This window comes from Puma concolor, chromosome A2 (assembly GCF_028749965.1).
Source record: "Puma concolor isolate L17-30 chromosome A2, mPumCon1.1.hap2, whole genome shotgun sequence".
Classification (NCBI taxonomy): Eukaryota; Metazoa; Chordata; class Mammalia; order Carnivora; family Felidae; genus Puma; species Puma concolor.
The window spans coordinates 155,910,346-155,980,757 of NC_141668.1; the positions used below are offsets into that span (position 1 = coordinate 155,910,346).

A 70,412-nucleotide genomic window follows, 5' to 3' on the forward strand; every position below is an offset into this window, starting at 1 on the left:
ATTCAGATGGGTGTCTTGCACTGAACAGTGAGTGAGTTTCCTAGAAGTGGGTCCTATTCGTCTTTACAGCCCCTGGTATTTTCCCTGATCTGTCACACAGCGTTGAAGATGAGTGTTAGCTGGCTCCCGGAAGCTTGATGTGTAGGTGGAATAGATACAAAGAGACAAGGTGGCAGGGGTGAAAAATTCAGGGATTCCTGGTTGTCTCAGTTGATTAAGCATCCAACTTCGGCTCAGGTCACGATCTCGTGGTTTGTGGGTTCGAGCCCCACGTCAGTCTCTCTGCTGTCGGCATGGAGCCTGCTTCGGGTCCTCTGTACCCCTCTCTCTCTGTCCTCCCCTTCCCTCTCTGTCTCTCCCTGTCTCTCAAAAGTAAATAAACCTTAACAAATTAAAAATTCAGTATTTCAAAGACTGGTGGCCCTATTGGGCAACGCAGGTTGAGAACATTTCTATCGCCGTAGTTAGTTCTGTTGGACAGTGTTGGGGCTGGGGGGCCAAATGGAGCATGCTGGGCCCATGATTTGGTTATGTGCAGTCCCGTGTAGGTCACAGGGCTCCTAAAAGCTCTCAGGGGTCTGGGGATATGAACCAACACCTATGTTCCGCACCTGTGCTTACCTAAGGCCAGATGTCACTTCCCAATGCGAGAGGAAACCCTGTGGCGTGTAGTTAAGTCTTCACATGATTGCTCTTTATAGTACATTCTGGCTGAACCACAAAAGAGATCAAAGGTACTTCAAAGTTCCCAATGCCCTCGTGGCTGGTGGAATGGATACCACATCTGAAGAGCAGCCTAGCTCTTCTTCTTCTTCTTCTTCTTCTTCTTCTTCTTCTTCTTCTTTTAAATATATAATTCTCAAGGTTTGTGTCTATCTTTCATTGGTAATGTGGTTCCACAGTCCACAAGCCAAAAGGCACAAGCGGTTTCGGAGGAAAGTCACACTTGTGTTCTGCACTCACATTTCTTCCCAAAGACACCCAAGGCTACCCCTGCTTCCTTTCCCATCCTTTAAGAGACGGGCAGCCCACCCGAGCCCAGCAAATAATCCACATGTGTCTCTTCTTTCTTTCTTTCTTTCTTTCTTTCTTTCTTTCTTTCTTTCTTTCTTTCTTTCTCTTTCTTTCTTTCTTTCTTTCTTTCTTTCTTTCTTTCTTTCTCCTTTCTTTCTCTTTCCTTTTTGACATATGATACATTCTGTTTGGTCTTTGCTTTCTTCTTTTCAATCAGTCTTCTATTGCTCCTGGTGCTTTGATTCCTCTGTCATGGTGCCTCTTGGCCAAATTCCTCTCTGGGTCCTTCTGGCCCCTCTCTTATTAGCCATTGATCTCGCTTTGCCTCACACGTACCCTTGTCTTCTAACCCACGTCCCTGCATGATTCTGGGGTCTTTACTCCATCCTGTATCACTGGATTTATCTTCCTAATGCACCACGAGGATCGTTCTTCTCCCCTTTGTCTTCCCAGAAAAGCCCAAGATGCTTTGCCTGAAATCCATGGCCCATTGCAACCTTCCCACCCCGCCCTACAGTCCACGTGAGTTTGTGCCCTCCCCCCTCACCTTTGTATTGGGCATTCTGTTGGCTTCGGCTGTCTCCCCCATATCCCCTCCCTTTCCAAATCCTGTCCTTTTTTCAAAGACCTGCTCAAAGGCCACTTCCTCCGTGAAGTCTTTCTGCCTCAGATTCCAGCTAGAAATGGTCTCTCCCTCCCTGGCCCAGGCAGAGCCCTGAGTGTGTTCCTCTTCGTTCTGGAGTCATCTGTCTTTGTCTCACACCCCCTACCAGATGGAAGAGTTCACAGGTCAGGGATTGTTTGTCTCACACACTTTTTTCATCCTTCACTTAACCGAAGGCAATGTTAGTGCGTCCTGTCCACATCACCTTAAGCACAGTTGCTGGACGAACGGTGAGCTTGGTGTTTAAGAGGACGGTGTCTGCACATTGCAGGGCTCTGAGAAGTTTCTACCAGCAGGGCCTTTATTCTCTACACTGAACATATCAAATCACAATTCTTCTGTTGAGTCGCTCATGGGAAATTTGGTCATTCGGCGTAAACAGGAAATCCATTCACTATTAAGAATACTCAGGGCAGGAGTGGAGGGGTGCCTGGCTGGCTCAGTTGGTAGAACGCGTGACTGGATCTCAGGGTTGTGAGTGCAAATCCCGTGTTAGGTGTGGAGATTACTTAAAAATAAAATCTTAAAAAAAAAATAAAAAGAGGGAAGAAGGCTATCTGGGTGACTCAGTCGGTTACGTTTCTGACTCTTGGTTTTGGCTCAAGCCATGATCTCATGGTTCGTGAGTTTGAGCCCCGCGTCGGGCTCTGTGCTGCCAGTGAGGAGCCTGTGTCGGAGTTTCTCTCTCTCTCTTAAAATAAATAAATAAACTTCAGAAAAAAAAAAGAATACTCGGAACAAAGGTGACGTGCCATTATGCTGCTGAGAGTACATACACATAAGCTAAAAAAAGAAGGAAAAGCCTTTTCCTCAAGCAAGGAGAGAGCTAGGCACATTAAAAGTATTGCGACTGATTTATTGTATTTTGTGAAATACGTTTCATTTATGCAACAGCTAGCTAAAGTTAAGGTTTAAACTGTAAAATGATTTACCTGCTCATAGCTGCATATAGTGACTAGCTAACACTTGGGTACATTACACTGGATGTAACTCTTCCGAGAACCGAGCAAACTTCTGTGTGGACGGCAAGTGAACTGACTAACTAGTGACCCCCGTTAACGCCCGGGGCACACGGGTCTGCTGACCCCATTGTGTATACGCTTTAATGTCTTTACAAGTTTCGGCATCGAGCTAGAAGTTCAAAGGGCTGGCGTTAAAGTCAACGCGATGGACTTAATGTGTTTCCTTCATCTGCCCGGCGCCTCCGCTTTAGGTATTTTTCCGCTTCTGGCCTAAAAGACAAAAGAGAGCTCCTGTTCCCCCGTTGATGGGGAGCCAGAGCTGGCTCGGTCTGATTTCTCGCTGGGAAGGAACGGGATGTATCTGCCCAGGTTGGTGGCCACGTGCCTGCGGAAGAAGTGGCTGAGGTGCTCCCGGAACCTCTCCCCGACGAAGGCGTAGATGATGGGGTTAACGCAGCAGTGCGTGTAGGCGATCACCTCTGTCACCTGCATGGCCACATCGAGCCATTTGCTCTGCTCACAACTGACCTCAAAGAAGATCGTTTGGAAAGCAGAGAGAAGGAGGACCAGGTTGTAAGGGGTCCAGAACATGAAAAAGACCACCATGATGACAAAAATGAGCCGGATGGCCTTGTACTTGGTTTTATTGGGGCATCTCAGCAGTGTCCTAATAATTCCCGCGTAGCAGACGGCCATGATGAGCAGAGGCAGGGCCAGACTGAGGATGTTCATGCTCAGAGCATGGAAACGCTTCCAATTATCCTCTTGGCCTCCTGGATAAAGGGGCAAACAGATGTACTGTTCAGCATCATTTTGGGACTGATGGAAGATAAATTCAGGGAGGGCTGCTATCCCTGCCAGGCCCCAGGTGAGGACGCTCATGATGATACCGAAAGTGACGGTCCGGGTCCGCAGGGCGAACACGGCGTGGACGATGGCCAGGTACCGGTCTATGGTCAGCAGGATGATGAAGAAAATCTCGCTGTATAAGCCCATGTAGTAAAGCCCGGAGAGGAGCTTACACATGAAGTGGCCGAACACCCACTCGTTCCACCTGCTGTAATGAATCCAGAACAGCAGAGTCAACAGGAAGAGCAAGTCAGAAATGGCCAAATTGAGCAGGAAGATGTTGGTCATGATCCGGAGCCTCCTGTATTTTGTGAGGATCACCACCACCATCGCGTTGCCCAGCAGACCAACCACGAACACCAGGGAATACAGTGGGGGCAAGAGGCGGGAGCCCAGCTCCTTGACGTTGAGTTTTTCACATGGCAGCGAGAACTCATAGTCGAACAGTGTGGTCCTGACAGACGCATCCGCTGTCACCGTCTCAGTTCCGGCCATCAAAGCCTCCATTGTCCCTATGATAGAAAGACAACGACGACGACGACGACGACAAACAAAAACAAAAACAAAAAACAACCCCACGATTAGGTACGGTCACCCTTGGCGAGCCACGCCCATTGATTTATCCATTTACCCACAAAACCACATATGATTAAACAACCTAGATACAACCTAGATACTTCAATGATCTTTAGCGCATGTTTAGAAGTATGTCCGGGAGGCTGTGCGGGGAGGCATCAGGCATGAAAGCTGTGAAGTTTTGAAAGTCAGCGCGATTCACCAAGGGAAAAGGAACAGAAAGGTGGTGGATGGGGTGAAGAAAGAAGGCGTTCATTTCTGCAAGCGTTTGAAGAAACACAAAACAGGAAAAAGCAGGCTGGAGAGTGATAATAATAATATTATACTGATTATTGTCGCCATATCTTTTCAGGCATTTTGAATTTTATGTTTTACAGTTTATATACGACTTTTGAAATCATCTCGCCTGTTTCAAAACCAAATGGTTGCGATCATAGTGATTGTTATCAGTACAAAGAACTACCCCTCTCTGTGGCCCCTTAACAATGCGCCGTTCATCAGAGCTGATGGGGAAACTCTCAACCTCGGAGCAGTTTAGTAATTTACCCCAAATCCTCTAACAAGTAAATATAAAAGTTCAGGCTAGATTTTCAGTTTCATTGTCCAGGTTTCTCCTCACTAGATTCAAAAACAAAAAATCACTAAGTTTAACTTTTGGGGCACCTGGGTGACTCAGTTGGCTGGGCGTCCGACTCTGACTTAGGTCACGATCTCGCGGTCCGTGAGTTCGAGCCCCGCGTCGGGCTCTGTGCTGACAGCTCAGAGCCTGGAGCCTGCTTCGGGTTCTGTGCCCCCTCTCTCTGCCCCTCCCCTGCTCACGCTCTGTCTCTCAATAATATATAAGTGTCAAAAAAGTTTTTCTAACAAAAAATAAAATAAAATAAATACACATTAAAAAAACCTGTTTAACTTTGAAAGACCTCACCATTCTAGTTGTTACCAACTATTATAGCCATTACAGTTATAAGCAATAAACAAAGGCTGCTTCCCTTTTCCTGCTTCTCATAATGCTGAGATAATCCAGTCATATGCCAACAGCAGACCCCCTAGAGTCCCTGCTTCATAAAGTCCCTGCCGAGTAGGAGGGTTAGGCTAACGGAATTTCTTCGCAGAGTTGATGTTTTTTAAACAAGGATCCCTAAAGCCAGTGCCTGCTCTTAAGATCACAGACTTCACTGGAGAAGAAGGAAAGACAGATGAGGAAGGAGTTCCTGTTCATCTCTGCCCTGTCTCCTTGGAAGAAGTCCTACTGACTTTCTCCTTTCTCTGAGGAAGGGACAAGTATAAAGATGTGACCAGAGGTCAGTGGCATTTCTCAAGGTAAATCTCAGGAGTGCAATAATTAGAGCCAATGGCGAGGCACTGTCTTTGCTTCTTAATAAAATCATGAGACCCCAAAGGTCAGCACCTGTCAAGGTCCTGGGTAGTCAAAGCGAGATTGGACACGGGCAGGAGGCATCCCTGGCCGTTCCTGCCACCAGCTGTAGGACTTGGGGGCGAGAGCTGAACTTCGAGCCTCATTTACTCATCCCGCACGTAAGAATCATGATACCACTTGAAGTTATGTTCAGGATCAAGTAAGATCAAAGAGGCTGTAAAATTCGTAGAAGCAGAACCAAAAGGAAGGCAATGAGAAGATGTTTCATATCAACGTAGGAAGAAATAGGGTCTCTTAGATGGAACTTAATCTATTTTCATGGCTCTGTCCCAGGGCAGCACACTGATAAGTAACACACTCAGGCTTTTAGGTGGAAAACGGCACTGAAAAACAGCTGATTGTATGATCTTTTCAGCATTCTTACCCCTAATGGCACAATCCACAGCCTCTGAGGGAAAAAAAATACCCATTATTTTGTAGATCACGCATCTATAATCACAGAGAGCACGCCTGTAAACTTTAATGCCGAAAGCAAAAAATAAACAGAGTCAGTTGCTCCCAAGAGCAAAAGTATAGAAGCCTCTACTTAATATTTCTATTATTTTTCCTTTTCTCCGAGGCTGATCTAAAAACAAGTCAAATTAAAAAAAAAAAAATTCACTGGGGTTTTGTCCAACTCGATGATCATAACTTTAATTTGTGTGTCACTTTCAACATGACCACGATCAGACTGTAGAATCTTTTGGGGGTTCTGGGGTGCAAGGCACAGGGAGGAATGCAGGCTCTCTGGAGTCAGAAGCCAAGTCCTTTGACGACTAATTACATGGGGTCAGAGATACGAAAACTGAAATGGTTTTCATCTGTCTCCATAGTCCAGAGCAAAATGAATATTTAGGTCTGAAACTGTCAAGAGGTTTGAATTAGGCTTTCAAAAATGTCTTTTTGGGGGCACCCGGGTGTCTCAGTTGGTTGAGCATCCGACTCTTGATTTCAGCTCAGGTCATGATCTCAGGGTCGTGGGATCGAGCCCCATGTCCGGCTCAACGTTGGGTGTGGATCCTACTTAAGATTCTCTCTCTCTCCCTTTCCCTCTGCCCCTCCCCTGCTTGCACTCTGTCTCTCAAAATAAATAAATGAATAAACATTTTTTTAAAAAGGTCTTTTTGCATTTTTGGAAGGATGGTACAGTAACAGCCAATAGGAAGCAACAGTAAAGGAAAGCAAAAACACAAAAGTAAAAACCACCCCAGATTTCACCACTACGAGCATTTCTTGATGCAGATATGCATGCACGGGTGCGAGTTTTACCAAAAACTGCATTCCCACTACCTTAGCTGGTTCTCTAAAACTGCTCACAGGGCACCTCAGCTACGCAACGCAAATGAAGTTTCTTCAGTCTCCAAAAACGATTTGGATCTTACCAGCTTTCCACCGGGCAGCAGGAAGAAGGATTCACAAATTGCAGTCCAGAGTGGTTTAAACTTAGCCTGACCCATTCATTTGAAGGACGGCTTTAGTTTTTCTCATCCTGTTTACGTTGCCAGCTTATTAATTTTGGCTTCTCATCTCCTCTCATTGGGCCTTTCGAAGATGGCAGTGGAGATGTGGGGGAGGGGCCTGCATGGGGGGACTGGGAAGAAGGCGCCCTGGTCTTCTGTCAGTCCTAGTCATGTGGCTGGTGTCTGCTGAGGAAGGGCCACCTGGTCCCGACCCTGAACTTTCTGCTGGCACCTGCTGTTTCGTGGCTCATGGCCTCACGATCCATTCATTCTCAATCATCCCTGGGCATAGTGACCTCTGCAGCTCTGGCTGGCGTGGGGGGCCCTCTGTGGCTGCCACGTCATCAGGCTTCTGGCACCTTCTCCTGAACTGACAGGCACTGAGCAGACACACTGCTCCTTGACTCCGTGTCCGTGCCATGGACAAACCCAGGGACACTCGAGGGTACAGATGAAATGATTTTTCCCCCTGACCACCAGCTTAACTGTGCCGGCCACCCATGTGAATAAGAAAGCGACTTGCAGAGAGGAGGGTCTGCGAGGGTCCCCTTCCCAATTCATCAAACAGCCCTTCACACCCTCTAACTCTGGTCAAAGCCTGGATGGGGGAGACAGGAACCCCCGAGCACAACTGCTTTCTTCGGTGACCTTGGACTCTTCCTCTCGCAATTCCTGGAGTCAGAAGGAGAGGAGCCCTCCCCCTCCCCCCGTCATCTAGAATTAGAGACTCTTCTTTAGAAAATATATTGAAGTTTGGAATGTCAAAAAAAAAGAAAGTAGGGGCGCCTGGGCGGCTCAGTCAGTTGAGCCTCCGACTTCAGCCCGAGTCATGATCTCGCCGTTTGTGAGTTCGAGCCCCACATCAGGCTCTCTGCTGTCAGCTCCGTGCTTTGGAACCTCGGTTCCCCTTTCTCTCTGCCCCTCCCTCGCTTGCACTCTCTCTCAAAAATAGATAAACATTAAAAAAAAAAGTAAGTGATGTCACTCCATCAATGCTGGTGAGGTTGGGGCAAGCCGAGAACAATAAGGCATTGCTGATGTAATGTAACTTGGTTCAATAAGTTTTTGAAATGTTATAAACAACAAGAATCAACAAAGTACACGTGGCTTTGAGCCAGCGGTTCTACTCTGAGGAATTTACCCCAAGGGGAAGAAATCTGCCGAATCAAATCACAAGGTACAGATGTTCCTTGTGGCCTCGTTTCGTAACAGAAAGAAACAAGAGAAATGGAAACTGTTGAAAGGTTTGACACATGAAGGAGATTTTGAACAACTCGTAGTCCACTGATGCAACAGATTATTCTACAGTCACTAAAACTAGTTCACTAAAACCAGGTGGAATCACCAACAAGTGGTCGTGGGAAATGAAGAGAATATAAAGTGCGTGTAGTAAGACCGCGACATCGTGAAACTGTATGCATATAAAAAGCAATGAGCAAATAATGAAAATAGTTGTAGGGGGGGGGGGACGGTAATTTTTAAAAACTTTTTAAATGCTCATTTATTTTTGAGAGAGAGACAGAGCATGAACAGTGGAGGGGCAGAGAGAGAGGGAGACACAGAATCCGAAGCAGGCTCCGGGTTCTGAGCTGTCAGTGCAGAGCCCGACACGGGGCTCGAACTCACCTTAAGATCGTGACCTGAACCGAAGTCGGATGCCTAACCGACTGAGCCACCCAGGCGTCCCAGGTAATTTTTAAAGTTGTAAGATGTGGAAGTTGTCTAAATTCCCTTACCAATTAAACTGTCACTAACGGCAGATGCCTCCTTCTAGCAAGGACAGCTGGAAGATTTGGCAAACACGCTTTCTCAAGGTAAGTGGGTTGAAAACGTGGACAAATTATAAGCTGAAGCGCGTACTCATCAGCACCTGAAACCACACCCTGAGATCTAAGAAACTTGACGTGGAAGTCACATGAGGTAGAGAGCATTTGAATTTTGTTTTAAAGATCTTGATGTTTGGTTTTCCTCTTTGAGCTTGGGTGGAGCTAACATACAACCACCAGACTGGGGGAAGGGAGATTTTTCTTAGAAATTTCTCTTTAGGGGGCACCCGGGTGGCTCAGACGGTTGAGCTGCCGACTCTCGATTTCAGATCAGGTCATGATCTCCCGGCTCGTGAGTTGGAGCCCTGCATCAGGCTCTCTGCTGTCAGCCAGGAGCCTGCTTGGGATCCTTTTTCCTTCTCTCCCTCTCTCTCTTTCTCTCTCTGCCCCTCCTCCACTCTCTCTCTCTCAAAAATAAACATTAAAAAAAAAGTCAGTGGTAATTGAACCTTCCTTAGGCCAAACATTTCACGTAGTTTGCTTGATCTCACAACTTTGCAAGGTAGGTTTTCCCATCCCCACTTTGTAGATGAGCAAACAGAGGCTTGGCAAAGCTTGGTCAGTTGCCTGAGGCTATTCTGTGCACAGCAGAACTGGGACTTGATCCTGTGCCCTTTTGCTCTAAAACCCACGCTATTATCACATTGGGGTTCCATTCAGTGAGGACATCCACATCCCAGATGTCATGAATGTTTGTATATATCTTAGTATCTTTGCGGTTCAACATTTCATACCTACGCATCTCTAACCCACTGTGAATTTAGTTTGATATGTGGCACGAAGTGCCATCTATTTCCTTCTCTATAAATGGGTGAATAACCACCCTCTCCTCCTCAGGCTTCGAACATCACCTTTGTCACATATTCTTCAATATTCCTGATTCCATTTGCATGCATTCCACTAAACCATTGGACCTAAGCCGGAAAAAGATAAAAACAGGAGACTTTCTGAATACATGTGGTCTTGAAGGGATTAGAAAATGAACATTTCGGGGCGCCTGGGTGGCTCAGTCGGTTAAGCGTCCGACTTCGGCTCAGGTCACGATCTCACGGTTCTGTGGGTTTGAGCCCCGCGTCGGGCTCTGCGCGGACAGCTCAGAGCCCGGAGCCTGCTTCGGATTCCGTGTCTCCCTCTCAGAGAAATTCCCTAACTTATGATCACACAGAGAGCAAACGGCTAAGTTGGGACTTGATCCGCAGTGTTCTTGACTCAAAGAAACCTGGGCTCTCTATAGCCTCACCTGCCCGTCAGCATCTGCCCACAGGACGGGGACCTTTGGCGTGATGGTGGACTCCTTTCTCTGGGCATCACCTCCTCACTGTGGGTGTCCTACTGTATGTGGAAGTCATGACTCTCCACAATATTAGAACTACAGTCTATGGCAGCCAAAGCCAGAGATATACCCTGAGCTAATCGTTTGCAATGTTTCTCGGACTTGTCTGAATGCTTTTTTTGCTTTTAAGATTTATTTATTTTTGAGAGAGAGAGAGCACAAGCAGGGAAGGGGCAGACGGGGGCGGGGGGGGGGGGGTGGTGCGGACATAAGATCCGTAGCAGGCTCCGTGCTGACAGCACAGAGCCCGACCGGGGCTCGAACTCGCAAGCTGTGAGATCATGACCTGAGCCCAAGTGAGATGCTCAACCGAATTGAGCCCCCCCAGGCACCCCCTGAATGCTTTTAGAAGTAAAGGCGAACGAGTTCTTGTCGGCTGGGTGAAAAACGATACGGCTAATTTAAGACCCGTTTTGTAGGGGCGCCTGGGTGGCTCAGTTGGTTAAACATCTGGCTTTTGATTTTGGCTCAGGTGAGATCGAGCCTGCCTAGGGCTCTGCACGGGCAGCATGGAGCCCGCTGGGGATTCTCTTCTCTCTCCCTCTCCCTCTGCCCCTCCCCCCCACGCATGCCCCCGCAACGCTCCTCTGTCTCAAAATAAATAAATACACATTTTTTGAAAAAAATCCATTTTGGGGGCGCCTGGGTGGCTCAGTCGGTTAAGCGTCCGACTTCAGCTCAGGTCACGATCTCGCGGTCCGTGAGTTCGAGCCCCGCGTCGGGCTCTGGGCTGACGGCTCGGAGCCTGGAACCTGCTTCCGATTCTGTGTCTCCCTCTCTCTCTGCCCCTCCCCCGTTCATGCCCTGTCTCTCTCTGTCTCAAGGACGCAGCACGAGAGACTCAGAAGGAGTGGACGGTGAGGTAGGAGCCAAACCAGGAGAGCTGGTGTCCCAGAAGCCAAGCAAAGAATGTATTCTGTGCACTGAGGAGTGAGGTGAGGATTATCTGAACTAACACTCGAGAGCATCTAGAACACTGACCCAGCGTGTATATTATTATACGCCTAGAACTGTATATGAACTCTCCTCCCCTCCACCCGTTGACCTTTGTTTTTCAAGTTCTTTGGCCCTTCCAAAATGTCTAAGATCTTGTCCAAGGTGGTAAAATATGACTTCGGAAGAGCAAACATTTCTTCCATCTGAACAGAAATGCTTCTCTTTCCACAAATATCCGGTCTGTGGTCCATGACCCAAGGTTCTAGAAAACTTACAATGATTGGTATCCAATGGTTTCAACCAGACATTTCAGCCTTTGTTAACATCTTTAGTTATACTAAATGAGGACTTTGAATTTCTAGGAATAAGTTTGGACCTCAACCAAATTAAATAACCTGATGGGAACGCCGGATTATATTAATCCATTTCCTTACCGACAGAGAGGTATCAGAGGTCAGATTATCTCTCACAAAGATGACAGGTAAGGGATAGAGACAGAGACAGATGATTGATAGATAGATAGATAGATAGATAGATAACAGATTAATTCCTGGCAAATTATGGAACCAGGAATCAGGAGAGTTCTACTGGGCACTTAATTCTGCCCACCTTGGGGATGCCAAGAAATCATCACTTCCCATAATCTGCAGAAAACTTCCACTAACTTAATCTAAATTTACATGACAAAAGTTGGTTTTTTTTTTACAAGAGTAACATTTTTATTTCAAATGTCATGAGAGTTATGACTGAGTAGGTAATAGACACAATCATATGGTTCAAAACCTAATGCTATGAGAAGATACACAATAAAAAGTCTCATCCTACAGCACATCCCCATGTGTCTCTTCTCCGTCAAGAACTGTGAAGGGTCTAAGATCTTATCCTACCCGTAGGCTAACAAGTAAGCCTGCCACTTCCTCGTGGATACCAGCAGAAGGCACGTGCCCATTAGATAAAGGACACAGGATGTATTGCTCATGGCACAGCAGACACGTGAACTTGAAGTTCACGGTTCTCCCTGCCCCCAAGTCGCACGTACAGCAGATTTGCCTCACAGCCGAGGAATCTGAGTCCAGGAACCTCCAATCGTTCATACGGGGCTGACAACAAGCCTGCCTAGTCTTTGCCTAGGAGGGAAACATTATTTGAATTTCACCAGATAGCAGACAAAACTCTTTGTCTGCCCTGGAGAGAGATGTTCTGTCTTCCGAGGCCGTTTCTACAAAACATCCTTGAAAAGGTAATCTACAACAAACACTGCCGGGCCTCGGCTCCGAAGGCACGCAGAAAATTGCCCCCCAACACCCCCGCTCAACCGTGTGGGTAACTGCTCTTCCTTCCCAGGGCTTCCATACACAAGCGTAAGCAGGTAGATATTTTCTTTTTTTTTTTTTTTTTAATTTTTTTTTTCAACGTTTATTTATTTTTGGGACAGAGAGAGACAGAGCATGAACGGGGGAGGGGCAGAGAGAGAGGGAGACACAGAATCGGAAACAGGCTCCAGGCTCTGAGCCATCAGCCCAGAGCCCGACGCGGGGCTCGAACTCACGGACTGTGAGATCGTGACCTGGCTGAAGTCGGACGCTTAACCGACTGCGCCACCCAGGCGCCCCAGGTAGATATTTTCTAATCTTACCCTGTTGGCTGCATAAAAGCAGAACACTACATTCATCATCACGCACCTTGCTTTTTTCACTTAGCAGTGGAAGGTTCTCTTTGTTCCTGCTGCAGAGAATCCACTGTGTGGATAAACCAGTTTATTTAGCCAGTCTCCTATCAACAGATACGCTTTGCTGTTTCAAACAATGCTGCCTGTTGCTGATCTTAGGCAGGAAGTTTTGGGTTTGGCTTTGTTTTCAAAGCCCATCACATGCTAACCTTATGGTCAGCTAGAATGACAGGTTAGCATGTGATGGGATTTTAAAGTGGTCTGAGACTACATCCAGAGCCCTGTGCTAGGTCCCAGGCAAGACACTGAATGTGAACATTGCCCAAACTGGAATGCAGTGGAGAAGAAACCCTACCTGGTAAAGATGAGTTGAAGGAGCCAGAGGTATCCATCCACCTAGGAGAAAAGACACTTTGGGTAGGAAAGAGAACGAGGTACCGGTGTGTAGATAAGAACCTAAATGTGATTCACCGTCAACCACAGGAGGTCGTTCCAAGAGGCAAAGTCAAACACCACATAAGAAAAAGCTTGAGGGGCGCCCGGGTGGCTCAGTTGGTTAAGCGTCCAACTTCGGCTCACGTCATGATCTCACAGGTCATGTGTTCAAGCCCCGAGTAGGCTCTGTGCTGACAGCTCAGAGCCTGGAGCCTGCTTCGGGTTCTGTGTCTCCCTCTCTCTCTCTGCCCCTCCCCTGCTCACACTCTGTCTCTCTCTGTCTCTCTCTTTCTCTCTCTTTCAAAAAAATAAACATCCAAAAAAATTTTTAAAAAAAGAAACAAAGAGCTTGAGGGGGATCATCCCAAATGACATGTGAGGTGCTGAGCAGACTGTAACTAGAGACGCCTAAGCAGAGGGTGGGTGGCTGCCTGATAGAGACATTACGGGAGGGGATTTCCACAGAGAGAAGAAGTTGGCTACGGCAATTGTTCTTAGCCCTGGCTGCTCTTGGCAAACGCTGGGGAGATTTTGCAATCCCAATGCCAGGCTGTACCCCTGAATAGTTAAACCAGAATTTCTGGAGGTAGGACCCAGGCCACAGTGATTCCTTTTTCTTTTCTTTTTTTTTTTTTTAAGTAGGCTTCGCATTCAGTGCGGAGCCCAAAGGGGGGCTTGAACTCAAGAACCCTGAGATCAAGACCTGAGCCGAGATCAAGAGTCAGACACTTAACTGACTGAGCCACGCAGACGCTCCTGGGCCACCCTGATTCTTACGGCTCCCCTACTCTTAGGGGACATGAAATGTCTCCTGAATTTTATGAACCTGTTTTCTGTTCCTCAGTTACATACCCTCCAACCTCCTCGAGCTTAGGCAAGAAGCAAAATAAAGAATGTCAGCGCTGTGACACAGCGACCCTGAGAGCGAACTCAATTTTAATCTGTATTGATAGATCACCCAGAAGAAAGGAAATCCACATACCTGATTCTCCATCGACGTCTCTACCCAGCTGCCCCTTCATTTATTCATCCAATTACCTCTCCAACTAGCTACTTGGATTGCTTCCCACTCTACAGTGAAGCCAGGCCTCCCAACCTTTCGCTTTTTTTTTTGTTGTTTTTTTTTTTACAGAGAACCTGGAATAGTCAAAAGAGTTATCTGGTGTGGTGCTACCCAACAGAACTCTTCTGCAATGATGGACATGTTCTGGGTCTGTGTTGTCCAACGAGGCACCCCTCGCCAAATGGCTGTTGAGCGCTCGAAATGTGGCTGACCTTTTCATTTTATTTAAATGTAGTGAATTTAAATTGAAGTCACCGCATGTGCAAGTCGTCACCAGAGTGGACAGTGCGGAACTAGCGACTGGTCACTGTGCCCGTAGGACTCCTGACAAGTGACAGTTGCTTACTGAACACTTCCGGACTGAATCGAATAATTTTCGCCCTGCTTCTCACTGTTCAGACTACACATTTGAAATATGATGTTCTGTCCCAGGTACCCCATGTTAAGAGGGTTAATGTCAATCTGGAGTACAGGACAGGCTAGGGTGAGAAAGGTCCAGAAACATCAGCCGTGGCTGACAGAACTCAGAATGTTTTGTATGAAAAATAAGAGGCTTCAAATCCTCAGATTAATTTTAGTTTGTGTTTCTTTGTTTGTTGTTTGTTTTTGTTTTTGTTTTTGCCAGTCTTTGGTCTGGACCCAAGTTTTCTAATCTTTTTTTTTTTTTTTTAAGATTCTTTTTAAGTTTATTTATTTTGAGAGAGTTTGAGAGAGAGAGAGAGAGAGAGAGAGAATCCCAAGCAGGTTCCACACTGTCAGCACAGAGCCCAAGGCCGTCTTGAATGCACAAAGCATGAGATCATGACCTGAGCAAAACCAAGAGTGAGAAGCTCAACGGACTGAACCTCCCAGGCGTCCCTCTAATCTTTTTTACGAAAGGTTTGGATTAGGCAATGTTTTAGGTCCCTTTGAGATGGACTGACGTGATAGCTTTTCCTGCAGAGGAGGGAGTAGACTCCCAGAGCGCAGAAACTTGACGGCATTGGAGGAGACCACAGTCAGGCCCACCTGGGGAAGGACATGTGGGAACTACCAGGTTGTGTGGGAACAGAACGGGCTGCTTGGCGAGCCAGGAAGCTCCCTCCCCGGAAACACACAAGAACCTCTCAGCACTGTATTTTAGGGCAGCACAAGGACTTCCACATCTGCTGATCATTATCATTAGTTACTAGAGCAAAGGCTACACTCTGTGCTGGAGTGTGGTCAGTTCATTTTAAGTGACTTGGTTTTATCCACCTGCCAAGTGATTTGGGATATTCTTTTTTATTTAAATTTTTTTTTTTTTTACATTTATTGATTTTTGAGAGACAGCACAAGCACGGGAGGGGCAGAGAGAGAAGGAGACAGAATCCGAAGCAGGCTCCAGGCTCCGAGCCATCAGCACAGAGCCGGATGCGGGGCTCGAACTCACAGACTACGAGATCATGACCCGAGCCAAAGTCGGACGCTTGATCGACCGAGCCACCTGGGCACTCCAGTGATTTTGGATATCCTTACCAACTTTCTTGCCCAAAGATTAGATTGACTCTTTATATTTCAACATGGGGTGTTTCAAGTGTGGTTGAATTTTAATTGTATTGCAGGTTGATCTGTCATTTAGTTGAAAGAGATGATTGTGAGGAATATGTTTTCATAGGGAAGGCATGACTGTGTAGTCAAAATAGCATGGTTGGGGTAAAACCACATAAAACGGAGAAAGAACCTCTGCCCCAGATCTCCTTTCTAGGTACCATATCACACTTTTATATCGTTTCTGTGTTCTGATATATTTTTTTTAACATTTCTTCAATTTTGAGAGACCGGGAGACACAGAGTGTGAGTGGGGGAGGGGTAGAGAGAGGGAAAGACATGAAATGTGAGGCAGGCTCCGGGCTTGTGAGCTGTCCACACAAAGCCTGTCGCAGGGCTTGAACTCATGAACCACGAGATTGTGACCTGAGCCAACGTCAACCGCTCAACCGACTGAGCCACGCAGGTGACCCTCTGTATTCTGATATTTTAAATGTTGTATCTTGCACCCTGTTCCATGTGGCTAGTAATTATTTGAAAATATAATTTGTAGGGGCCCCTGGGTGGCTCAGTCGGTTAAGGGTCCGACTTCAGCTCAGATCATGGTCTCATGGTTCGTAAGTTTGAGCCCCACATCGGGCTCTCTGCCATCAGTATGGAGCCTGCTTCAGATCCTCTGCTTCCCTCTCTCTCTCTCTCTGTCCCTCACCTGCTTGTGCTCTCTCTCTCTCTCTCTCAAAAATAAATAAACATTAAAAAATTTTTTAAATAAAGGAAATATAACTTGAAAAGACACCAACATATTGTATAGATATTCATGGCTATTTAATCATTGTCTTATTGGTGTGCGATTAAGTTGTTCCAGATTTACACTTTTATAAATAATACTGTAATAAACATCTTTGTATTTTTTAAAATTATTTCCCTAGAGTAGGTTTCCCAAAGCACAATTTCTACCTGTTTTCTAAGTCTCTTGATGCGTTTTGTCAAATTGCTTCCAGAAAGTGTTCAGCGATGTATATATTCTGGGCAGTAGCAGGTGATGGCTCTAATCTCAGCAAGCATCCATCAACACCAAGAAGACAGAAAAGAAAAAAAAAATTGGCCATGTATATGGGCAAAAGAGACGTCATTATTGTGTAACTAATATTTGTTTAATTACTGAGCATTTTTTAAAACTGTAATTGGTAATCATCCATATTTCCTTTTCTGTGAATTATCTGGCGGTGCCCTTTACCCATTTTATGCTGGGTACATCTGCTTTTTTCTTGTTGAGTCATACGATTCTTGCCCCAAGAGAAATAACTCAGCCTACCTGGTTCAATGTAATCATCACCACCGTCTGAAAAGAGCTACAAATACCCCTATCACTTCCGTGTACCAAAGTCCCCATACTCCCATCACCCTCCCTCTAAACACCGGTCAAACAACTGTTAACTTCCACCCGCATCAGTCCAAGGTTTCCCAAAAGATTGGGAGGGATTTCTACCCCTATCCTCTAGGACAGGTCTAGGAAAAACAAACAGTCAACCGTGTAGATCCAGACACGAAGACCAAATCATTTGATTCACTGATTCATCATCATAGCCTGACTTAGGGTGGATTTTCAATGAACGCTTAAAATACACGTGTATATATACAACTGCACTATGTAGATGTATGTACACACGTATATGCAAGCTCTATTTTCACGGACTGTTTCTTACGAAGTCAACATCGATACACGCGAAATGGCTAACTTGGAGCGGTCATGTCCTCAGTAGTTGAGAATTTATGAAGGCACGGAGAACATACGATGGGCCCAGCCGTGGGCATGCTGACTGATGAGGTACAAAAGGCCAAGTGTGGATGACTGGGAGAGGCAAGGGTATCAGAGCACGGGTGGGGGAAAGAAGGAAAGTGGGAGAAAGCAAGAAGAAAATGGACATGTGTCACAACAAACTCTCCTACTTTGGCCCCATACCACCTACTAAATCACCCTCTCCTCTGCCTCTGCAATCCAAGAGCACTCTGGAGAGGCACCGCTTGCCCTGCCTGGACCCCTCTCTCCATCTCCTTGTTCCTGGAAACCTGGCGGTCTACCCGGAAATCACTTTTAAGCGAGCGACTTCTATCACAATGTAGTAGGTTCTTGCCCGGAAGAGAAGAGAAAGAAGGCAAATGGTACCTGTGACTTTAGCAAAGTCCTTTCTGCACCCGGGGACAGCTTAGTTCTCGCCACGCACGAAATGGAGAAGCCGTCTGATCAGAGGCATTGGGAAGGTAGGACACAAGACGGCTTCCCCTTTTAAACAGGCTCGCTGCTCTGCAAGTTTTCAGAAAGTTATCAAGTTCAGTACAGTTCTTCTTTTCTGCTGCTGGAATTACATACTAAACCCTCAGTTGAGTAATCTTTGAGATGAACACTACTGATGTTCAGCAGCCGTTTCGGGGTTCTGCATTCTCTTGGCATTGTCCTCTCTCTCTCTCTCTTTCTTTTTCTCTTTTTGGAGGGGGGCAGATAATTCTTGAATAAACATTGCTTTGACCCGGGGCAGGGGGCAGGGCAAAAAGTAAAATCGAGTGGCAGACGGTAACTACGTTTATCGTGGTGAGCATGAAATAAGGTAGGGAAGGTAGTTCGAATCACTAGGCTATGCACCTGCAACGGATATAACATTGTATGTCAATTATACTTCAATACCAAAGGGAGTTTTTAAATTAAATCAGAACTTACCCGCGAAGGCAAGATGAGGACCGCGGGATAACCTAGTTATTCCCCAGAGCTCTAGAGGAGACCTTGATGAGTCGAGGTGGAGCGCAGGGTTAGGCGTCCCCAGAAGACCCGAGAAGTGCCTTTCCGTGTGACCGAATAGCTCCATAACCTTCATCAGCAGATCGTGCTGGACCTCAGCCTTCTCACCTGTAAATCATCAGGTTGCCATGGAATCGACTAAGATAAATACGGAAGAAAGACTCTGTAGGATACACAGGGCTAAGCAAACATGAGCTGTGGCTAGGCTACCACCGTGACACGTGTGCGGGCTCTATGTGCTGATGGGTCCGGGGCGCCTGTCGCGACGCTGGGCACCGCGCAGGCATCACCCAACATTTGTGGGAAGAGCTCTGACCTTAGAGGCGTGACCTTTGACAAACTGGCCACGTGGACGACGTCAAAGCAGTTCGCCAAGCGTCTATCAAACATCTCTTATGTACGCGGGACTGTGACACACACTGCCAATGGCAAAGAAAAGATGGGGGGAGAAAGGAAGGAGTCTGTCGGGAAGGCTCATGGACATCCCGGAGGCTCGAGTTTGAGCCAGCTTGGTAGCCAGGCTTCAGTGTCAGAGGGGTCAGCAGAAGCCTTGCCAGAGAAGAGTTAGAGAAACCGGAAACGTCTGGTAGGAAGAAAGAGATAGGAAGTTGTGCTATATTATGATAGAGTCGGCCTTTCCCTTGGGCTCTGTGGGGCATCCCCGGGTGGGGAGAGGCTGCCACGAGGCAGATTTCTGCCCCAGAGAACAAGAAGTCTCTGCAATGTGTCCCACAAGGGGGACCATCCTGGGAGCCCCCTGATGGAGCTGGGGACGCATGGCCTGAGTGGCCTTTGTATTCAGCCCTGCGAGGGCAGCTCCCGGGGGCCAGGTACCACAGCCACAGGGACCAGAGAATAAGGAAAACTCTCTCCACAGGTGAGAGGCTGGGTTAGAAAATGCCAGAGGCCTTGCCTAACTCCAAGGCTTCCTGCTGCATTTCTGGGGACCCTCTTTCTGCCCCAAGTCTCCCATTCAAGCCTCACGGGGGACTCACTGGTCCAGACACGCCTCGGGCAGTCTCACCCTCTCCCCTCTCTGCTGGTCTGCACCCCGTCCACAGTGAAGGCCCAGCTCCCCCGTGAGGACATCCTTTTCTGCTTAGAAAGACTGGACTCCTGGGTCCAGGCAGCTGGAATGGTGCTTGGTTTCCTCATCTGCAAACGGAGGTAAGAACAACACCTCCATCTATGGGAGGGTCAGGTGAGGTGGCCCATGAAACCCGCCTGCTTGTGGGAAAGGCCCAACCAGGGCCCCACCACGATGACGGTGTCTTAACGTAGCAGGTGCTTGGAACTGCCCGCCCCTCCTCTAAACTTCCGTGGCATTTCTGGCCGACCTCAGTTTTCTGGTGCTCAGCATCATCGGAAGAGAAAAAAGCACCCCTGCCCTCCCCACCTGTCCCCTTATCTTCTCTGGTTCTGAGGATGTTAAGAAATTAAGGGGCCACACATGACCCCGTTCACTAAACCGCAGAACTGGATGCTTTATCTATGGAGGCAAAGGCAACCCCAAGGGCCACGGGCAGCTCCCTTTCCTGGCGAAGAGGACAGGGCTGAGCGAAGCCTTCCCCGCTATCCTTTCCAAACTCCCCAAGTTCAAAAGTCACCGCACCTCCAGCAGCGGGGAGGGTGGAAGCCTGGTGTGGACATTGAGTGTCCTTCATGAGAAGGAGGGTGGCCGGCAGGGACGGGGCTGGGGCTTCTGTCTGATAAGTGGCCACCCGCCCCTGAGCTCAGTCTCCAGCCCCTCGCTGGGGACTTAGAATTCTCCTGGAGTGATTTCAGCAACCGAAGAACTTCTTTACCTTGTGGAACACGCCAGCTGTTGGTGATGGCGATAGAGGGAAGTCAACACGGAGAGGCCTAAAAAGGTGACGGTTCCGGAGTCACCTCGGGGTACGTCGACGGGGAATGTGGAATTCAGCAGAGGCTTGGATCTTCCCGGGAGGGACCCCAGAGCGTTCTCCACGTGCAAGCAATGAACCATGGGAGCCCTTCCTGGGTGCTCTGGTCAGGGCAACGTCTTCCTACCAATTGAGAGATTAAGCTTTAGAGAAGCTTACGATGGGGGCTGATTTATGTGAGGGTAAACACAACCACCTATGATTCTTCTTCCTTTTTTTTTAGTTTTTTTAAATGTTTATTTATTTTTGAGAGAGAGAGAGAGACAGAGCATAAGCCAGGGAGGGGCAGAGAGAGAGGAAGACAGAATCTGCAGCGGGCTCCAGGCTCTGAGCTGTCTGCCCAGAGCCCTACGTGGAGCTCGAACTCACGAACTATGAGTTCATGACCTGAGCCGAAGTCAAACGCTTAACCGACTGAACCACCCGGGCGCCCCTCCCAATCCTATCTTTAATGTAGAAAAAAGAAATGTGTTCTTTCAAATAGCACCTGTTAACATTCTTTAAGACTAGGATTCCTTAGAACTCTGGGAGATGCCGGTCTGATGACTGCAGTTGCAAACTGCTTTCTGGCCCATTCTATCATCTATCTATCGCACAGCCCGCGAGGTCAGCAGGGATGCTCACATCGCAGACGACAAAATGGAGAGTCCGCGAGGGGCTTGGCAAAAGCCACAGAGAGGGTGAAGGGCAGGGCTGCTCTCCACCCCCGAGTGTAGACTATCCACTGAGTTCCTCTTTTCTCCTGCACTATCCCACCAGCTGAGGGACCCGTGCCTGCCGAGCTTCAGCTGATGATGAGGACGCCCTTGGGGCCAAATGTACAGGCAGAGCCCAAAGAGGTTTCCCCGAGGCCCCAAGCGGCTTGTTCAGCCTTGGGAGGGCCAGGAGATTTGGGGTGCTTCTTCCCTGCTCCTCGAGGCGCTAAGCTCACAGGAAAACCTGACCCCAAACACCAATACCCTGTGATCTTCCAGATTCTCAAGGTCACATACACGAATGCAGAAACATTTCAGAGGAACAGCCACAAATCAAACCGAACAGAAGGCAGCTTGGGAATATAGGGGCATCGGCAGGAGAAACAAACACAGAACCTTCAGAAGCTCTGGGGCAGGGAGGTGGGGGGGTGGCCAGAAGGTTCTTGCAGGAGAGCTCAGGTCAACCTCAGCCTTGCATGTGTGAAAGGAAGTGATTGCAGAGCAGTAGAGCGTCCGAGCTTCCTTGAGGGTCACCCATCTTCCGGTCACCAGCTCCTGGGCCCCGGGTCTTGGGGCCCAGCCGGGGCGCAGAGACTGAGCTCGGACCACATGCTTCCACTCACCCACATTTTCCCAGGGGGGTCGTGGGAGGGCTTCTGCAGCCGGCACGGCCTGCTTCTGGCTCGCTGGGGGTCCAGGGTGTTTCTGGGTTCCCTCTGTCCACTGCACACTGCCCTCCTGTGAAGCCCAAAGGCCTACAGAAACAATGGGGCGCCTGGCTGGCTCAGTCGGTTAAGCGTCGACTTCAGCGCAGGTCGTGATCTCGCTGTTTGTGGGTTCGAGCCCCGGGTCGGGCTCCGTGCTGACAGCCCGGAGCCCGGAGCCTGCTTCGGATTCTGTGTCTCCCTCTCGCTCTGCCCCTCCCCTGCTCGCACTCTGTCTCTCTCAAAAACAAATAGACATTAACAAAAATAGACAAGAGAGACAGGAAATAGAAGGGACGGCAGATAACAGATCTTTAAGCTCATTTCTCCTTCGCCCAAATAGCAGCCAGAAATGTTTCTCCCCTGAGAGAAAATTTCACTTCTGCTTTGTGCACGACTCAGGAGCATGGCGTTTGGGAGGCTTCTGCGACCCCCAGTGGCTGGAAGGACACCCAGAAGTGTGACGTTGGGGTGGACAGGCCTGAGGGTTCATTGTCACAGAGGAAGATTAATCGGGATACGTTTTGTCTATTGTTTTTAAGTTATTTATTTATTTTGAGAGAGAGAGAGAAAGCAAGAGGGGCAGAGACAGAGAGAGAATCCCGAGCAGGCTCCTCACTGTCAGCGCAGAACTCGACGCGGGGCTTGAACTCAGAAACCACGACATCATGACCTGAGCCAAAATCAAGAGCTGGAGGCTTAACCCACTGAGCCTCCCAGGCGCCCCAGTCTGGATACTTTTTAAACGTGTCAAGCCTCTGTCTGCGTTGCACGGCACGAATCCTGAACAAATCACAAAATGTGCCTAAGTCTCCACTGTGGAAAAGATCAAAGAGCCGTCAGCCCCCAGTATGAGGGGACAGAAAGGACTCGGACAGTTGCAGGAGTGACGGGGGTGGGGCCTGCCTCCACGGTGTGGAAGTTGCAGGAGGAGACGAGGGGCAGAGAAATGACTGTTTAATAATCAGCTTTTCCTGAGCACTTTTATCACAGCAGGACCTCTGCTAAAGGCTTTCCGTGTTTCGTGCGGAGTAAACCTCTCTCGGTGAGTCTGCGAGGTAAGTGCACTTGTGTTTTACCATCTCTCGGAGGAGGAACTGAGGCAAGTTGGTTAAGCAATGAGTCCAAGATCACATCACCAGAACACGGTGGGGCTGGGCCGGGATCCCCCTTCTGCCTGATTCTAGCCCCACTGTGTGGCCACCTCCCTACAGGTCTGGATGTGACTCACGGCTGGGCTGGGGGCCCCCTCGCCCCTCTCCAGCAGCCCATACCCAAACCCCAGCAGCCAACTTTTAGATCAGGACACCTGTGCTTTGATGCTACATTTCTTTTTTTTTTTTTTAATGTTTTATTTATTTTTGAGACAGAGAGGGACAGAGCATGAACGGGGGAGGGGCAGAGAGAGAGGGAGACACAGAATCGGAAACAGGCTCCAGGCTCTGAGCTGTCAGCACAGAGCCCGACGCGGGGCTCGAACTCACGAACCGCGAGATCATGACCTGAGCCGAAGTAGGACGTTCAACCGACTGAGCCCCCCCAGGCACCCTTGCATTTCTTAAAACAATAACCTGAAGAAAATGTGCACATGATGCCTCCTTATAACAAGGAGCGAGTCAGGGCAGAGGGGGGACTTCGCCTGAGTTCACAGTCCTGCTGGATTCCTCCCTCCCTGTCCTGCTGACTCATCCCCTTGCTTGCTGGTTTCTCCTGAGAGTGCTCAATGAATCCTCCCCCCAGCGGGTCTGGGAACCCGATATTAGACGGGGAGTTTACCAGAGATGACATCTGCTTTTTCGCATCAGCTTGTTAAGATACAGGTTCTGGACGATAAATTGCATCTGTTTAATGTCTACAATTTGATGGATTTCGGCACTCGTACGGATCCGGGAAACAACGGCCGCAGTCACGGTATAAACGTTTCCATCACCCCAAAGAGATTCTTTGTGCCCCTTCACTGGCCACCCCTCCCGCTGCCCCCAACGCCAGAAACCACGTCTTCACAGTTCAGATCAGTCTCTTTGCCCACGGCCTAAACATTAAGCCGAAACTATGGTTTTTGTATGGCACCACTTCATGGTACCAACTTTTACATCAGTTAAGAAGATGCTAGCATTTTCTACCAGGGTGCCTGGGTGGCTCGGTCAATTTAGTGGCGGACTCTTGATTTTGGCTCAAGTCACGATCTCACGGTTCATGGGTCTGAGCCCCACATCGGGCTCGGCACTGACAGTGCATGAGCCTGCTTCTGATTCTCTTTCTCTCTCTCTCTCTCTCTCTCTCTCTGCCCCTCCCCTGCTCGCATTTGCACTCTCTCAAAATAAATAAATAAACTTAAAAAAAAATTTTTTTAAAGAAAATGCTATCTACCAACAAACAAATTTCAAAACGCATGATGAACTTAAACATGCATTTCTGGATCATGCATAGCTAATCAGGATCACTAATTAGTGGCCGTCTGCCTCCCATCCTTAATTTAGGGAGCAAGGCACCCTGCATATCGTTGAGTCTGATATCACTAAAGTCGGCACCATGATCAAAATATATAAAGTCGTATCGCCCAAGAGGTGGGGCAAAGGGCATGAAAGGGTTTTGTGAGCAGGCCTAGAGATTGCTCACATCACGTTCGGCCAGTTCCATGGGCTAGAACTCACTGATCCAACCACATGTAAATGCAAGAGAGGCTCAACAGACCGCTGTCAGTGTGCCCAGGAATTACTCATGCTCTCAGGTATGCAAGCAGCTCTCTGAATGGAAGAGGAAAGCTAGGAAGAGGAAGAAGCAAGGGATACCGACATGCGATGTCATAGCAACAACATAACAACGAAACAGCACACGATGAGAATGACTATCATCTTTTGAACCGTCTCATGCCCAGCGTTCATCATGGTGTATCAGGTGATTCTCATGATTTTGTAGGCGTCCAAGTTACAGGTAAGGATTAAAGCAGTGTGAGATTACATGACACATCATGGTTGCGCGGCCATCCGGTGGCAGAGAATAGATTTGTATCCTGATCCTTCTTGACTCCTTCGTGTCTGAGGTTAGTATCAGGAAGAACAAATCAACAACAGCATGTTCCCTACTCCCATGAGAGAGCTATGGAATATCAGCAGCAGGTTTCAAAATAACCCAGGGCATCAAGAATACCAAGATTCTGCTGTTGTTGTCCAAGGAGTCTAGAAGGATTATAGACTCTAGAATACACTTCCCACAACTTAGATCTCAGAACAGATGCTGAAGAAGACATGTGCACCATCGATCTGAGGGTAGGGTCAGCTCAGCCCCAGGAAGTGGAGAGAGTTATTTGCTACTTATAGTCCCCTCTGCATTCTAAGGAGGATGGATCACAAAGAAGGTTCTTAATGAGACGATGGGGGTGAGGAGGAGGGCACACATTTTTTAATTTGAGAGAGGGAAATTTTCCGTAGGTAAGAAAAGAATTGATTGTCATGGGGAGTGGGTGTGATGTGAGGTCTGGGAACAAAGATAAGGTAGGCACCAGGGGGACTGACAAGGTCGTGAGGGGCCAAAAGGGAAGACACTCAGCAATGCGGCAGCCGATGAGAAAGAGTTTGGGAACAGACAGTGCAGTGTGGGATGGAACTGTCCTGTATCACTCAGGGTTTGGTCATGAAAAAGGCTTCTCCAAGTATCTTTCACCAGGAAGGGAATTAATACAGGATTTCAATCCCTTCACAACTAGTAAATATTTTCGAGTTCTCATGGAACTCTCACCAAGATAAAGCATATCCAGGGCTTCAAAAATATTTTTAAAAAATTGAAATGACACAGAATATGTTCTCAGACCAAAATGGAATCAACTAAAAATCACAGAGAGATGACAGGAATGTTTGCAAACACTTGAAAATTTAAAAACACGCTTCTTGGGGCGCCTGGGTGGCACAGTCGGTTAAGCGTCCGACTTCAGCCAGGTCACGATCTCGCGGTCTGTGAGTTCGAGCCCCGCGTCGGGCTCTGGGCTGATGGCTCAGAGCCTGGAGCCTGTTTCCGATTCTGTGTCTCCCTCTCTCTCTGCCCCTCCCCCGTTCATGCTCTGTCTCTCTCTGTCCCAAAAATAAATAAACGTTGAAAAAAAAATTAAAATAAATAAATAAATAAATAAATAAATAAAAACACACTTCTAAATCATCCATGGGTCAAAGAGGAAGTCTCAAAGGAAATAGAAAATACATAGAACTAGATGAAAACAAAAACGTAATGAGTCAAGGTCGGTGGGGGTGTAACTAAGGCAGGTCTAATAGGACAACATGCAGCACTAAATGCTTAGTTAGAAAGGAACGGTCTCACATAAGTAATCTAAATTTCTTTCTCAAGAAACTAGAAAAAGGGCAAAATAAGCCTAATAAGCAGAAAGAAGGAAAAAAGCATATCAACAAAATGCAAACAAAAGCAACACACAAAATCAATGAAATGAACAGCTGGTTTTTCCCAAAAATCATCAAAAGTGGTAAACCTCTAGCAAGACATGAGAGAGAGAGAGAGAGAGAGAGAGAGTGAGAGAACACCAATTAATGTCAGGATTGAAACAGGGGACATCACTACAGACCCTTCAGTAAAAAAAAGGATAGCAAAAGAATACTAGGAACATATGATGCTAAGTGCAAAATCTTATAAGAAATGGAGCCATTTATCAAATAGTGACAGAGAAAGCATTTGACAAAACCGTTCATCCATTCATAATAAACATTTTCAGTGAACTATGAATGTAAACTTCCTCAAAGTGATAAACAACAACTACAGAGAGCCACTGACCCCATCACACTGATGAAAGTCAGGGCTTTGCTCTACAATCAGGAACGAGGCAAGATGTCTATTATTTCTTCCTTACCACTCCTACCACAGAGCTTAACCAGTGACAAGGAAGAAAAAGAAATAAAAGGCATACAAATTGGAACAGAGGAAGTAAAATTTAGTGCCTATTTGAGGAAGACATGGTCACCTGCAGAGAAAATCCCAAAGAATCTGCTAAAAAACTCAGAACCAATAACTGAGTTTAGCTAGGTTGCAGGGGGGAAAAAACCCAACAAACAAAAAGCAATCACATTTTTATGTATTAATGAACCCAAAACTAAAAACACAATACCATTTACAATTGCTCCAAAAAGCGTTTAGATTACACTTCTGTACCACTTTACCAACACATTTGCAGGACTTGATGCTAGGACTTGCAAAATGCTGGTGAAGGAAGTCAAAGCCCTAAATAAATGTAGAGAGACAGCCTACGTACATGGGTTGCAAAACTCAACATAGGAAAGATATCGGTTTATCCCCCAATTGATCAACAGGTTTAAAACAATTTAGATTAAAATCCCATCAAAGGTCTTTTTGTACAAAAAGACCTAGACAAGCTGATTATTCTTGCATTTATATGGAAAGTCATAGGACTTTGAATTGCTAAAACTTTTTTTTAATGTTTATTTAATTTCGAGAGAGAGACAGACAGAGCGTGAGCAGGGGAGGGGCAGAGAGAGAGAGAGGGAGACACGGAACCCAAAGCAGGCTCCAGGTTCTGAGCTGTCAGCACAGAGCCCGACACGGGCTTGAACTCATGAACCGTAAGATCATGACCCGAGCCAAAGTCAGCCGCTTAACTGACTGAGCCACCCAGGAGCCCCTGCTAAAACAATTTTGAAAATGAGGAATAAAGGCAGAGGAATCACTTCATCTGATTTCACGACATCATCTACGGTAATCCAGGCAGTGTGGTTTTGGCAGAGGGATAGACAGATCAACGGGACAAAACAGAAAATGTAGAACTGGATTCTCAAAGACGCCCACCTGCCTTTTGACGAAGAGGCCGTGACAGCCTTTTCAACGAACGGTGCTGAAGCTATTAGATAGCCACAGGCGGGAAGAAACTAACAGCCGTCAGCCTCAACCTCACATCTCACGCAAAAATTAACTCAAAATCGATCACAGCCTTAATTATAAAATGTCAAATACAAGACCCCAGAAGATGACAAAGCAGAGATCTTTGGTCTCTGCGTCAAGGCCACGTGTTCCTAGACTTGAGGCCAAAAGCGCCATCCATAAAAAGAAAAATTGCTAAGTTAACCTTCTTCGAAACAGAAACCTTTCCTCTTCGAAATCCTCTACTCAGCTGACGAAAACACAAGCTACAGACTCAGCAAATATTTGTAAGCAACATCTCCAGCAAAACATGTGTATCTAAAATGGACAGCACTCTTCAAACTCAAGAGCAAAAAATCCAGTTAGAAAACGGGCAAAGACATGGGGCATCTGGGTGGTTCAGTTTGTTAAGCGTCCGACATTGGCTCAGGTCATGATCTCGCGGTCCATGAGTTCGAGCCCCGCGTCGGGCTCTGTGCTGACAGCTCGGAGCCCGGAGCCTGCTTCGGATTCTGTGTCTCCCTCTCTCTCCCTGCCCCTCCCTTGCTCATGCTCTGTCTCTCTTTCTGTCTCAAAAATAAAGATTCTTTTTTTTTTTTAATTAAAAAAAGAAAGAAAGAAAATGGGCAAAGACATACACGGACATCTCCCCGAAGGAGACATACTAATGGCAGCCACGCGCATGAACACATCTTCAATATCATTAGTCATTAGAAAATGTAAATAGAAACTACCACGACACCTATCAGAATGGCCGAAATACAAAACACAGCGACAAAACCAAATGCTGGTGAGGATGGGGAGAAACGGGATCCCTCGCACATTGCTGTTGTGGAGAGAAAATAATACAGCTCCTCTGGAAAAGAGTACGGCTGTTTCTTCCAAAACTAAACCATGTCCTTATAGTACAACTCAGCAGTCACATATCTGGGCGATTTATCTTTTTTTTTTCCATTTTTTTTTTCAACATTTATTTATTTTTGGAACAGAGAGAGACAGAGCATGAACAGGGGAGGGGCAGAGAGAGAGGGAGACACAGAATCGGAAACAGGCTCCAGGCTCTGAGCCATCAGCCCAGAGCCTGACGCGGGGCTCGAACTCCCGGACCGCGAGATCGTGACCTGGCTGAAGTCGGACGCTTAACCGACTGCGCCACCCAGGCGCTCTGGGCGATTTATCTTAAAAAAAAAAATTAAGATTTTTAAATTGAAATGCAGCCTGAAGTACACTCATCTTAAGTTTTTGCGTATGTATACAGCCGTGTAACCACTAGTCAGGACATTGCCAGAAGCCAGAACATTCCCTGACCGGGTACTTCCCAGTCCGTACCCACAGGGTAACTGCTGTTTTGTTTCTATTTCCATGCATTAGTTTTGACTGTTCTTGACCTCAGTAGAAACGGACTAATGTACTATATAGTAGCAGCTGATTATCCTTTTATGCTGTTGTGTAGTATTTCATCATATGGATATCCCGCAATTTACCCATGTTATTGTTGATAGGAATTTGGGATTTTCAGTCTGGGACTATTCTGAATAAAGTTACTAGCACCACTCTTGTGCACGTCTTTTGGGTCCACCCGTACTTCTCTGTCTTGAGTGTAGAGCTTGCAGTAGCATTTCCGGGTCAAAGAGAAGGCGTATGTTTCACTTTACATTTTGCTTAACGGTCGTCTAAGCGGTTGTACCAATTTATACTTTCCGGCGGTGCGTGAGAGTTCTGGTTGATCCACATTTTCGCCAACACTTGGTATTGACTATTGTTAGGAATCTTTCTTTCTTCCTCCTTTCTTTCTTTCTTTCTTTCTTTCTTTCTTTCTTTCTTTCTTTCCTTCCTCCCTCTCTCCCTTCCTTCCTCCTTTCTTGCTTGCTTTCTTGCTGTCTTTCTTGTTTTCTTTCTTGCTTTCTTTCTCTTTTCTCTTTCTTTCCCTTTTTTCTTCCTTCCTCCCTCCCTTCCCCCTTCCCTCCTTCCTTCTTTCCTTCCTTCCTTCCTTCCTTCCTCACTCAGCCATCCCGGTGGGTATGTGCTGCAATCTCTACCTATCTCAACCTGTGGTTTCCATTTGCATTTCTCCAACGATTAGTGATATTGAGTACTTTTTCACGTACATGTTGGTTCATTGGATATCCTCTTTTATGAAGTCTTTTGCCTATCTAAAAGAAAATTAGGTTGTCGTTTCCATATTGACTTCCTGGGGCGGGGGGGGGGGGAGGTTTAATCTATTCTGTATATAAGCCCTTCATCCGAGAGAGGTATCTTGACCTGTTTCTGGCTACGGGCATTCCTACCCTTTTCTACTCAGCTCCTAGAATCCCCGGTCACACCTAACACCGATTCAGTTGCAACAATGCCCAGGCTGTAGCTTCTGGACCCCACTGGAGAGACCAGCCATCCCCCAATACCACCGCCAGGATCTCGGCCTCATGCCAGCCCCTGCCCGGCCAGATCCTGGACCAGCCACGGGTCCCTTCTCCCCTCACCTCTTTCTCAGGAGCAGGAAGATTTCACACTCCCGGCACTAAGGCAGGATGGAAAGGAAAAATGAGTTTATTCAGGCAGGTGCCTGACAATGTCGCTCTGAACAAAAGATGTCACACGTCACCCTCACCTGGGGTCACACGCACACCTCAGTGCACAGGTGTGGACCCCCAGCACCTTGCGTTCGTGTAGCTCTGTGCAGGGTGCTGTGGAAACCGTGCACGAGACGGTGGGGCCCCGGTCCAGCTGCGGAGAAGCTTCCGGTCAAGTTGGAGAGAAAAGAGGTTAACACAGGTTCCATGATATCCCAGAACAGCGTGTGGTGGTCAGTACATAAAGAGGGCACCTCCTTGAGATAGTCTCTCCTTCCCTTTTCAGCGCGGAGGTGGGGGGGTGGGGGTCCTTGGATGGCTTTTTTGTTTTTTTGCACGCAGGAGGCACTTTTGCCACACATTTGCCACTTTGATGGAGGCTTGGGCGAAAGAAATAGACTGCCACTTGGTTCCCATCGGCTGGACACCTGCCGGCTGCCAGGCACGTGGGGAATCGCGTTTAATTCTTGCCACAAGCCAGAGAAAGAAAGGTTATTATCCCGGTTTTACAGGTGGGGAAACTGAAGCTCGAGGCAAGTGGCGGAGAAAATTGCCTGAGACTGCACGTCGCACGGTGGGCGTCCGAGGGAGCCGTAATTGGGACCCAAGCGTGACAGGCCGGGGGAATTATTCTTTGCTGGGAGACGCACGGACAACGAGGGGAGGAGGGGACGGTGCCAGAGGGTAAAGCCGGGGCCCTGGGGAGCCAGCTCTCCGAGGCAGGGCCCAGGAGAAGGGCACCCTGCAGGCTTTCCTCCGACCTCTCTGCCGGCCTGGTGGTACCTTCGGTGGGAAGCCTAAGGCCGCCTGGCTGGTGCCCTGGACAGTAAGGCGGCAGCCGGAGAGGAGCGAACGACACAAGAGAGAGTGGCACAGCCAGGCTGTCAGCCCCTCTCCCTGTAACGTCCCCAGCCTGGAAAGCGGGATCCCTCACGCACCCAACTGCTCTTGAAGCCCGTGTGTCCCCGGGAAGCCTCCGTGCCTCCCCCCACCTTGCCCACCCACGAATGCTCGAGGCCACACCCTGGGGCTGCGGGCAGGGGGCGGACCGCTTGTTGATGGGATCCCTAGTGGCGGCTGGTGGCCTGGCCCGTGGTCCTGCGTCCTCTGGCCTCCCTGTCCTGAAACGGGAATTCTACCGCCCAGACAGCAGGAGGACCTTCGACATCAGGCCCTGGGTGACGCCTCTGCCACGGTCCAAGAGTGCCCTCTAAAGGACCGGGTCGTGGTGAGCGCGGGAGGTCACGGCCTTCAAGCCACAGCCATTGTCCTCTCTACTCTTGGGAGCAGGCCCTGGGAGGGGCGGTCCACCGGCTCTGTCTCTGTCCCCCAGTGGTAATTGGTTTAGACCCCTGTGGGCCATACTGCCAGACCTCCCTCCTTGAGCGCCAGGAGGAAGGATGGGGGGGGGTCTTGGTCTCTTCTCCCAGGGACAGTCCCTCCCCGGTGCTCTGTGTAACTAAGGCCACTGAAAATGCAAGCCCGGGGCAGGGAGGCCCAACTGGCCTCAGGTTCGCCCGACCTGGGGAGGCCCCCCCCCAACAGCCATCTTTGGAAAGGCCTTTGAAGGGACTCTGGGTCCTCTTTACAGAGACGTCACGAAACAGGCATGATTGGAAGCATCAGAAAGAGGACAGGAGGCTCAAAATGGGAACTCAAGATGAGAAAGTAGCACTGTGTGGACAGCAGTGAAGCAGGGTTGGGGGGGAGGTCCCGGAGCAGGGGGAGGGGGGCTCCCTGGGGGGAGGGGGGCCCTGGAGCAGGGGGAGGGGGGCTCCCTGGGGGAGGGGGGGGCCTTGGAGCAGGGGGAGGGGGGCTCCCTGGGGGGAGGGGGGCCCTGGAGCAGGGGGAGGGGGGCTCCCTGGGGGAGGGGGGGGGCCTTGGAGCAGGGGGAGGGGGGCTCCCTGGGGGGGAGGGGGGGCCCTGGAGCAGGGGGAGGGGGGCTCCCTGGGGGGGGGGCCTTGGAGCAGGGGGAGGGGGGCTCCCTGGGGGGGAGGGGGGGCCCTGGAGCAGGGGGAGGGGGCTCCCTGGGGGAGAGGGGAGGCCCTGGAGCAGGGGGAGCACTTTAGGGAAGGAAATGCTGGTGCAGAACAAAGGGAGTTGGGAGAAATTTCTGTTCCTAGACCTTCCTCTCCAGCCCAGTCTGTAGGAGCTAAAAGAGCACAAGATTATCAGATGAAAACTTTGAACAGGATCTTCAGTGACAGGCACGCGGCCAGCTGGTGCTTGGGGGGTGGAGGCAAACACCAAAAATGAAGGCCAGTAAACAGAACTAAATACCGCCCCCCCCCACCTCCTCCTCACTCCCCTGTGAAAATCCACAGAAAGAAAAGGAAGACAGCCGGGAGACCAGAAAGTCCAGAAAAAGGGACGGACGAAGTGGGTCCGAGACGCCTGGACCGAAGGCACGAACCCGAAGGTGCAGACCCCTGGCTAGAGCACGTGTTTGGGTGCCCTGAACCTGAGCCCCACCCGCCCCCACCCAGGGCGGCGGGCAAGGCCTGGGCCTCGCTCGGTGGAGAGAACTGGGCTGAGCAGCCGCGGACTTGTGCGCGGGCGCCCCTCCGGCGTGAGGGGATCCCCCTGAAATCAGGCAGCTGGGCCCCCGGCTAGTTGTGCAAAGGGCAGGCACTCAAATAAAAGCTAGTTTCTGCCCAGACCCGAGGTTCGTATACACTGAGAGGCAAACTTTCCCATTAGGTCCCTTTGGCCACACAGATGTAACACTGAGGCCCTGTGCACTCACGGCCTGCGGTCGCCCGGCAGTGTGAGCTGGCAAAGGATCCGTATCAGCCCTCGGGAGGAAAGAACGAAAAAGGCATCAACGCGTGGCATTGGCTGATCCCCCGGGGGTGGGGGGAAGGCTCTTCCCGTGGCCAAGTTCCGGCTACAGACTTAATGTCACTGACGGTGTAGTTGGGTCTCCTGAGTCTGCCGTAGGGGTTAGGGAGCCATAATAACACTGAGTAACACTACGTACTAAAGGTCTTAGGCGCATCCCTTCCTTAAGGCTCACAGAGGGGAAAAGTGAGGCTCAGGAAAATAGTGAGCTTGCCCTGGGTCACCAGCTACTATTCGGTGGAACCGGGTGTTTGCAAGAATGTAGCTGTATCAGTCTGGCCCGAACCAACAGTTCTCAAGATTCAGTCTCAGGAATGTGTATGTCTACAGTACCATTGCACACACCAACGAGCCTTTGTTTATGTGGATTATTAATATTTACTGTGGCAGAGTCGGTTACGCATCCGACTTCAGCGCGGGTCATGATCTCGCGGTCCGTGAGTTCGAGCCCCGCGTCGGGCGCTGTGCTGACAGCTCGGAGCCTGGAGCCTGCTTCGGATTCTGTGTCTCCCCCTCTCTCTGCCCTTCCCCCACTAGCGCTCACACGCTCTCTCTCTCTCTCTCTCTCTCTCTCTCAAAAATAAACATTAAAAAATTTTTAATAAAAAAGATACGTACCGTAGCAGGAACTAACACTGAGCCCTGAACACAAATTCAGCGATTCCCTTAAAATAACAGGAATGAAACTGTTACATCATAACATAAATAACACTTTCGGGAAAATAAATTTGTTTTCCCCGGATGCAAACAATGTCAGTGCAAAGAGTGGCCAGACCCCCAAAGCTGCTTCTGTCCCACCCACCGCCCCGCCCCCCCTCCTCCCCCACCCACCGCCCCGTCTGTTGTGATCGTTTTGGCTGAAGTCTGCGAAGGAAAACCAGCCGCACACAGGGACGTAGCTGGAAAAGGGAAGACGTCAGGGACCCCTGGCATGGGTGTGGGAGACCCCTTGGACCCCATTTTGAAAACCGCCAGGCGACCGAGAACAAACTGAGGGTTGATGGGGGGTGGGAGGGACGGGAGGGTGGGGGATGGGTACTGAGGAGGGCACCTTTTGGGATGAGCACTGGGTGTCCTATGGAAACCAATTTGACAATAAATTTCATATATTGAAAAAAAAAAAAAAAAGGAAAGAAAACCACCAGGCGGATGACAGTTGTACTTGGTACAAAAGCCAAGCGGTACAAAGTAACAGACAGTGAAAACTCCGGCATGGTGTCTCCCCCAGGCGCACCTGCTTCCCTCCCCAGGGACCAGGAATATTAGCCGTTCATCCTGCTTCCTTCCAGAGACATTGTACCTTCCCCACCAGGGCCTTCCTGCTGGCGGCATCCAGGGCACACGGCCTTTGCTCCGTCCCTCCGGCCTGGGGCGCGGCAGACATGGCCAAAGAGCCCTCCGGGGAGGGGGACCGGATTTCTACCCCCACCGGCGACGGGTAGGCGGGACTTTCCCTCAGCCTCGCTAATACAGCATAGGGACCAGATGCAAGGTCAGGCCCCAGGGCATCCCCGCTGAGCCTCAGCGTGGGCCCAGGAAGTGGAACCTATCTGGGCAGCCCGGTGAGGGTGCTCCTTCTGTGCGACAACCAGTCACCCAAGGCTTCCTGAGCGTCTACGCCCTGGGACGCGTCCTTCGGCCACCTCCAGCCCCTGGGCCTATGACAGATCCCTGGGGGGCCTGGTGAAAACGCAGTTTCTCTTTCAGGGGGCCCGCGGTGAGGTCCCAGGGCCTGCCGTTTTGGACGAGCGCCCGGGTCTTGGTGTCACACGCTCATCAGCAAGTGTCTAGACAGGATCCTCAAACTCCAGCATAAATAAGAGGCACCAGAGGGCTTGCCCCAAACACAGCTTCTGGGTCCGACACCCGCCCCCGGGGATTCTGATTCTGCAGGTCCGGGGTGAGGCCCTGAGAACCTTTCTTCTCAACAAGCTCCCACGTGATGCGGGTGCAGCCAGCCCCCAGACCACCCCTGGAGTTCGCGCTGGTTCCGGGCCCTGCCTAGCTCCTCTGAGCCCGTAACTGCCCGGTGCGCGACCGAGATCGGGGGCACCTCGTGGACGTGTGGTGAATGCGGTGGGAGGGAAGAGCCAGCGCGAGCCAGTGCCCGGATTCGGCTCTTGGGACTAGAAGGAGGAGGGGAGAGGTCCGCACGCCTAAGATCCATCCACGGCTCAGATCTGAGGTCTGAAGGGTTGTTATCGCCTCTTCGTTCCTCCCCGCCTTCCGACGGTGGGTTACAACTCAGTTCTCGCAGGACCCCTGCGGGGTTCCCTCCAGCTGCATTCAACTTCGTGGGTGCGGGCGTGGGGCTGGCTGTGCCCGAGGCCGGATTTTGCTGGGTGGACACCACGAGGTCAGAAAAGAGCCTGAGAGCTGAGGGTGGAGGTAAGGGGGTGGGGGACGGAGACCGGAGCAATGGCCCGTGGGGTCAGGCTGGTGGGCAGTATAAGGAAGCTGACGGTCTGTAGAAAATTGACATACCCACAGCCCCACTGGGGTCAAGGACCTGTTGGTGCCGAATGGCAGGAGAGGTGGGAGTGGGGTCAGAGGCTGGGGTGCTGGGAGCCAAGGTATGAGGGGCCACGGATGCCCTGACGGCGAGATCCGGGAGTTAGGGTCATGGGCGCGAGTGGCCGAGGAGCACGGAAGACATGGCCATGGGGGAGGGGGTTCAAGGAAGCCCTTGGCCAGAGACTGGAGGAGACCTGTACTTCGGTGGAGGGTAAAATACAGTTTCAAGGCCCCCCCCCCCCCATCCTGGGGCACACGGCCTTCCACAGCGTGACTGCGCCACTCCAACTAAACCAACGTGTCCTATCTCCCGACTCCTTGGCTGTGGCTGGGCTCGGTGACGTGCTTCGACCCTCACAACGCAGCAGAGGTGACACGAGGTGACTTCTGAGGCCAGGCCTTAAGACGCTCGGCAGCTTTTGCTCACGCCCGAGCCCCACCCCTGCAAAACACAAAACAAAGCAAAACAAAACAAAAGAAAAAAACCCCATAAGCCCCTCAGAGCCCCCGCACCTGCCTCTCCCGGATGATTTCTGGCTGCAGAGAGTGGAGTGGGAAAGGCTGCAGGGAGGAGGTGGCCTCTTGGGTGATCCAGGCAGGGTGGCTTCTGGTCTGTCCTGGGTCATGGTCGTGCCCAACATCCTCATTCACGACGGGACATGACCCAGCACAAGAGGGCAGCTGGGCAGAATACAGGGGACAGATTACTGGACCTACTTCCTCTGGTTTGCCAGGCTGAGTTGGCAGCACGTTGTGGGGCAAGACAGCCTGGGAGCTACCAGGCGTGAGAGCAGAGGTGGAGATTAAGGAGGAGAAAAGACTGCCTGGGGAAGAATGGGTGGTGGAGAGAGAGGCTAGGGAAGGAGATTAGACGAGTTGTGGATAAAAGGCAGTGGTGTGGAGGGGGCAAGGGTAGGCTACTGCCTAGGGGCCACCAGTGTCCCCCAAAGGCCCTCGTGTCCATCTGTGAGACGCCCGCCAATCTGTCTTTGGTGTCCCCAGAGGGTCCCGGGGTCGGAAGCAATCTCTTTTGCCAAGTAGGCAGACAGCGTGGCCCGGGACTGGGTGGCAGAGAGAGCACTGCCAACCCCTCCCCTCCCCCGGAAATTCACCTACAGTTGTAGCACTTGACCCTGAAAGGCGTACCTCAATGACGCGCAGGCTCCGCGAAGGCAAGGAGCCTGGCCTTACCGCGTCCCGGTCAAACAGAACATAAGATTTCGGGATGTTGAGGTTGAGACAGGAAAGGAGAAGTAGGAACGGCTGCGTCAGCATCAGATGTCGCGGATGAGACCCAGAAAGGCAGCATGGGACATGAAGGAGCAGGGTCAGCAGGCCAGATCAGGGGTTGACGCTGCAGGGGGCGCCCCATTAAGGAAACAGAGGCCGAGGCAAAGTCAAGGTTAGAAGACCGTGGTGTGCACCTTCCTGACACTCCTGTCTGTTCCCACTACATCTAGGGCCACGGACACTGCCTAAATGCCCAGCCCTGTGCGCTGGTGGAGAAGAATCTCCTGGGGATGATATCCAGCGACAAAAGCCAGAGAGGAGCGGCCCTCAGCCAGTGGCGGGCAGGCAGAGATGTGATGGATACGTGCCCGGTTTCCTCAACCCTCTGGCCCCACAGTTGGGGTGACTCTGAGGGGCTCCCTGGGTCCCCCAGGGGGCCTGGGTGCCACTTACCTTCTGCAGGAGAGTCTCTATAATGCTCCCTTTCCTGGCCCCCTTTCCCCTCCCCTGCAGTGTCTCCTGGGATCCGCTGCAAATACACTACTTGCATCTGCGTTCCGTTCCAGGGTTTGCACCTAAAAGGGAAACCCAAATTAAGGCAGGTGTTGGTAATGCTTACCAAGCTCAGCAGCAAATCATTCATTCATATGCATGTATTCATTTAACCTTCTATAAAGTGGGAATAATTAGCCTCGTTTTACGGAAGAGGAAAGAGACAATCGAACGCATAAATAATACACCCAAAGTCACCTCTTTGTCAGCCTAGTTGCCTTTTGCCTCCCTCTTCCCCCATCTGTCTGTGGACGGGCTGCCAGAGAGGGGAGGCCCGACCCCAGAAGACTCCTGGAGTGTTCCTTTGAAGGGCACACGGGGCACCTTGTCTAAAGTCTTCATTCTACGGATGAAGAAACAGAGCCTTGAAGGGACAAGTGACATTTGCAAATCACAGTCGCATTCATTTCTGAAATGGTGCTTTGCAGCAATCCTGTGAAGGCCACTAGAGTCCCATTTTACAGAAAAGGAGTGGAGCCCAGAGTGGCGGGCAGGGGGGAAGCCAGCACAGTGGCAGAGCAGGTGCTGGCGGCTGTGGGGAGAGTCATGGGAAGCATCCTTCGTCACTCCTCCTTAGGCCAGGTGCTCTGTGACACTTTTCACCTCCAAGCTGACCTTGTGCATCCTGTGGCAAGCAAGAGTGCTTGGCGATCTCATGCGACAGAGTGGGAGCCAAGACTTGTCAAGGCGTGGTTACCCGCCCTTGTGTCAGGGGAGAGCTGGGATTTGGCCGCAGCCTCGGTTGGACCATCGCATTAAACAGGAACCTGCGATCAGAAAGAAATGGCTGAAACTCAGCCTACAGACCTGTACTCACTTCGGGCTGGAGGTTCCTTGAGATGAATCTGATTCATTCCTTGAGATGAAACTGTTCAGTGGGGTCTGCAGGGGTGGAGACCGGGAGCAGAAAGGGACAGCAAACAGAGATGGAGGACACAGGGGGCGCCAAAGAGGACCTGTCACGTCTCTCGCGCTATCAGCCGGTTCATTTGGAGAACCAGGATCCAGCGTTGGGGTTTAAATCCTTCCATTTGCAAACTCTAAAAAAAAAAAAAAAAAAAAAAAAAAAAGGCTAGTCACTGACCACAAACCCTCTATGCCCTGCCCTCCCTCACCACCCCTCAATACACACACACACACACACACACACACACACTATCTCAGCCTTTGATTGCTTCACAAATTCTGGAAACAGCTCATACTACCTCTCCCCACTCAACTCCACCCAGCCCTACCCTACCCAATCCCCTGAAGGCAGAGCTCCCTAGGGAGAAGCACAGCCGAGTGAGCAGAGAAAATCCTTAGAGTGAGCCCAGCCTTGAGGAACCGGCCACTAGCGCGTGTCGCGGCCACTCATGGACACCCGACCATACAAAAGGAAGAACTCTGTCCCCTTCTCGTCATTCTGAAAGACTGTGAACCCTGGAGTCCTAAATCATCACACAGGAAGCTGAGGACTTCCTGTTCAATCAGGACGTTGAGCCTTGAGTTCATCAAAATTCGAAAAGCTCCAGAAACAAAGACTTCGTGGACAAAACCCCTGAGACCAGAGTAAGTGGTACTCGGTTTTTTTTCCTGTCTTGCCAGTTACCACTGAGGGCAATCTTGTTAGAAGACATATATGCAGCCAGGACTGTCGTCCTCGCACTGTAGGACATTCCTGAAAGGTGAGGAATTCTTCGAGGGCCAAGCGAATGTCTCATCAGCCCCTAGATGCATCTACAAGGCAATTAATTATATAGCAATACTGACAAGGGGTGAATTTATGAGACTGTGGGCTCAGATGTAAAACAGGGGTTTTCTTGCTAAAAAAGGAAAGCCTTTCTTGAATGGTTGTTGGTAACCGATTGAGAAAATCAGCCTTTCTAAAGTCTGTTAAGAAACAGGAGGCTCTCTGCGGAAAAACTATTCAGGAGGAACTCACTTGCCAAATTTCCCTATGTAAACAAAACCCAAACATGGTATATGAAGAAGTTGTAGCAAAAGGGAAATATTAATTACAAAAAACACTGCAGGTGCTAGTGACCAATTTCTTGAGAAGACTAGAACCAAGGAGCCTCACGGTCAGGACTGCTGATCTGTCTCTGGAGGAGGTAGGATTTTACCCTCCCGGAGACAGGGAGATGTCCTCTTGGGATGCATCCATTCCGTTCTACTAACAAAGAGGCAGGTCAGACTGTGTTCCAAAGGGGGGGGGGGGCATGGGAGGGGTGGGGTGGGGGCTACTTGGAGGTATCTATTTCAACTGTTCCTTCATAGAAGAATCTGGAGTGCCCCGATTTTCCGAGTTAGAAGCTCTCAGAAGTTTGCATAGCTTGTCAGCCAGGCGGTCTACTACTCACTGACGCTTGAGTCCCCACTCCGACTGGGGGGACAGCTCTAGACTATTCAGCCTGTGGGCGGTGAAGGGCCGGTAAAGGTTTAGCCACTGGCCCTCATGGGAAAAAAAGAGCCCTGATTTCTAGTGTTTGTGGATTTCTGTGGCATCGATATCCCCACTGTGGTTGATTTCAAAGCTACCAAACCCCTGAATGCCGAGCTGGGGAGAGGTGGGCACGATCGGTTTTTACGAACCAGCGTAAGCCAGCCCCAGCATGCTACCAGGCTTGGGCGTCTTAGCCCCACAGACTGTCCTTTCTCTACTCAAAGCCCTCACCAGCCCCCAGGCTAGAGGATCCTGCTGATCACCTCGGGGCTGAGGTCTTGCCGGCCTCAGTTGCAGCACGGGCCTTCTGTCTCCCTGCAAGGCCCCTTCCTCCCCACCCCCACCCCATCCCTCTCCCGGACTTGCTTGCGGATTGTTGCCTGGCGCCTGGCAAGTTGGGAAAATAGCCAACGAAGTTGGAGGGGGTGGTGGTGAAGGCGGGTCTCTGTTCAAATGGCCCGGGGGCAATGCTGACTCGGTTTGCCCTCATCTTCGCCCCAATTCCCCAGGACCCCCGGGCTCATGGGCTCAGGCTTGCAGCAGCGGCTCCTTGCGCTGCCAAGCTTCTGGTCGCTTCCGCCGTAAATCTGCCGGCCTACCCAAAAGTGCTGTCTGCCAAGCCCACCTGCCCGTACTGGCAGTGGCAGCAGAAGTCAGAAATTGCCCACACAGCCTGGTTAGTGACTGCCAGCCTGGGTCCCTCCAGAAGGAGAGCCGGTCGGGTACAGGCAAGTCCAGAGCTGGACGAGTGAGCCACAGGGACGGATTTGACGGGAAATGACAGCTCCCCAGCCAGGATGCCGGGCAGCCCCCTGCCCTGTCCCGTGTGCCTTATTTTCCAACGGCCGCTGCAGAAATGTGAATTTTGTAAGCTGGAAACATTCGCTAAGCAATTTAGAAGACTAGAGACTCCAGATTCAGGATGGGAGTGGTGACGTGGGCACCGGCTACTTGACTGAGGCCAGCCTGGGTCTGGCCTCAGAGAGGGGCTGGTGCAGGGAAGGAGGAACCCCAATATTTACCGAGGGCCCGAAAAATACCGAGGTGTCACTTTTCTCATGCATGCATTACCTTACAGCAGCCCTGCAAGGTAGGTGCTACTTTCCCACAGTATAGAGGAGAACCTAAGGCTCAGAGAGGTAGATTAACTTATCCCAAGTCACACAGCCAGTAGGTTACGCCAAAGCCCGTCCATGCTCCCTTTGGGGAAGTGTCTTCAGGAAGGGATTGGAACAGACTGAAAGAGCCTGCTGACCATCAGGAACTGGGGGAAGTCCCACGAAGGCAAGCGATCCAGTGGCTGTTCTGTGTTTTTGTTTGTTTCAAGACAACCCTGGGTGCAAATATCTAAGAGCCAGACTGTACTTTCCTCTGAATCTTCCCACGGCTCTCACAGTTGCCTGTAGACCCACCTGTGCCACATCTGGGCTGTATGACATGAGCCAGGCTGACCCACTCTGTGTCCTCATCCACTAAGGGATGGAGCTGGCCTTCTAGAATTTCACTATGGCAGCGCTGTGGGTAGGATAATTTTTGCGTGGCAGGACATCCTTGGCCCTGCCTAACGAATGGCCAGACAGCAGCATCCCTCGTCTCCGGGGCACCACCCCCCCCCGGAAAAAAAAAAAAAGGCCACACATTTTCATGTGCCCCCGGGGCTCTATGTCACCCCTGACTAAGAACCTTTTAGGCCCCCGGAGCCATGAAAATCCCTCTGCAAGTTTTGGACTCTCAGCATCCTTCTGGGGACCCCAAGGCGCAAAAGCATCGCTCTGAGATTGGAGGCAGGAGCCCCAGTGATTTCAGGAATGGGCGTGAGAGCCACTCACGCCCGAGTTTGAACTCCACCGTTCGTTCTCATAAATACGTGTCCTTCCCACTTTGAACGTCGGCCTCATCACCTCCAGACAGGGGGACAATAGCGGCACCTGCTTGGGGGCGAGGGGTTGCCTAGCCCTGAGTCCAATGCCAAGACCGCGGGAAGCACCGGTTAGGAGCAGTGGGGCGAGACCTCCCTCCGTCTGCGCTGTCTCCAGCCACCAGACTCTTCCTGCACGACACTCACCGTCAAAGCGATGGAATGAACCACTCGTGCGCTCATTTATTTACTGCCTACCCCCCCCCACCCCCCGCCCCGACCCCGTTAGGCTCCAGGTTCCACCAGGGCAGAGTCGACCCGGGTCCCCCTTACTCCGTGCTGTGTCCCGGGGTCTGGTACACAGTAGGCACTCAGTAAAACAGCTGTCAGGTGGTTGAAGGCTTCTAATCATCCCTGCCTCGTCTTTGTTGTCCAGGGCCCGCCGCCCTCTGACGGCAAAGAAAACAGAGACTCGCTCCAGGATGACAGAGGCCAGCACGGAAATCACAGTCCCGACAGAGAACTTTGACGTGACGACAGAATATGACTATGAGGGCATAACCCCGTGCCAGAAGGGGGAGGAGAGGGCCTTCGGGGCCCAGCTGCTGCCCCCCTTGTACTCGCTGGTGTTCGTCGTCGGCCTGGTGGGCAACATCCTGGTGCTCTTGGTCCTGATGCAGTACAAGAGGCTCAAGAGTATGACCAGCATCTACCTCCTCAACCTGGCCATCTCTGACCTGCTTTTCCTCTTCACGCTGCCCTTCTGGATTGACTACAAGCTGAAGGATGACTGGATTTTCAGCGACGGCACCTGCAAGCTGCTCTCGGGGCTTTATTACATAGGCTTGTACAGCGAGATCTTTTTCATCATCCTGCTGACGGTGGACAGGTACCTGGCCATCGTGCACGCCGTGTTCGCCCTGCGGGTTCGCACCGTCCTCTTCGGCGTCCTCAGCAGCGCCGCGGCCTGGAGCCTGGCCGTCTCGGCCTCCGTCCCGGGCTTCTACTTTTCCAAGACCCAGCGGGAGTTCTCCCATATCACCTGCAGCCTCCACTTCCCTCACGAAAACCTAAAAGCCTGGAAACGGTTCCAGGCTCTGAAGCTGAACACGTTGGGGCTGGTGTTGCCTCTGCTGGTCATGATCGTCTGCTACACCGAGATCGTAAGGATTCTGCTCAGGCGACCCAACGAGAAGAAGGCCAAAGCCGTCCGCCTGATTTTCGTCATCATGATCGTCTTCTTTCTCTTCTGGACCCCTTACAACCTGGCCATGCTGGTCTCTGCTTTCCAAGACACCCTTTTCACCGACGAGTGTCGGCAGAGCAAACAGCTGGACGTGGCCATGCAGGTGACGGAGGTGATCGCCTACACGCACTGCTGCGTCAACCCCGTCATCTACGCCTTCGTGGGAGAGAGGTTCCGCAGGTACCTGCGCCAGCTGTTCCACGGGGTCCTGGCCACGCGCCTGGCCAAATGGCTCCCCTTCCTCTCCGCGGAGAGGCTGGAGAGGACCAGCTCAATGTCGCCCTCCACGGCGGAGCAAGAACTCTCTGCGGGGTTCTGACTCGGGCCCCTGGGGGCCGATGCGGGACCCAGCCGGGGTGACCTGCCAGGCGCGCCGACCCGAGCGGAGGCAGGTTGGGTCTCGTGGCCAGATCCGGACACGTGACCACCACGGAACGTGCAGCCACGTGGGGGTGAGCGAGTTTAAAGGCGGTGCGGGCTGAGTTCCCTCCGGGCCTTGAACCTTCTCCAAGAACTTCTCCCTGGTGGGAAGGAGACGAATGAGCCAAATGGGACATTCCAGAAGACCGGGACCGAGTTTACCTGTGAAGGCCTTGGGCCCAGACAGGATTTCAGATTCGTGAGCATTAGCATTTGTAAACAGAGCCCCTTGACCCCAGGCAGCCCCTGCCCCAGCTCCCACCACCAGTGAACTTGGAAGCAGTGATTTCCGCTGCTGACTTCGCTCCCAGTGGGGAGCCAATCAGCAGCCAGCAGCCCCTCCCCACCTTCCCCTCCCCTCCCCTCCCCTCCCCTCCCCTCCCCTCCTGACCGCTGCAGGGCTTAGGTGCTTGGAAACCCTGAGGAACAGAGAACTCAGGGTGGGACAGCCAGAGCCCTGGCGGGGAAATAGGATTGGGGAACTGCTGTGGGCAGTAGAACTGAGATCTCTGCCCCTCCCCTGCTCAGGCTCTGTCTCTCAAAAATACTAAATAAAAAAAATTTTTTTTAAACAGCTTAAAAACACAAAGGGAAAAAGGAAATACCAAAATCACCCATAATCTCACCACCCAAAGACAACTACTGTGCATTCTTCGATGTATTTTCTCTTAGTTTGCTTTTTTTTTCCCCGTATATATTTACGATGGTGACAAAGGTGGACTTCAGCTGTTTTCCTGTCGTTGTTGTTGTTTCCCAGGTGAATAGATCAGTTTAAAGCATTGTTTCTGATGGCTGCACTGAACCCCACAGCAGGGATGCACCCAGTTTACTCCACGCGTTTCCCCAGATTTGCTTGCGGGAATCAGTTCAATCCGGCAGTGGTGACTGAGGACGTGCTTTTTTCAAAGCTAGTTCTCTGAGCTCTGGGAGGCACACAGGCACAGGGGTGCCCTGGGGCCCGTGGTGCTTGGGCAGCAAAGGGGAGGAAGGCATCCACCAGTCAGAAAACATCCTAAGGTGGGGGCGGGGGGACGGCAGTGGGGAGCGCCTGGGTGGCTCAGTCAGCTAAGCAGCCCACGTCAGCTCAGGTCATGATCTCACAGTTCGTGGGTTCAAGCTCCACATCGGGCTTTGCGCTGACAGCCCAGAGCCTGCTTGGATTCTCCGTCTCCCTCTCTCTCTGCCCCTCCCTTGCTTGCGCGCTCTCTCAAAAATAAACATTAGAAAATAAAAATAAAAGACAGTACCCTGAGTAAATGGGCGTCCCACCTGGCGACACAGTGACGCCATCGGGCTGGCCACTCTTTTTGGACCCTAGTGTTGTCCCTTCAATCAGGGACCTACTCTGTGCGCACGCTTCCTTTATGCAAAGCGACTGGTATCATGGAGGTTTGGAAAATGTTTGTCTGGGGAGGAGGAGGTCCCCCTGCCCTGGGCGTACGTTTCCACACAGAAAATATGGCGAATTCCAGGCTTTGAGAGTCAAGGGAGGAGTCAGCTTTCCACTGGTACACCTGCCGGTTCCTCTCTGCAGTGTGGAGAGAAGGAGGCGGAACGGAATTAAGAAACATTTGTCTGCCACTTTGGTAAAATGAGACTGCATCGAAAACCGTACTTGATTGCAACAATATCACAGTGAGAAATGCTGTCATTCCAAATTCCTCCAGTTCCATCTTTGAAATAAGACTTGTTTTGGGGCGCCTGGGTGGCTCAGTCGGTTAAGCGTCCGACTTCAGCTCAGGTCACGATCTCGCGGTCCGCGAGTTCGAGCCCCGCGTCGGGCTCTGGGCTGATGGCTCAGAGCCTGGAGCCTGCTTCCGATTCTGTGTCTCCCTCTCTCTCTGCCCCTCCCCCGTTCATGCTGTGTCTCTCTCTGTCTCAAAAATAAATAAACGTTAAAAAAAAAAATTAAAAAAAAAAAAAAAAAGAAAGAAGACTTGTTTTTTTGACGTGTCACCAAGGCAGTGATGTGCACTGCAGAAAACTGGAAACATCTAGAAAGGCCAAAGAAGAAAACGGAAGCACTTGGACCCACTGCCTACAGACAGCCTCTCTTAGCACATTAATGTTGAAGTGCATCTCCTTCCTGGATTGTTTCCTAAATGTACACACACACGCGCAATCACGCTTAACATTTTTTCGTGTAGCCGCGGTAAAATTGGACCATAGCAAGCACTCAGTAAATGCTGGTTGAATGGATGAATCTCTGAAACCCCCATTTCTGTATAAAGTGAGGATAAACCTAGTGTCTACCCCCACGGGGCTGTTTGGAGGATTAAATGAAACAAAGCAAGGAAAGCAGGTTGATCTCTTTTTTTCCTTTAAGTTTTTATTTTAGGGGCGCCTGGGTGGCTCAGTTGGTTAAGCGTCCGACTTCGGCTCATGATCTCGCGGTTTATGGGTTTGAGTCCCGCGTCGGGCTCTGGGCTGACAGCTCAGAACCTGGAGCCTGCTTCGGATTCTGTGTCTCCCTCTCTCTCTGCCCCTCCCCTGCTCACTCTCTCTCTCTCTCTCTGTCTCTCAAAACTAAACATTAAAAAAAATTTTTTTTAAGTTTTTACGTTAATTCCAGTTAGTTGACATACAGTGTAATATTAGATTCTGGAGTACAATGGCGTCATTCGGCACTGCCATACATCACGTGTTACTCATGACGACAAGTGCCCTCCTTCATCCCCATCACCTATTTCACCCATCCCGTCCCCCCACCGCCACCTGCCCTCCGGTCACCATCAGTTTGTTCTCTCTGGTTAGGAGTCCGTTTCTTGGGTGATCTTTCTCCAAGTCTCAGATAAGAAATCTAACACCCCCTGATGGTGCCCTTCCTCAGTTACTCACGGCAACTCTAGCCCTTCCTGTCCCTTCTCTTCCTGCCCCCCCCCCTTGCTCCTGTGCGTGCCAGTCAAGCCCCGCCTCCATGTTATTGCTGTTTCTATCATTTCATCCTTCGGAAAGGTGGCCAGAATAGCACAAAGAACTCCCATCCCACATTCCTCATCCAGATTCCCCAGCTGTTGGCATTTTACGTTTGTTTTAATTCGTCATTCTCTCTCTCCCTCCCTCTCTCTCTCTCTCTCAACAGATAGACAGGCGGATCAATGTATATAAACGTACTATTTTTCAGGACCATTTGAGGGCAGGTCGCAAACATGATGCCTTGTCAGCTTTTCATCCCTCAGAATGATTTTACCAGTGACAAGGATGCTCTCCCACATCATCAAAACAGGAAGCTCACCTGACTCACACAATATCATCATGGCAGCTGTAACCCTCTTTCCGATTTCGCCCGCTTTGCAAATATTGTCCTTCAGAGTCCCAGGGTCTAGAATCACTGTTTACTTAGCGGTGATGGCTTTCTACCCGTTCGTCAGACCTTTCTTGTCTTTACTGACCACGGCATTTTGAACGCTACAGTCACCCGGCAGATGGTTCCTTGTTGTGGGTTTCCTGATGTTTCCTGATGATTCCATTCGGGTTATGCCACTGGAGCAGGAATCTCCCAGAAGTGAGATGTGAGATAACGTGTCCTCGGGACATCATATCGGAAGTCACGTGGTGCCACCCTGCCCCCTCACCGAGGATGTTGAACTTCAACACTTGATTTAGAAAGCTTCCACCAGGTTTCTCCACTGTGAAGTATATGGTACTTATTTATCAATAAATGTCTATTATTAGTTGGCATTTCACTATATAGAAAAGGCACCTTTTCTCTTCCACTTACGTATTTATTCATTTCTTTATTTATATCATCATGACCTCACGGATTCCTTTTTTGTTCAGTGGGATACAATCTGATATTACCTTTCTTGTTTTGCTATACAAATCGTCCCAGATCTATCCAGTGGGAGCCCGTCAAGCTCGATCCGATGTCTTTTGCTTCTCTTCCCATCAGTCTTTGAGCCCTTTCTTACTTTTTTGGCCCATAAGGTGTCAGATTCTGCACAGTCCAAGCAACCATCGACAAAGGAAAAAGGCACTCTATGGGATAGGAGAAAATATTTGTAAGCCACCTATCCATAAGGGGTTCACATCCAACACATGCGAGGAGCTCGTACAACTCAACAGCCAAAATAACAAATAATCCAGTTTAAAAAGAAGCGAAAGACCTGCATAGACATTTTTCCAAAGAAGATACACAAATAGCCAACAGACACGTGACAAGGTGCTCAACATCACTCCTCATCGGGGAAATGGCAACTGAAACCACAGTGAAGTGTCACCTCACACCTGTTAGAATGTCTATTATCAAAAAGACAAGAGAACAAATTCTGGCGATAACATGGGGGATAGGGAACCCTGTACTCCGGTGGTGGGAATGTCAGCTCAGTGGGTTGAGCGTCCGACTTCGGCTCAGGTCATGATCTGGCAGTTGGTGAGTTCGAGCCCCACGTCGGGCTCTGTGCTGCCGGCTCGGAGCCTGGAGCCTGCTTCGGATCCCGTGTCTCCCTCTCTCTCTGCCCCTCCCCCGCTTGTGTGTGCGTGCACGCGCACTCTCTCTCTCTCAGAAATAATAAATGAATCTTTTATTTAAAAAAAAAAAAGGAGGTTCCTCAAGAAACTAAAGATAGAGCTTCCATTTGATCCAGCAATCCCACTTCGGGGTACATATCCAAAGGAAATAAAATCATTATCTCAAAGAGATGTCTGTATTCCCATGATCACTGCAGCACTTTCCCCAATAGCCGAGGCATAGAAACATCACAAGTCTCCATCAACAGATGAGTGAAAACAAAATGGAATGACCAAAAGAGGCGCCTGGGTGGCTCAGTCGGCTAAGCATCTGACTCTTGATCTCAGCTCAGGTCATGATCTCACGGTCTGTGGGCTTGAGCCCTGCATCGGGGCTCTGTGCTGACAGTGTGGAGCCTGCCTGGGATTCTTGCCCTCCCCCTCTCTCAGCCCCTCCCCTCCTCTCTAAATAAATAAATAAATAAATAAATAAATAAATAAATAAACATTAAAAAAATGGAGTGACCAAAAGCAGAAGTCCTAGTCTAAGGATTTCCCCCAGTCAACATATAATCACTCTACATGTTTAAGGCACACAGCATGCTGCTTTGATTTACGTATATTGGGAGATGATTACCACCATAGGTTCAGCTAACATCTGCCTCCTCATTTACAATTAAAAAAAAGAAGAAGAAGAAAAGAGGAAAAAGTTTTTCTCCTCGTGATGAGAACTCCTCTCTTAACACCTTTCCTATATATCACACGGCAGCGTTGTCTGTGGTCATCAGGTCACACATCACGTCCCTAGGACTTACTAGTCCTTTGCAAGTTTGTACCTTCTGACCCCTTTCCTCCAATTCTCTCTCCTCCACCCTCTGCCTCTGGTGACTACAGATCTTGTCTCATTTTCTGTGAGTTTGTTGTTGCTGTTGTGTTTTTAGATCCCACATACAGATGAGATCACAGAGTATTTGTCTTTCTCTGACTTATTTCACTCGGCATAATGCCTTCAAGGTCAGTCCAGGTTGGCACACATGGTAGGATTTCCTTGTTTTTAATGGCTGAGTAATATCCCATTGTGTATATATATATTCTTTATCCATTCATCCACCGATGGACACTTAACGTGGTTTCCATGCTGTGGCTATTATAAATAATGCTGCTCTGAACATGGAGGTGCAAATATCTTTTCAAGTGAGTGCTCTCATTTCCTTTGGACATATTCTGAGGAGCGGAATTGCTGGATCAGGGGATAGTTCTATTTTTAGTTCTTTGAGGAAACCCCATACTGTTTTCTATAATGGCTCTTCCCATTTACAATCTCAACAGTGCACAAGTGTTCTCTTTGTCCACATCCACACCGGCATTTGTTACCTCTTTGTCTTTTCGAGGATGGTCTTTAAAACAGGTGTGAGGTGATACCTCATTGTGACTTGAATTTGCATCTCCCTGATGACAAGTGTTGACAAGTGAGCATCTTTTCATATACCTGTTGGCCTTGCGTCCATCTTCTTTGGAGAAATACCTATTCAGGTACTTTGCCCATTTTTTATTTGGGTTACTTGTTGTTTGTTGTTTTTGTTTGTTTCAGCTTGCTTTTTTGTTTTGTTTTGTTTTGTTTGTGATTGAGTTCCACGAGTTATTTACCTATTTGGGATATTAACCCCTTATCGGACATATGGTTGGCAAATATTTTTTTCCATTCCAAAGCTTGTCCTTTCACTTTGTTGATAGTTTCTTCTGCTGTGCAGAATCTTTTTAGTTTGATGTGGACGCACTTGATTATTTTTTATTTTGTTGCCTATGCTTAAGGTATCACACTCAAAAAAAAATCATTATCAAGACCCATGTCAAGGAGCTCTATTCCAGTGTTCTCTAGGAGTTTCATGTTTCAGGTCTAATATGGAAGTCTTTAATCCATTTTGAGTTAATTTTTGTGAGCGGTATAAGATATGGGTTCAGTTTCATCCTTTTATGTGTAATATCTAATAAGTTCTGGTATGTTGTTTTCATTTTTGTTTGTCCCAGGGAACTTTTGTATCTCCCCCTTTCATTTCTTCTTTGGTTCATCAAATGTTCAGAAGGGTGTTGTTTAATTTCCCTACGTTTGTGATTTGTGTAGCTTTCTTCTTGTTGCTGACTTCTAGTTTCATGCCATTGTGGTCTGAGAAGATACTTGGTATGATTTCAGTCTTGTCGCATTTGCTAAGACTTGTTTTGTGGCCTAACATATGGTCTGTCCTGGGGAATGTTTCATGTATCCTTTTTTTAAATTTTTTTTTCAACGTTTTTTATTTATTTTTGGGACAGAGAGAGACAGAGCATGAACGGGGGAGGGGCAGAGAGAGAGGGAGACACAGAATCAGAAACAGGCTCCAGGCTCTGAGCCATCAGCCCAGAGCCCGACGCGGGGCTCGAACTCACGGACCGCGAGATCGTGACCTGGCTGAAGTCGGACGCTTAACCGACTGCGCCACCCAGGCGCCCCAGTTTCATGTATCCTTAAGAGGATTATGTATTCTGCTGTTGTCAGATGGGATTATTATTAAAAAGGTGATTCTAATAACTAAAGCTTGAGAAACGCCGACCAGACGGAATGGATTTTGATTTTTCCACATGCAGTGGACTCTGTATCGGCAGGCGTGAATAGACACCCTGATATTGGCTGCCTTCTACGTTTCCTTCCCTGTCACACTCATTCCTCCTCTCAGTCAGGCACTCTGAACTCAGTGCCATCACGAGCACCTTCTACCATGACATTTGCTGGGTAAAATTTTGAAGAAAGAAAAGTGATTTTGAAGTCCGTGGCTGTCACTCTGTTCAGACGTAGTTCGGTGCAATCGAATCTGTGTTGTGCAAGAATTTGGACGCGGTAGGGTTTTCCTGCTCTGAAGTTGTCCGATATTTATTCTGGTCCTTCATTTCCCATTCCTTCTTTCCGTGGCAGGAGTTCAAGAACGGTGTAAAGACTGATACCTGGATGGCAGGAAAGGAACAAGGGTCATGTCTAAGGAGAGCTGGTAGGGCTCTCATTCTGTCTCCACCCCTGGGCACTGTGCCTCCTGGAAGCAGGAGAGGGTTATTCAGGTTACCTCCATCCCCCTGCCATGCCCCATGGTAGGGAACACTTGCTTAACTAGAGTTTCCCTCCAGATTTAGCCTCACACCTGTTACCCTGCCCCCACCCCCCTGGAGCATCTCCCTCGTCCCGCTGCCATGGGTGGGTGGGCTTGCTTGCCTTGGGCCAAGGCTTTGGGATCACTTAAAGCACAGGGACCCTGGAAGCCTGGAGCTATGAGATGTTCTGAAGCCATCAGCATAAGTTTCAGACACAACTAAATTATAGAAACCCTGTAAGTCTCTTTTGCTACCTGGCCTTGTAGGAAAGCAAGGGGAAACAGTCCTTGGGACAGGGCACTGAAAGGGGAAAAGTAGGGTTGCTAGTAAATTTCATTTATCCGTTTATGTGTTTATTCATCCCAAATGGCACTACCCACTCACCCATTCATCCATCCCTTCATTCAGGACAAGCTCCTTGAGCCAGAGACCTGGGGTATGTAGACCACTGGGAGAAACACTTGCCACGCCCATGGGCACTGGAGCCTTCCATGTGCCAGGATGGGGCAGGAGCCACATAAGGTGGTCAGTTCAATGGGGGGAAATATGCCCAATGAGTTGATTTTGAGCACAGACTTGGAAGGCCAGCACCAAATTACTTTGCAGCTTTTGTTCAACCTCCAGAGCATTTTGTCTCGGCCCTTAATTCAACAAATCTAAAACTCACTTGGAGAAACCAGGTGAGACATTCTAAGCAAATTTCAAAAAAGAAAAGAATTCTACTAAGGGGAAATGTGCCTGCGTTGTATATCAACGCCCATTACAAAGTGGGCAATACAAAGATGTTATGCCAAACAACAACAACACAAACCCACTAAAACTACAAATTAAGACCAAGTGGCCAAAAGTCAATGCTTATAATACATAAGGCAATCTTAGAAATCAACAGGAAAACCATCAGGATTTTCCTATCACACAGCTGTTCCGCGCGCCCAACTGTTTTATCAAATGAACGGAAGTGTAGACAGGTACAGAAGAGACACAATAGCCATTAACGTACTAATCACAATAGTAATAAAAGAAACACTAATGGAAACGAGATACTTCTTTGGCTTGATGAGAGGGTGGAGAGACTTGAATTCCATTAATGAAAATGCCCACTGCAGCTAAGCACTTGGCAAACAATGTTTAACAACTATGGAAGGCGTCCCCTCCCAGGGCGAACCCCTCATTTTATTAGCCCTTCTTTCAAGTTTGCCTCCGAAGAAAGCTTTGGTGCATTTTGTCTGAAACGGTGTCACACTCCAGCGATTTTCCTCCCACTACTCTGACGCCCAGATACCTTCAGGAAGCTGACACATTGTAACGTTCACACTTGACCTCACCCCGGGGGGCTTGTCCACACAGCTATTTTGCCCTGCGGCATTTGTTTAACTCAATATTTGGTTCCCAAGAGGAAGACTAAAAAGGAGAAGTCACCCCCGTAATTTGAATTTTGAATGCGTGTCTTTGTAAAACTGCAGAGTTCAAGCAGCTGTGTACTTCTCCTGTTTTGTCAAAACTCGATTTGCTGCATCGTCTCCAGGAAGCAAGGCTGCGCTGTCCCGAAAGTAGGTAACAATGGGCATCACTAAATGTGACCACGGAAAGGCTGCAAGGATGTTGTCCACAGCCCTGCTCATGAGGAGGGAGAACTAGAAAGGCCCTGGAGAGCCAGCATTCATTCAAAGCAGTGGATAAAATAGCTTCTTCCTGCTTTGAGGAAACACCTTTTGTACACTGAGGACAAACAGAGGGGCAAACAAACAACAACAACAACAACAACAACAACAACAAAATGACCAGTAAGACGCTACAGCCAGCTTGTAACAGTCTCCAAAAACCAACAGTGTGATCTCCCAATTCCATGATGACTTATGTAACATTGGTACCTTGAAATTGGAGGTGGTCCGGAATATTTGCACCAGGGAAATTGGCGAACGCTACAAATCGGGGCTTGTTCTGAAGGACAGTTGTAAACACTTAACCAAGATCCCGGTGTTGATAGTACGTTTGTGAAATGGAATATTAAGCTGACATCAACATTAATGTAGGAAAAAATGTTTCATCATAAAACAGTATGTGCCTGCAAAAAAAAAAAAAAATGAACTTAGACCCTCATCTCACACCAAGGAAAGATTAATTCAAATGAATCACAGACTTAAAAAAATAGTTACAAACAGAGAGGGAGGGAGGCAAACCATAAGAGACTCTTAAATACAGAGAACAAACTGAGGGTTGATGGGGTTGGGGGTGGGGGAGAGGGGAAAGTCGGTGATGGGCATTGAGGAGGGCACCTGTTGGGATGAGCACTGGGTGTTGTATGGAAGCCAATTTGACAATAAATTATATTAAAAAATAATAAAGTGGGACTTAAAAAAAATGAAACATAGACTTAGATGTACGAGCTAAAACAATAAACTTGTAGAAGAAAACACAGAAGGAAGTCTTCAGACTTTGGGCTAGGTCAAGAAAACAATCCCATTTATACAATGGCATCAAAAAAGAATGAAATATCTCGGAATAAATTTAACCAAGGAGGTGAAAGATCTGTACTTTGAAAATAGCAAGAAATTGAAGACACAAATAAATGGAAAGGGACTCTGTGTTCGCGGATCAGAAGACTTTAACATTGTCAAAAACGTTCATTCCACCCGAAGTCATCTGCAGATTGGTCAAACCAACCCCTATCCAAATCCCAATGGCACTGTTCACAGAAACAGAAAAACAAAAGTTTCTTTGTAATTTGTGTGGAACCGTAAAAATCCCTGAATAGCCAATGCAATCCCGAGAAAGCAGAATAAAGCTGGAAGCATCACAATTCCCGATTTCAAACTTCATTACAGAGCCAGTGATCAGAACGGTACAGGAACGGCACAAAAACAGACGCACAGACCAACAGAACAGGACCCAGAAATAAGCCCACACACACGCCATCAACTCATATTTGACAAAGGAGCTAAGAGTAGCCTGTACTCAGCACTTCAGTAAGCAGAGGGGGGGACACTGGATATTCACACGCAAAAGAGGGAAACCGGACCCCTGCCTGACACCACTCACAAAAGCCAACTTGAAATGGAGTATAGACTTAAACATGAGACCTGACACTGTGAAACTGCTAGAAGAAAACAGAGGGAACAGCGCCCTGTGTTAGTGTTGGCAACAATGTTTCGGAGGAGGTGTGAGCATGAGCAAGGAGGCAAAAATCAACAAGGAAGGAACTACATCAAACTCAGCGAGTTAGGCACAGCAAAGGAAACAGTCAGCAGAATGAAAAGGCATCCTGCTGAATGGGAGAAAATATTCGCAAGTCATGTAACCACTGAGGGGTTAATATCCAAAATATTATACGAGGAACCCGCGGCAACCAGAATATTCAGATGTTGGTGGCGTTGGCTCAGCACTGCTATCAGACAGCAGCCTTCAGCCAAAAAGCGTAGAGTCCTTTGTTTCTCCCTCTATCCTGCTGTCTTCCTTTCTTTAATTTTTTTTAACATTTATTTATTATTGAGAGAGCAAGAGAGAGACAGAGCACAAGCAGGGGGCGGGCAGAGAGAGAGGGAGACACAGAATCCGAAGCAGGCTCCAGGCTCCGAGCTGTCAGCACAGAGCCCAACTCGGGGCTCAAACTCACCAACCGTGAGATCATGACCCGAGCCCAAGTCGGTCGCTCAGCAAACTGAGCCACCCGGGCTGCCCTTGCTGTCTTCCGTTCTGAGAAGAAAGCATCCTGTCTGTGCGGTCCAGGGACGGCTGGGCCAAAGGGTCTGAGCTGGCGGTCCTAGCGTCCCCTTCCTCCCTTGACTGAGTTGGATTTACCCACATCAACTTTCATGCCTCTGCCTCCCCTCCTCCCTGAGTTGATCTCTCTGCACAAGACCTTAGAGTTGCAGAAGCTTCTCCTCGCCCTCACTCTACAGGACCTGAAAAACCACACAGACTCCTTTCCCAAGAATATCATGTATCAGAACACGAGGACACAGCAGGTAAAATTACCATTGTGGGTGATGAGCCGATAAACAAAATGTACATGTGGTTTATGTCCGTACAAAGCCGTATTATTCAGCAATGAAAAAAAAAATGAAGCACCAGGAGTGCCTGGGTGGCTCAGTGGGTTAAGCGCTGGACTTCGGCTCAGGTCACGATCTCACGGTTTGTTGAGTTCGAGCCCCGCGTCGGCTCTCTGCTGTCGGCACAGAGCCCACGTTGGATCCTCTGTCTCCCTCTCGCTCTCTCTGCCCCTCCCCCACCCTCTTTCAAAAATAAACATTTTAAAAATTATAGAGGAAAAAGGGGTTACTGGTACACGAGACCCTGAAATGTGCTACGTGAAAGCAGCCAGTCACAAACAAACCACTTACCCTGGGATTCCCTCCATGCTCAATGCCTGGAACAGGCCAATCTGTAGGGATAGAAAATAAGACGAGGGGTTGCCTAAGGCTAGGGCAGCGGTGCAGGATTGTTGGTGAGAAAGGAGGAGTGACCACTTAGAGGTACAGGGCTGGACGGGGTCCAGCAGGGACCTGACCACCAGAAGCCTTGGAGATCAACTGAAGGTTAGGATCTTACCCAACAGCAAACGGGTCTTAAGCTTGGGAGTACCTTGACCGGATTTGCGATTTGCGTTTGAGAAAGATCATCTTGGCCATGGCAAGGATTAGGAGAGGGTAAGACAGGCAATGGGGACTATTCACTGGGAGGAGGTTCTCAAGGGGTGACAGGATGGTGGTCCGACACAGGGCGGGGGCACGGAGGACAGAGCCAGGTGGATAGGAATTCAGGAAGAAGGATGGGCCGCACTGTGCTGACGATGTGGGGGTGAAGGGCAAGGACTCCCAGCTGTCTGCCTCTAGTGGAGGGTGTTACCATTGGCTGAGTGTGTGAACTCAGCTTGGGAGGGGGGAGGGGCGTGATGACGACTTGGGTTCTGGGTGGACACGTTTCCAGTGACTACAAGATGCCCAGGCGGTACCTGGAGACAGGCGCTCCCGGAAGATCTTCTAAACGTCAGCCTTTAGGAACCAAGAAATCTCAAACAGAATCTGGATTTCTGGCCAGAACATCTAGCCGCTCTGGACTTGGCATTCACTCTTTCCCAGGGGTCAGCAAACTGCAATCTGCACATGAGATCTGACCCTTGGCTTGTGTTTGTATGACCCCTAGAGCTAAGAACTTTTTTACATTCTTACAGGGTTCTTGAAACAAAGAAGAGTAAGTGACAGAGGTGACATGTGGCCCACAAGGCCTACAGTACTCGTGGCCGCTGGCCCTTTAGAAAAACGTTTGCCGCCCCTGCCCTTGGCAGTCACCTGCTCCTGCTGAGTTGTGGTCGCCACCTTTCTGAAGCTCTCTCGCTCCCTGGGTACCCCAGTCCCCACCGCTCCCTATCACCCCCACCCAGCCTGCTTCACCCGTGTGCGGTTTCTCCCTGGCCCCCAGCTGGACCCCGCCTCAGGAAGTGTGACAAATGACAATAGGGGAGAAGCCAAAGCAAACAACCTCCCAGAAACAGGCAGGGAGAAGCCTGCAAGGAACGAAGAACACTAGGAGGGTCATTTTCTAGGTGAGAAGACGGAGCATTCCAGGAAACGGGTGCCGGACAGGGCGTCTGGCCGGCTGAGTAGCTGGGGTGGGGCGGGGGCGGGGGGGCTTGCCGAGGGAGTGTGGGGGCCGTGAGCGTCCGCGGAACACAGGCATCAGATTGGAGTAGGTTGGGGACAGGTGGCTTGAAGTTTGGCTGTGAAGAGGAGGGGGCGAAACAGAGCAGTGGCTGGAGGGATCCAGGGAAAGACTTCATCAAACGGGAGAGGGAGAGGTGGAAGCCGATGGGGCGGTGTCTGCGGAGGGGACAGGGCGGGGCCGGACTCACCTTCACCGTGTGTCCCGTGAGGACAAGGCTGGGAGGGGTGAAGGTGTAGGCGAAATGCAAGGGTTTCTAGCAAGAGTGAAGACTGTTTCGTCCTGATGGCTCCTGTTTTCTTGGCAAAATTGCCTTGGTGACATTTTCTTGGGGCCACCTGCTGAGGAGGGCAGGGGACAGCTGGGACAATTCTAGAGTGAGGTTTGAAACACGTGTGGCGCAGAGTGGGGGGAAACTCAGAACTGTCGTCAGGTGGCCCCGAGAAGCCCACCAAGCCTGGCGGCTGTGGCTCGTGGGGACTCCTGCTGTTCCAGGCTTCGCGATGTCCCCTGAGCCCAGGTTGCAGGCTGGGCATGCTGGACCCGAGCCTGTGAGTCTCGAAGGGGGACCTGTCTCCCCCTCCCTCGCTGCCTCCAGGAACACTGTTTAACTGTTTAAGTTAATACTTGGCAAACACAAAAACATCCGAATCCACACCCTCCAACCGGAATTTTCAGCCGAGCAGGAAAGATGCGTCTCTTTGTGTGAAATGTGCTATGTTTACAATTTAAAACCCAAAGAGGGGCGCCGGGTGGCTCAGTCGGTTAGGCCTCGGAGTCTTGGTTTCACGATCTCGCGGAACATGGGTTCAAGCCCCACGCTGGGCTCTGCGCTGACAGCACAGATTCTCTCTCTCTCTGCCCCTCCCCTGCTCATGCTCTCTCTCTCTTTCTCTCTCTCTCAAAATAAACTTAAAAAAAATTTTTTTTTTAACGCAGAGGAAAAGAACAGCAGAAGGAGCCCTTCCTTAAAAATCTTGCCTTCAAAACCGATGCAGCTAAACACGAGTCACCACTTAGCATCTGCCTCGTAGCCCGGCAGACTCACCTTGGGGCTGGGAGAAAAGACACAGACCCAAGGGTTCTGCATTTTGCTGCGACTTCTTTCCAGCCAGGAACATGTGATTCTGCCAACACCATGCTTGTTCCCTTTTTTCTTTTTTTTTTTTTTGTTTACTTCAACCGCATTGGGTTGTAAAAGCAATGAGCTGGTCATGATGAAGGAAACTTCCTGAAAAGGAAAGAGAACCTAATCCTCTTTTATGAACCTGTTTATTTATTTATTTATTTATTTATTTATTTATTTATTTATGTATTCATTTTATTTTATGTATTTATTTTTTTGCATGTGCCACTCTCGTCATGCACTTTATAGAGCTGGTCACTAGGCTTTTTTTTCCTTTTTTTCTTTCTTTTGTCGTCTGTTTTCTCACATTTTCTAAATGTTAACTCCCCTCGGCACTCAGGCGAAGGGGCAGACACGACCCAGGGGGCTGGCGAGGGCCCTTCCGCTGCCCCTGTGGCCGCTGCCCCGCGGTGCCCGCCGGGGAACGTCCCTCGGGTGACCTGAGCATCGCCTCCCAGCAGCGATTATTCCGTTCGGCTACCGTGCAGCTGGATGTGCTGCACGCCCGCCTCGCACCCGGGGCTGTGGGTTCCAGGCCCCGCACACCACAGAGGTGTGAGGTCCGGTGCCAGCATCGCCCAGATTTCACTCCCCGGCGCGACCTACAGACACGCCTCTCTTTGGGGTCCCCTGGGGGGGCTCAGTCGGTTGAGCGTCCGGCCTCAGCTCGTGGGTTCGAGCCCCGCGGCCGGCTCTGCGCTGACGGCTCAGAGCCTGGCGCCTGCTTCGGATTCTCTGTCTCCCTCTCTCTCTGCTCCCACTCATGCTCGGCCTGTCTCTCCCTCAAAAATAAATGAACGTTAAAAAATTTAAAAAATGCCCCTCTTTCGAGAATCTCCGTCTGCTCTGCCTCCCTCCTGGCCCCCTATCATTCCCACCACTTTCCACCCCTGCCCCTCTTCACCCTTTGTCTGATGGCTTTCTTCTGGATTCTCAGTGGGGTTTACATCGGACAAAGACTCCCCCTCTCTCTCTCTCTCTCTCTCCCTCTCCGCTTGACCCAATTTTTTGTCAGACTCCTGAACCTTCTCCTAGGCCCATCAGCCCCCTTCCCTCTAAGATCCAGTTTTAGCAAGAACTGCAAAGTCATTTTAGTAAAGACCTCCACCCTCCATATCTCATAGAGCCCCCCTGCCCCATCCCTCCCCAGGAGGCATCTGATCACCCTGAACTGCCCCAGGGAGATCCCCCCCCTTCACCTCCATGTTTCCTGTTTGTCGCTTCCCACCCACGCACCCCAGCCCCTCCACGCCCACTTGCCCGTGCTGTTCGGACTTGAGACATCTTTCTCCCTCACCGCAGAATTCCATCCCGTGTATCTGGGTAGCCTCCCCTCGAATAAAGCCTGCCTCACAGTGCTTGAACAAGAGTCACCGAATGTTCTCTATCCCCTCGAGCCATGCCCACCTCTCCCAGCGAACAGCTGTGTCATCCCGGGCGAGCGACTTCTTACCCTCCACTCTTGAACTTCTTGACCTCAAATCCTTTGCCCCCCGCTCCCCCCCTGCCCCCCCCCCCCCCCCCCCGCTCTTAGACCTTGTCACCTCTGGGATCTGCCTTACCAAGAAATCTTTAACTTACCTTCTCCTCCTCTAACCACAACGTCCTACAGTTCCTGTTCTGTCACCCCGGTACTTGTATGCTCTCACCTCGTTTCCGCCCCCCCCCTCTGGCCTCTGGGACCCGCCATCTTTCCTGATTCTTATCACCCCCTGGCTGCCTCGACTTAATTCTTGACCCAGGACACACGGTCACCGCCCCAGTCCGTGTCTCGCTGATACCCTCTGCACACTGCCCTTCTGACCCATCTGCCTGGAAGAGGCCCAGCCTGGATTCCATCCAGCAGTTCGCCTTCTGTTTTTACGCCCAGCCCTCCTAGAGAGGTATTCGCCCAGCTGTGAGGACGCCACAGATTCACGGTCTCTAAGTTCAGCTGGGCCCTTGGCACCCAAGACGGCTCGATCATTAGAAACCATGCGGTCAGGTCCTAGTTCCACGACTTCAAGGCCATGAAATGCTGGTTGCTTCATGCCCGTGAGGCTTGGTTTCCTCACTGCGAACTGGGAAGCCCCCGAACCCTGTCCTCTCTGCAGAGCCTCCAGGAGGACCAGGGCTGGGCACACGGCCCGCCTTTGGTAATGCCAGCATCACCCGTTGTGACTGATCACTGTGGCGGGCCAGCCTGCTACCTGTGACCAAGCAGAGGTCTCCTTGAAACTACTTCCTGCTGTTCTAAGCCTCTGCCCCTCCTCCCTCGGCCCCTCGCCCTGCCCCGCCTCTTGCTTAACCCTCTGCCACCAGCGTCCGCCTTCCTAGAGGAGACAGAGTCACCAGGGCCAGGTTTGGCATTTGGTCTCGTTCCCATGTCTCCGCACCCACTGCCTGTTCTCCCTTCCCGGGGCCCACAGATCCCACCAGCCCCTCCCCCCTGACCCCCCACCGGCTCCAGCAGCAGACCCCCACCCTCCTACGCCTTCAACCTCTCCTTCCAGCACACAGACAAGGCTCAAGCTTCTCCTGACAAAAGGCAAACCCCCAAAGAGACTCTCGCGTCTATAAAGACGGAGTCAATATACTTTTTCCTACTCTCTTCTCGAAGTACAACTGACAGCCCAGGGCGTCGTGTCCCAGACAGACAGAAGGCTCTGAAAGTTGAAAGACAAGAGGGCAGACTGACCCGGGGTCCCAGGACTACAGGAATGACATGGTAGTGAGTCCCTGGGGTTTCCTTTTTTTTTTTTTTTTTAAATTTAAGTTCAAGTTAGTTAACATACAGTGTAGTTTTGTCTTCAGGAGTAGAACCCGGTGATTCATTTCTTACAGATGCCACCCAGGGCTCATCCCTAATGCCCATCACCCACTTAACCCATCCCCCCACCCGCCTCCCCTCCAGCAGCCCTCAGTTTGTTCCCTGTGTTTCAGAGTCTCTTTTTCACTCATGTACCCCAAAATTGAAGCTGAAGAAGCTGGCAACCAGGAGACTCCAACAGGCAAAGGGGGAAAAAAAGACTTGGCCAAAGTCTGCTCTCCCGAACTCCCCTGCAGGGGTGGTGTCAGCGGAAGCCGAGCGGGGGAGCAGGGACTCTCATCCCCACTGGACTGTAATGAGATCCGCCCCCTCCCCCATCCCAACTCCCTTAGACGTCAGTAGTGGAGACCGTATGGGGAGCCTGGACTTCGACCCCATCGACAGGAACCAGGTGGCCCTCCCCCTCCCCACCACCCTGACAAAGGTGGGGGGGGGTTCTTCTGGAGAGTCAGGACTTTCACCATTGTCTCGGGGTAAGGAGGCTCCTGCCCCATCCCCCATGTGGTCAGAGGAGGCCACACGGGAGGCAAGAAGGAGGGACTTCGACTCCTCTGGGCCAGGGGTATCGACGGAGACCTCGTAGGGAGCTGGGACTCCCACCTCTGCCCCGGGATGAGAAGCCTCATCCCTTCCGGGATCAACGCACGCCTCCTGGGGAACCGAGCTTCTGCACTACCTTGGTGGAACCCAAGCGATGCCCTCCCTTCCCCTGCCAAAGTCCGCTCACACAGAAGGTTTAAGTCCCAAGGTCTCGTAACACAACGCTCCAAGTTTTTAGGTTTTAGAAACTACTTAACCATTTTCATGTGTTTAGTTCGGTGGCATTACGTACTTTCTCGTGGCTCTACAATCATCACCACCGTCCGTCCCCAGCACTTGTCCATCTTTCTGAACTAAACTCTGTACCCGCTAAACGCTAATGAGTAAGGCATTAAAAGTCTCCATCACCACCCCCTGGCAACCACCGTTCTATACTTTCTGTTTCTATGGAAATGACTACTCGAGGCACCTCACGTAAGTGGAATCATAGAGTATTCATTTTTTGGGGTCTGACTGATGTCACTCGGCGCAATGTTTTCAAAGTTCATCTCTGCTGTAGGCTGTGTCACGATTTTCCTCCTTGTTCTTTAAGGCTGAATGATACTCCATAGTCTGTATATACCCCAATGTGTTGATCTATTCATCCATCCGCGGCCATTTGGGTTTTTTCCATTTTTCGGCCGTTGTGAGCAAGTGTCTTTTGCTTCCTTAGTTAATCCCTGAGTATTTTATGCTCCTTGCTACTATTGTTAATGCAGTCGGGGTCTTAATTTGCTTTTCAGGTTATTCATGGTGAGGGTGGAGAAGTGCAACTAATTTGGGGGTGTCAGTTTTGTGACCTGCAACTTTGCTGAATTCAGTTATTAGTTCTTACAGTTTTTGCGTGTGTGTGGGGGGGGGGGAATCTCTAGAGATCACGTCATCTGTGAACAGAGATAATTTTAATTATTCTCCAATTTGGACGACTTTTCTTTTTTTTTAATTTTTTTTTTTAACGTTTATTTATTTTTGAGACAGAGAGATACAGAACATGAACGGGGGAGGGGCAGAGAGAGAGGGAGACACAGAATCCGAAACAGGCTCCAGGCTCCAAGATGTCAGCCCAGAGCCCGACGCGGGGCTCGAACTCACGGACCGCGAGATCATGACCTGAGCCGAAGTCGGACGCCTAACTGACTGAGCCACCCAGGTGCCCCAAGGACGACTTTTCTTTCTTTCTTTGTCTTGCCCATTTGCTCCGGCCCGGCCTTCCAAGACAATGTTAAACTGAAGAGACAAAAGCAAGTATCCTTGTCGTATTCCTGGTCTTTAATAAAAAAAAAAAAACAAACTTGTATTTTTTTCACCATTGAGTCTGATATTAGCTGTGAATTTTTCATACGTGGACTTCGTTATGTTGAGGTACTTCTATGTCTAGTCCCTTGGGTATTTCTAGAACGAAAAGGTGTGGATTTTGTCAAATGCTCGCTCTGTGCCCCTTGAGATGATCGTGTGGGGTTTTTCCCTTCATTCTGTTAATGTGATGTATTATGTTGAGTTTTGCGCCCTGAACCGTCAATGCATTCCAGGAATAAATCCCACTCGGTCAAGGCATACGATTTTTTTTAATACGCCGCTGAATTCAGTTTGCTAGCATGTTGCTGAAGATTTTCACAGCATAGATGCACAGATATATTGGTCTGTAATATTCTTGTCTATTCTCGCTTTGGTATTGGGATTATGCTGGGCTCATCGATATGAGTGGGGAACGCTTCTTTCCTCTTCAATTTTTTTGGAACAGTTCAAGAGGGATTGGTTTCACTTCTTCTTTAAATGTTTGGCAGAATTAACCAGTTTAAGCCATCTAGTCCAGGGCTTTTCTTTGTTGAGAAGGTTTTGATGGCTGGTTCACTCTCCTTCCTAGTTACAGGTCTATTCAGATTCTCTATTTGTTCATGATTAGTTTGTGTATCTTTAGGAATGTATCCATTTCACCTTAGGTTACCCAATTTTCTGGCATGCGGTTGTTTATCGTGCTTTCTTATAATCCTTTTATTTCTGTAAAATCAGTAATAATGTCCCCACTTTCATTTCTGATTTTAGTTATTGGAGCTGTGTCTCTTTTTTCTTGTCAATGTGGGTTTGTCAAGTTTGTGGATCTTTTTTTTTTCTGAAGAACTAAATGCTGGTCTTGTTGATATTTTCTATTGTTTTTCTATTCTCTTTTTAAAAAATTTATCTCTACCTTAATCTTTATTATTTCCTTCCTTCTGCTAGCTTTAGGTTTAGTTTGTTCTTTTTTCCCCCTAGTTCCGTAAGGTATAAAGTTAGATTGTTGATCTGAGAACTTTCATCTATTTTCATGTAAGCATTTATGGTTATCAAAATTTCTAGGTTTTGATTAAAAAAAAAATCACTCATCTTACCAAGGATCAGGAAGATCTGAAACGGGAGTTTTAAAGAGAGACTCAATGGATGCCACACCAAGAGATTTTACAATTATTCGACAAGAACTTCAAGCAGCTATCATAAAAATGCTTCAGCAAGCAACTATGAGCACCCCGGAAAAGAAGAAAAATAGAAAGTCTCAGCAAAGAAGTGGAAGAGATAAGAACCATGTGGAAATTTTAGAGCTGAAAAATACAATAACCAAAATTAAAAAAAAAAAACAAAACGAAAACAACACCTCAGAGGATGAATTCAGCAGGAGCTTGTAACTGTTGTCTAATATCAGGCAAAGCAGCCCCTGGATGTATCAATGAACTAGGAGGACATTGACAGATTTCTAGGAAGTTCATACAATTTATAAAATATTTATATTAATAACATTTTATCCATACAAATATAACCTAATGAAGATGGAAGATTTCTTCTTATTTGACAGTGCTTCCCATGCACTCAAAGAAGCCAAATTATTTTTAATATCTCTCTTTTTACAAAAGTGAAAGAACAAATTCTTTTTGATTTTCCAGGGACCCTCTAAGAAATCTCAAGGTCGATTTGAATCAAGATTTCATTTAGGATTTGATTTGGGGCGGTGTCTGGGTGGCTCAGTTGGTTAAGCATCTGACTCTTGATTTCAGCTCAGGTCATGGTCTCACAGGATCGAGCCCCATGTCGCCTGGGACTCTGTGCTGACAGCACGGAGCTGCTTGGGATTCTCTCTCCCTCTCTCTCTGCCTCTCCCTCACACATGTGCACTCTCTCTCAAAAATAAACAAACATTAAAAAAAAAAAAACCACCAAAAAACATGATTTGATTTGGGAAGGCAAAATTCAAAAGTTGTCAAAAAGATAAAAAAAGTTTGAATACTTGGAACATGGGATCATGGGTCCCTAAAAAAACGCTTGGCCACCTATTTAACCAGTGATAATAAAAAAAAATTCAACATTTGATAAAGTTCAACATTCATTCATGATAAAAATTCCCAGGAAAAACAGGAAAATAGAGAAACTTCCTCAACTTGATTAAGAGCATTCACAAAAAACCTACACTTAACATTATACTTAATGATGAGAGACTGACTGCTTTTTCCCTCTAAGTTTCAGAAAAAGGCAAAAATGTCCACTCTCACCACTTTTAGCTGACATATACAGGAAATTCTACCTGTGCACTAAGCTAAGCAAAGGAAATAAAATGCACATATGACAGAAATAAAATTATCTCTATTTGCAGATGACATGATTGTCTATGCAGAATATACCCAAGGAATCTACCAAAAGAAACAAAAAAAACCTCTAGAACTAATACGTGACTTCAGCAATGTCACAGAATACAAGACAAATATACATAATTAAGTTCTATTTGTGCATATTAGCAATGGGCAATGAACACCAATATTAAATACAATTTATAAGCACTCAAAAACAATAACAACACCAACAACAACCCAGCAAATACTTAGGTGTAAATCTAACAAAGCCTGTATAGGATGAGTATACTGAACACTACAAAATATCGAGGAAAGAAATCAAAGATCTGAATAAATGGAGAGACTTACCATGTTCATGGATTGGAAGACTCCACATAGTAAAGGTGTCAATTCTCCCCAAGTTGATATATAAGTTTAACATTCAAAGTTCCTTTCAAAATCCTGGAGAGATTTCTATAGAGATAGACAAGATTGTTCTACAATTTCTATGGAAGGCAAAGGAGCCAGAACAGCTAAAACATTTTTGAAAAAGAATAACAAAATGGGAGGAATCACTCTACCCTATTTCAGGACTTATTATACAGGTATAATACTCAAGATTGTGTGGTTCTGGCAGAAGGAGAGACACATAGGATAACATAAGAGAATAGAGAACCCAGAAAGAACCCACCCAGATACAGCAAACTGATTTTGACAAAGATGTCAAAGAAATCATTAGAAGGATTGTCTTTTCAACAAACTGTGGCTGAGTAATTGTACATCTACAGGCAGAAATAAAGAAATAAATAACCCCAACCTAACCTCGCATTTATTTAAAAAGTAACTCAAAATGGATCTTAGATTTAATGTAAAACATAAAACTATGACACTTTTAGAAAATAACATGAAAGAAAATCTTTCAAACCTATGACTTGTGAAGAGTTCCCAGACATGACACCAAAGCATAATCCATAAAATGAAATATTGAAAGGCTGGGCTTCATCCAAGGTGGGGGGAAAAAAAACTTTGACACTGTAAAAAACTCTCTTATGAGGATGAAAAATCAAGCTACAGACTGGGAGAAAATTTGCAAACCACATATCTGATAAAACTCGTATCTCCAATATATAAAGTTCTCTCGAAACTCACCATTGAAAAAATCCAGTTAGAAAATGGGCAAAGACAGGAGGAAACAGTTCACTGAACAAGATATACAGATAGCAAACAAGCACATGAGAAGACATCCAACCTCACTAGCCATTAAGGAAATACAAATTAAGACCACGAGGAAATATCCCCATACCTCCTGCAAGCCCAGATTCAGAGAGGCTGGATCACTCACATGCTGCCGGTGAGAAAGGAAATGTTGCAGCCACCCTGGAAAAGAGTGTGTTCATTTCTTTGAAAACTAAACATGCAACTACCATATGATAAAGCAATGGAAATACTTGGCATTTATCCCAGAGATAAAAGAACTTAGGTCCACACAAAAACCTGTACGCGATTGTTAACAGCGGTTTTATTGGTAGTAGCCCCAAGGTGGAAAACAACCAAAATGGCGGGCTTAGTGGGTGAACCGGTTAAAGTGTGGTACATCCGCCCCATGGGGTGCTACTTACCAGTTACTAGGAATGGACCACTGTGTGTATCCACAACAGCTTGGATATGGATCTCAAGGGCGCTATGCTGAAGGGGAACTAAGGTCAGAACATGGTATGTTCTATGATTGTATTTGTATAACATTTTTGAAATGAAAAACTTGTAGAGACAGAAAACGAATTCGTGGTTGCCAGGGGGTAGGTTAAGGGGAAAGGGGGGAAAGGAGGGGGCTCAGTGTGATTATCAAGGAGTAGCCTTTTTGTAGTTTGTGGGGATGGAACAATTCTGTATCTTGACTGTGACGGTGATCGCATGTATCCACACATACAATGAAAATGACATAAAAACGTTCCATAATCCAAAAAATGACCGTGGCGTTGCCCCAGAATCGGATCCTTGTTATTTATATTATACTACGTGTATGGACTACGTCACCATTGGAGAAACCGAGTGAAGGGTCTTTGGGACTTCTCGGTACTTACTATTCACAACCTGGGAATCTATAATTATCTTGAAATAAGGCTTTTTAACCTTTGAAAAAGAATAATAGCTTTGGAATTGGGTAGACCTCACTGTTTTTTTAATCACCTTCCTTTTCCCCCTAAGTTGTGGCCCAAACTTGGCCTTCTTCTTCACATTCGATGTTCCGGAAAGAGTTGCCCACATTCTGCCTCCACGTCCCACCCCACTCACTCTTCTCCCCTCCCCTGCGCCTCCACTCTACACTTCACTGGCAACTTCCTCGTTGCAAAATGGGACTGAAACTGCTCAGTATTTGCTGCACCCAAAAGGTGCAGGAAGAGAAAAGAAGAAGCAAGCCAGAGAGAGCCGTCTATACTGCAAATCTGACTGTTTCTCTCCAAATGAAAATCTCTTTGGTGGCTCCACACCATCTTTGACAAAATTCATCCTTCTGTCCTCTGAATGTTTCTGATACACCTGCTATGCATCAGACAGTGTTCTAGGCCCAGGGGCTAGACTATTCGGTAGCTTTTACTTGGCTGAACGAGGAAAAAGCAAAGTCCGTATCTTCACGGGGCTCCCGTTCTACTCGAGGCTGGCGTGGGAGACCGAGAAGAAACAGAAGAAAAATCAAGCAGGGTAGGTGGCCAGAGTGGCATGCTATATGATAGCTTATCAGAGGAAGTGTCTCTGCTTAGACGATGACATTTGGAGCAGAGGCCTGAGGGAAGTGAGGAAGAAAGCCTGTATCTATCTGAGGGAAGAGCATTCTGGGCAGAGAGAGAGGCAAATGCAGAGGTTAGGACTGAAGCGCGCTTGCAGAACAGCAAAGACTCTAATGGGGCTGGAGCAGGGCGGGGTGGTGGGGTGGAGGGTGTGGAGGAGGGATGGGCTCAGAAAGGTGGTGGGGCCAGATGGTAGGACCTCGTAAAGGCTATAGGGCCAGCCCTAGGAAGCTTCTCATGACCCACCCCTTCTGCCACACTCTCCACCTTCCTCCCTGTAGTCACCTCGAACACCTGTTCCTCTCTCAGCCTGGCCAAGCCCTACTTATTCAAAGATCCGTCTGGACGCGCACTCTTCTGGAAGGCTGTCCCTGACCCCCCAGGCTACATGGGGCCTCCTTCCCCTGCTTTCTTGGTTTCTGCAGCTGGGCCTTAGAGAGCTTATCTCTACGACCGGGAAATTTTCTCTCTAGGCTGGGCACTCTTGGGTGCCCAGGCTCTGGTGCAGCGATGGCTAAGACCAGACACAGAGATGTTTGAATGAGTGACCGCCTGGGCCCTCTGGCCTCTCCCCGAGCAGAGAGGCAGAAGCCCCCGCGTGCTCCTCTTTGGCTCTGAGCAACGGCCCAGTCGGAACCCATCCTGTGTCCCTGGCTCCTGGTTCAGGCTTCGGGGAGCAGGGTGTGGCCCAAGGCAGGAGAGGCCTCTGGGTACTGGTGCGATGACATTTTTTGTCGAATAAATTTAAGAGGAGGAACTGAAGGTACTGAGTTAATAGATTAGGTGCTTCTTCCCAGTTTTCTGTTCTCACCAGCATGTGACCTTGTTCTGACTCGGTGAATCATCCGAGATTGGATTCTTCATTTACTTCAGTGAGAACATTCGGATGAAGCGTGGGGTTGGATGGCTCTCCTCCTGCAGAGCTGGTGGAGGGGTTGGGGACCCGTGCTCTCTCTGTAGAGAGTGTCTTTCTGGAACTGCACTTTGGATCTGAAAATTGTTTTCTTTTTTCATTTAAATTTTTTTTTTTTTTTAATTTACATCCAGATTAGTTAGCATCTAGTGCAACAATGATTTGGGGAGTAGATTCCTTAGTGCCCCTTCCCCATTTAGCCCATCCCCCCTCCCACAACCCCTCCAGTAACCCTGTTTGTTCGCCATATTTAAGAGTCTCTTCTGTTTCGTCCCCCTCCCTGTTTTTATATTATTTTTGCTTCCCTTTCCCTTATGTTCATCTGTTTGGTCTCTTAAAGTCTTCAGATGAGTGAAGTCATATGATATTTGTCTTTCTCATCCCTTTTGTCCCCACAACTTCATTTCTAGACATGATCCTGAAGAGCTGGTCAGAAATATTTGCACGAGAATATTCAGCACGGAGGGCGCCCCGGTGGAGGGGAGGCTCGCTCGGTTGAGCATCTGGCTCTTGATTTCGGCTCAGGTCATGGTCTCAGACCGTGGGATCAAGTCCCGTCATGGGCTCTGCATTGACAGTGAGGAGCCTGCTTGGGATTCAGTCTCTCTCCCTCGCTCTCTGCCTCTCCCCCACTTGTGCGTATGCACGCACTCTCTCTCCCTCTCTCTCTCTGCTCCTCCCTGACTCGCACACATGCACATGTGCTCTCTCTCTCTCTCTCAAAATAAATAAACTTTTAAAAAAAAAAACCTCTTAAAAAAAAAGCAAGAATATCCAGTGTTGTACTAGCATTCGTATTGAAAAATGGGAGGTGGCCCATGCCTCACGCGCGTGCCTGGAGAAGTAAATATGGTATAGCCCTGTGACAAACTACATGCGATCCTTCGAGATTATCTGGGATAATTTGGCTACAGGGAAATAAATGCGATGCTAAGTGAGAAAAATGGAAAACTGTTTGATACAAACTGTACCCCTCCCCCTTCACAATGTCGTAAGTGGCTACAGCTGAGTTGTGAAATCTTGTTTTTATTTTTGTTGTAAATCTTTTTAAAGTCTTTTTTAAAATTTTGTTTAATGTTTATGTATTTTTGAGAGAGAGAGAGAGAGAGAGAGAGAGACAGAGCACGAGCGGGGGAGGGGCAGAGACAGAGGGAGACACAGAATCCGAAGCAGGTTCCAGGCTCTGAGCTGTCGGCACAGAGCCCGATGCGGGGCTTGAACTCATAGGACGGGAGATCATGACCTGAGCCACCCAGGCACCCCTACAGTCATTTTTAAAAAGAAAATATGTATTGCTTCTCGGCCTTTTGGCTAAGATCAAGTGTGAAAGGAAATATATAGTTGCTAAAAAAGATTTACAACGGGGCGCCTGGGGGGCTCAGTCGGTTAATCATCTGACTTCGGCTCAGGTCGTGATCTCATGGTTTGAGGGTTCAAGCCCCACATCAGGCTCTGCTGACAGCTCCGAGCCTGGAGCCTGCTTCGGATTCTGTGTCTCCCTCTCTGCCCCTCCCCTGCTCTCGCTCTCTCTCTCTCTCTCCCTCTCCCTCAAAAAATAAACATTAAAAATTATTTTAAAAAATAAACAAAAATGACTACAGCATTCATTATGACATTTTTCAAATATGAAAAAATACAGAAAAAAAATTGAATGAGCAGAAATGCCTTAGGTCTCTACCTCCCACAAGAAACACTTAATTGCAGATCGATTATGGCACATAAATATGGAAAACAAAATAGAGAAACCTTGAGAACACAGAAAGATAGATGCTTTAGGACTTCAAGATAGCGAGGGCTCTCTAATAAGACCTGTACTATTTAAATATTGCTGCCTAACAAACCAGCCCAACATTTAGGGCTGGGATTCTCTCAAAGTAACGGCTAATTTTTCATTGTTGGTGATTCTACAGGTCAGCAGTTTAGGCTAGGCTGAGCTGGGCAGTTCTTACGGTCTTTGCTGGGCTCGCTCAGGCAACCAGGGCCAGCTGCCAGGTTAGCTGAGCCGGCTGTGGGCTGGGGCCACTGGGGTGACGGGGCCACATCCTTCACCATCCAGTAGGCTA

The 70,412-nt window shown here is 49.0% G+C and overlaps 2 protein-coding genes and 1 long non-coding RNA gene across 14 annotated transcripts; 1 reads left to right on the top strand and 2 right to left on the bottom strand.

The window, feature by feature from the left end:
- Nucleotides 1-2,513: 2,513 nt before the first annotated feature.
- On the bottom strand, nt 2,514-22,027 carry LOC112852238 (C-C chemokine receptor type 3). Of its 9 annotated transcripts, none has more exons than XM_086698423.1 (5): nt 17,881-18,609; nt 17,420-17,565; nt 16,671-16,761; nt 13,062-13,102; nt 2,514-4,001 (listed from the first exon to the last, which is right to left on the bottom strand). In XM_086698423.1, exons 4-5 carry the CDS (start codon nt 13,096-13,098, stop codon nt 2,911-2,913), a joined length of 1,128 nt encoding a protein of 375 aa, XP_086554549.1. In that variant the 5' UTR covers nt 13,099-13,102; nt 16,671-16,761; nt 17,420-17,565; nt 17,881-18,609; the 3' UTR covers nt 2,514-2,910. The 9 variants fall into 9 exon arrangements, with proteins under 9 accessions (XP_086554549.1, XP_086554548.1, XP_086554546.1 ...); XM_086698422.1 differs by having other exon boundaries at nt 17,410-17,565; XM_086698420.1 differs by having other exon boundaries at nt 17,383-17,565.
- A 12,212-nt stretch (nt 22,028-34,239) lies between these two features.
- LOC147583629 (uncharacterized) lies at nt 34,240-38,769 on the bottom strand. Its single transcript, XR_015248417.1, has 5 exons — nt 38,632-38,769; nt 38,209-38,431; nt 37,293-37,414; nt 36,756-36,872; nt 34,240-36,051 (listed from the first exon to the last, which is right to left on the bottom strand). It is a non-coding gene; the product is annotated as an uncharacterized LOC147583629 (long non-coding RNA).
- Nucleotides 38,770-38,808: 39 nt separating this feature from the next.
- Nucleotides 38,809-45,638, top strand: LOC112852520 (C-C chemokine receptor type 1-like). Of its 4 annotated transcripts, none has more exons than XM_025916019.2 (2): nt 38,809-38,942; nt 42,111-45,638. In XM_025916019.2, exon 2 carries the CDS (start codon nt 42,157-42,159, stop codon nt 43,237-43,239), a length of 1,083 nt encoding a protein of 360 aa, XP_025771804.1. In that variant the 5' UTR covers nt 38,809-38,942; nt 42,111-42,156; the 3' UTR covers nt 43,240-45,638. The 4 variants fall into 4 exon arrangements, with proteins under 4 accessions (XP_025771804.1, XP_025771803.1, XP_086554553.1 ...); XM_025916018.2 differs by having other exon boundaries at nt 38,924-39,058; XM_086698427.1 differs by lacking the exon at nt 38,809-38,942 and adding an exon at nt 39,080-39,561.
- The last annotated feature ends 24,774 nt before the right edge of the window (nt 45,639-70,412 follow it).

What these genes read in the sequence shown, in the direction of transcription:
- LOC112852238 (XM_025915724.2), bottom strand. Translation starts at nt 13,098, where the DNA reads ATGGATACCTCTGGCTCCTTCAACTCATCTTTACCAG. An exon ending in CTTCAACTCATCTTTACCAG is followed by an intron (nt 4,002 to 13,061) that starts GTAGGGTTTCTT and finishes TTTCTATCATAG; the next exon opens with GGACAATGGAGGCTTTGATG.
- LOC112852520 (XM_025916019.2), top strand. Translation starts at nt 42,157, where the DNA reads ATGACAGAGGCCAGCACGGAAATCACAGTCCCGACAGAGAACTTTGAC.